The 71,273-nt window shown below is 35.7% G+C and overlaps 6 protein-coding genes across 11 annotated transcripts in view; 4 read left to right on the forward strand and 2 right to left on the reverse strand.

Annotated features, from left to right (window-relative positions):
- The first annotated feature begins 11,137 nt into the window (after positions 1 to 11,137).
- Positions 11,138 to 20,923, forward strand: LOC121782305 (probable UDP-N-acetylglucosamine--peptide N-acetylglucosaminyltransferase SPINDLY). 3 transcript variants are annotated; one of them, XM_042180095.1, is made up of 18 exons: positions 11,138 to 11,536; positions 11,663 to 12,096; positions 12,866 to 13,027; positions 13,124 to 13,299; positions 13,374 to 13,449; positions 13,749 to 13,877; positions 14,136 to 14,255; positions 14,345 to 14,413; positions 14,495 to 14,576; positions 14,857 to 14,951; positions 15,561 to 15,625; positions 16,153 to 16,351; positions 16,504 to 16,698; positions 18,543 to 18,637; positions 18,743 to 18,878; positions 18,951 to 19,168; positions 19,409 to 19,536; positions 20,172 to 20,923. In XM_042180095.1, exons 2-18 carry the CDS (start codon positions 11,689 to 11,691, stop codon positions 20,615 to 20,617), a joined length of 2,799 nt encoding a protein of 932 aa, XP_042036029.1. In that variant the 5' UTR covers positions 11,138 to 11,536; positions 11,663 to 11,688; the 3' UTR covers positions 20,618 to 20,923. The 3 variants fall into 3 exon arrangements, with proteins under 3 accessions (XP_042036029.1, XP_042036030.1, XP_042036032.1); XM_042180096.1 differs by having other exon boundaries at positions 11,138 to 11,489; XM_042180098.1 differs by having other exon boundaries at positions 11,138 to 11,465.
- Positions 20,924 to 22,863: 1,940 nt separating this feature from the next.
- On the reverse strand, positions 22,864 to 23,624 carry LOC121781779 (E3 ubiquitin-protein ligase BIG BROTHER-like). The gene is made up of 4 exons (XM_042179467.1): positions 23,529 to 23,624; positions 23,268 to 23,435; positions 23,133 to 23,198; positions 22,864 to 22,998 (listed from the first exon to the last, which is right to left on the reverse strand). Exons 1-4 carry the CDS (start codon positions 23,622 to 23,624, stop codon positions 22,864 to 22,866), a joined length of 465 nt encoding a protein of 154 aa, XP_042035401.1.
- Positions 23,625 to 41,122: 17,498 nt separating this feature from the next.
- LOC121780890 (mitogen-activated protein kinase kinase 6-like) lies at positions 41,123 to 44,067 on the forward strand. 3 transcript variants are annotated; one of them, XM_042178540.1, is made up of 8 exons: positions 41,123 to 41,303; positions 41,380 to 41,464; positions 41,998 to 42,132; positions 42,607 to 42,831; positions 42,906 to 43,088; positions 43,197 to 43,420; positions 43,722 to 43,767; positions 43,840 to 44,067. In XM_042178540.1, exons 1-8 carry the CDS (start codon positions 41,230 to 41,232, stop codon positions 43,930 to 43,932), a joined length of 1,065 nt encoding a protein of 354 aa, XP_042034474.1. In that variant the 5' UTR covers positions 41,123 to 41,229; the 3' UTR covers positions 43,933 to 44,067. The 3 variants fall into 3 exon arrangements, with proteins under 3 accessions (XP_042034474.1, XP_042034476.1, XP_042034475.1); XM_042178542.1 differs by lacking the exon at positions 42,906 to 43,088; XM_042178541.1 differs by lacking the exon at positions 41,998 to 42,132.
- Positions 44,068 to 45,305: 1,238 nt separating this feature from the next.
- LOC121781140 (homeobox-leucine zipper protein ANTHOCYANINLESS 2-like) lies at positions 45,306 to 49,702 on the forward strand. Of its 2 annotated transcripts, none has more exons than XM_042178840.1 (9): positions 45,306 to 45,436; positions 46,591 to 46,784; positions 46,892 to 47,009; positions 47,114 to 47,773; positions 47,895 to 47,996; positions 48,075 to 48,287; positions 48,463 to 48,637; positions 48,705 to 49,060; positions 49,149 to 49,702. In XM_042178840.1, exons 2-9 carry the CDS (start codon positions 46,597 to 46,599, stop codon positions 49,491 to 49,493), a joined length of 2,157 nt encoding a protein of 718 aa, XP_042034774.1. In that variant the 5' UTR covers positions 45,306 to 45,436; positions 46,591 to 46,596; the 3' UTR covers positions 49,494 to 49,702. The 2 variants fall into 2 exon arrangements, with proteins under 2 accessions (XP_042034774.1, XP_042034773.1); XM_042178839.1 differs by lacking the exon at positions 45,306 to 45,436 and adding an exon at positions 45,603 to 46,349.
- Positions 49,703 to 51,052: 1,350 nt separating this feature from the next.
- On the reverse strand, positions 51,053 to 52,047 carry LOC121781259 (CEN-like protein 1). Its single transcript, XM_042179002.1, has 4 exons — positions 51,809 to 52,047; positions 51,621 to 51,682; positions 51,513 to 51,553; positions 51,053 to 51,435 (listed from the first exon to the last, which is right to left on the reverse strand). Exons 1-4 carry the CDS (start codon positions 52,007 to 52,009, stop codon positions 51,218 to 51,220), a joined length of 522 nt encoding a protein of 173 aa, XP_042034936.1. The 5' UTR covers positions 52,010 to 52,047; the 3' UTR covers positions 51,053 to 51,217.
- Positions 52,048 to 68,904: 16,857 nt separating this feature from the next.
- The window catches only part of LOC121782622 (leucine-rich repeat receptor protein kinase EMS1-like), a 4,277-nt gene continuing 1,908 nt past the window's right edge, over positions 68,905 to 71,273 (forward strand). Inside the window, exon 1 of the mRNA XM_042180545.1 lies at positions 68,905 to 71,273. This exon is cut by the window's right edge and continues 1,908 nt beyond it. Within this exon, the coding sequence (XP_042036479.1) occupies positions 69,108 to 71,273 (2,166 nt within the window). The 5' untranslated portion in view covers positions 68,905 to 69,107.

Raw genomic sequence — 71,273 nt, forward strand, 5'->3', positions numbered from 1 at the left:
TGGGTTTGAGGAGGGGCTGAAAATTCCATTTCCGGATTAGGAAATGGTTGCGAGCGGAACCATTCGTGGTTCCAACCGCGGGAGTCGGAGGGGTGATCGACCGGAGCCAAACATTTTTTTGTTATAAGAGTGAAAGAAAGATTGAGAATTGTAAGAACGGAAATGAGAGAATTTAGATGAGAATTGTGTAGTGTGGTGTGAAATTTTTTGTGTGGAAGTGAGGGTATTTATAGATGAAAATGTGAATTTTTGGGGAAAAAATTGAATAATAAATTAAAAGTGAGGAGAAAACGGATATAATTTTTTGGGGAATGGGAAAATATTTTTTAATCGAATTTTTTAATTAAAATCTGATTTTTTTTAAAAAGGAAATTCCAACGGCATTGCCATTGGCCAATCAGGCGTTGACACATGTGTTGCTCGCTGGCACATACGTGCTCGATGCATCGAGCAGTGCCGTGCCAGCGGGAAGAGCGCAGCGGTGCGCCGCGCCGCTGGCACGGACGGACGGCGTGGTGTCACCGCTGCGGATGCTCTCAGAAGTTAGAGGTGGGAGATGACTTCGAAGGTCTCGTCATCAAGTCAAGTTACGACCAACTAAAATGTCAAATGCTTTTTAGGATGTTTTCAACATGAAGTTTAACAAGCTATCAATTATATAGAATTAAATTGAATTCTTATTTAGCAAATTACTATTTCATGTGTCCTAACTGAGCTCTTCTATCTTATAAATATATGTATAAATTGACATGGTATTGATAAAGTGCATAAAACAGATATTCTTATGTTCGTCCATAATCTTGTTATCAATCATTTATGTGATTAATTAGGTTTATATGATTATATTAACTTTCATTTTCACAACGAGTAGAATGTGTATTGAGCTAAGAAGATTCATTTTATGACTAAATACACGCCTTGAAAGAAGACATACCAAAATAATGATTTTGGAAGAATGAAATTTGGCAAAAAAAAGTAACTCAATTAACTTTATCTTTCTTCAAGTTAGAAAGGGAAACACACGCAAGTATATATATAGAGAAGTGATTTGGACGGCAGAAACAAATTTAAAAAGGAAATTTTCATTCGACAATTACATTATAAATTTAGACGTAATTAGTGTAGTTAAGAACAAGGTAAAAAATAACTAATAAAAGTCTTAATTAAGATAGACAATTGGATTGAAAAATATTATAAATCTTAAAATACTTCCAATAGCAACTTAGCATGTAATGAATGACATTGATAAACATAAAAAAAAAAAAGAATGACATTGATAAACGTTGATTTATCAACTAAAATAACATGCATTAGTTTAAGCTAAACTAATTGATGTGTAATTTTCGAGCTTTTATATTAATGGATTATTAACACACAAGTTTAATAAAATAGCTCTAATATTACAATCTATCTGCAAGAGTACAGAGTCGACTGTAGTACTTCGAGTGTCGAACCACAGGGAGGCGTATGTTATTTAACAAGAATTGACAAGACTAAAAAAACTAAATTTACAAACTAAGGAAGACTTTTCAAATAGGAAAAAGATGTCACTCCAAGTTGCTCAGTAAGCTTGTATTGTTCTACACCTATATTAAGAGCACATATTTGAGATTAATTAATCAACCTAATCGCGTGCACTGAACATGTCTACGACGTATAGTTCACAGTCAGCTGAACACTTGTTCCATGAACCAACTTTCAACGACATTTAATTCCTGCAGATGCGCGGGAACGAACGTCGTCTACTATAATCACTTACCTAATCCACTATCAATTTATCCCCTGAACAGTTCTAAATCGATAGCATACCAACAAACGATCAATCCTAAGCTATGTTAAAGAGACGATAGCAAAGGAATTAACATCACTACATCATTAGCCAAAAACATAGTGAATAAAATTAAGCACATTGTAGGACACAAACATATGAAATTGATGGTGTAAAAACATCCGTACAAGCCTAGATTACAACTTGGAGCAACAAAGAGAGCTTAGCCTAGAAACATGGTGAAATTTGCAATAAAAACCGTAGGATTCGAGCTCTCGTTGAGTGGAGTGGAGATTTGGAGTCGGATCGTCGGAAAGTTGATCGAAACTTGTGTGAATTCGCCACCACCCAAGTCCACTCTCTTTCCTCAATTTTTGTTCAACCAAATCAAACCCCCTCACGTCACCTCTTTCTTTTTCTAATCAATCCTCTCTCCTCCTGACAGCCTTCTTTTCTTTCACGCCTTTCTGCCTTTTTTCTTCTTGGGAAAGGAAACTGCCGTATGAAACTGCCAATTTGCAGTTCAAATCACCTACCCGGCCGGGTAGATTTTTGCAGCTGAAATTTGACCCGGCCGGGTGGCCATTTTTTAGACGTTGCTGGAATTTTCGTGCCTAGCGAAAATCACCCGGCCGGGTGTATTATTGGGCATGAAATTAACCCGGCCGGGTGGCCAATTTTGAGAGCTTTCTGGACAGCTTTTTCACAATCCGAGCTTCATTCTTTGTTTCACCATTTATTCCTCTTCCTACACCACAAAACATACTTTTGAAAGCATCAAACTATATAAATCATGTAAAGTTAGGGGAATAAAAATGTACAATTTGATTCACATCAAATACCCCCAAACTTATTTGCTTGCTCGTCCTCGAGCAAGATCACATAAAACACAACACTTTGAAGCTCAACTCACAAAAGTTGTTCCAAAAGTTTTCATAAGCGTGAATCACATAGAGACATGAATGACAAGATCTAGACCCCCAACATTTCCAATCAAGATTTCCCACTATCATGAACCATCACTTATCAACCTAGAATTTCAAGTCAAGGTGCATTTCAAAGTAAGTTCAAGCATGTGATCATATAACTCAAACCGTCATCATTGACTCGTCAAGCATTACTAATCACGTAGACTCGCGGATTTCAAATCAAACTTCATTAACTCTACCAAGCTATTTACAAAACATCCACAAGCATCAACAATAAGGTCCAAGGTCTTAATTCAAGGTTGTAATGGGGCTAGGGATGAGGTAGGATCAATATGGATAGTGAGCTCAAAGGCTACACATTTGAGTGCCAAATTCTTCTCCTACAACTTCCTTCCAAAGATCAACCAACGAAAAATTACAACCAAACTCAAACTCCCCCAAACTTGAGATCTATTCTAGACAAGATTACATCAAACAAATATAGAAGTTCTATCTTTATTCCATCAAGCTTATTCTTTTCTTTTTTCTTTTTTTTGTAAAGACCTCGACTTTTGCGAATTTGGAGGTCGTCTTTTTTTTTTCTAAGAACTTCATTCTTTTCACATTCTATCAAGTCTAGAAAAGTCTACTCTTTACAGTTCACCACCCCCACACTCACCACTCAAAACACCAAACTCAACTTGTATTTAGCACCCAAATAGTAGCAAGGTCAATTGATGAGGCTAAAATTAGGCATATTTAAGTAGCTAAGTGTTTGGCTAAGTGTTTACACAAAAAATAGGGAATTAAGCTCAAAGTGGCTTCTAGGGGATCATTTGATGGACTAGGCATGTGATCATTTGGCCATAGAGTTCATCCTAGTGCCTTATCCTCCCAAATCGTTGACACAAACGAACGCAAGCACTTCACTCGATAAAGCAAATCAACCCAAAATAATTTCCACAAGACATGCGATTTTCATACTCTCCTCAACTCAAGAAATCGATTGTAATCACAACATGCTCTTTCAAGTAAATTCATGCACAGATTCTATCCATCCTAAGCTTCAAGGATCAAGTAAGATCAAGCAAGATTTCCCAACCAGAAAGCCGAAGATCTAGCATGCACCCGTCAATTACATGATTCACAACACTTTAGCATATAATACACCCAATAAACATGCATCATAAATCATTCACAACCCCCCCCCCAAAACTTAAATGCATCATTGTCCTCAATGCATGCAAAGAAGAACAAAAATAAAGTAAAGGGAAAGAGAGCTCCCCCAAACTTGGCATGATGTCCATAGTGCATTCGGGTGGGAGGGTGGGTGTATTTTCCTTTGTAGGTGTGCTTCCTCCTAAGCTCCAATATGAGTCTCATCTCGATGTTGCTCCTACAAAAAGAAAAAAAAAACAATAAAAAGAAAACAAAATACTCAATTCATAAAAATACATCGAAGGAAAGAATTGAGCGAACAAAACCCTCGATTTATTAAGAGAAAATAAAAAACTAAAAACTCATTGGGTTGCCTCCCAACTAGCGCCTTTGTTTAAAGTCGTTGGCTCGATTTAGTCTTCTAGCTACAACTCTGAAACAAAAAATAAAATGTTAGAAGATTATACAAAAATTAAAACAAAAAGAATCCTAAATTAAATAACCAGTTGCCTCCCCGGCAACGGCGCCAAAACTTGATGTGTAATTTTCGAGCTTTTATATTAATGGATTATTAACACACAAGTTTAATAAAATAGCTCTAATATTACAATCTATCTGCAAGAGTACAGAGTCGACTGTAGTACTTCGAGTGTCGAACCACAGGGAGGCGTATGTTATTTAACAAGAATTGACAAGACTAAAAAAACTAAATTTACAAACTAAGGAAGACTTTTCAAATAGGAAAAAGATGTCACTCCAAGTTGCTCAGTAAGCTTGTATTGTTCTACACCTATATTAAGAGCACATATTTGAGATTAATTAATCAACCTAATCGCGTGCACTGAACATGTCTACGACGTATAGTTCACAGTCAGCTGAACACTTGTTCCATGAACCAACTTTCAACGACATTTAATTCCTGCAGATGCGCGGGAACGAACGTCGTCTACTATAATCACTTACCTAATCCACTATCAATTTATCCCCTGAACAGTTCTAAATCGATAGCATACCAACAAACGATCAATCCTAAGCTATGTTAAAGAGACGATAGCAAAGGAATTAACATCACTACATCATTAGCCAAAAACATAGTGAATAAAATTAAGCACATTGTAGGACACAAACATATGAAATTGATGGTGTAAAAACATCCGTACAAGCCTAGATTACAACTTGGAGCAACAAAGAGAGCTTAGCCTAGAAACATGGTGAAATTTGCAATAAAAACCGTAGGATTCGAGCTCTCGTTGAGTGGAGTGGAGATTTGGAGTCGGATCGTCGGAAAGTTGATCGAAACTTGTGTGAATTCGCCACCACCCAAGTCCACTCTCTTTCCTCAATTTTTGTTCAACCAAATCAAACCCCCTCACGTCACCTCTTTCTTTTTCTAATCAATCCTCTCTCCTCCTGTCAGCCTTCTTTTCTTTCACGCCTTTCTGCCTTTTTTCTTCTTGGGAAAGGAAACTGCCGTATGAAACTGCCAATTTGCAGTTCAAATCACCTACCCGGCCGGGTAGATTTTTGCAGCTGAAATTTGACCCGGCCGGGTGGCCATTTTTTAGACGTTGCTGGAATTTTCGTGCCTAGCGAAAATCACCCGGCCGGGTGTATTATTGGGCATGAAATTAACCCGGCCGGGTGGCCAATTTTGAGAGCTTTCTGGACAGCTTTTTCACAATCCGAGCTTCATTCTTTGTTTCACCATTTATTCCTCTTCCTACACCACAAAACATACTTTTGAAAGCATCAAACTATATAAATCATGTAAAGTTAGGGGAATAAAAATGTACAATTTGATTCACATCACTAATACAATACGACACTGAAATTGGAGTTTGGATTATATTTTTTTTAATAATAATAATAATAACCTTTTGTATTTTGTATATATATATATATATGTTAAAACAATGTTTCAGTATCTCAGGTCGATCCTGAAGAGGCTCGTAGTACCTTTCAATTTTTACTCCTTTTTAATGTTTCAATATAATACAGAGAAAGTGCATAAAATAACAAAACTATTTTGATTAAATATAGTAGTGAGAAAGTGAAGGAAATATTTTTAGAAATAACTTTTTTTTAATATAAAGTGAAATCCACTTGTCAATTATTTAATGATGTATTAGGAAATGTAGTATGCAATGTATGAGGCAATCCATTTCTGCTATATGTTTAGTCTTTTTTTAATGTTTTTAGTTATGTTTGAACTCTTTTTTAGTTATGTAATTTAGTTATTTAGTAATAATTTGCACTCTTATTTTTATTTCTGCACTCATATTTTCTTTTATGTTATGTAATTAGTTTTTTTAGTTATGTAATTATTTGCACTCTATTTTATTTTCTAGATATTAGGTTGTTTATTATGCTCTAATTATTTTGATTTCTCACATTATGCATATTATTTTTTTCATTGCTTTGATATAATTTACTCTATCACTCTTTTGATCATGTAATATTTGTAGTAAAACTCATACTTCAAATAAAAAAATTCTTACATTTATTAAATGCTTTGATTTTTTTATATTATATTCCATTATTTGTATCATTTTATATAATATTATTTTACAAATTGTACCTCAACTAAAAAAATTCGTGCTATTTTAAATTATTTTTATGTCTAATATTATTTTATTTTATTTATATCGTAATTATTTATTGTACAACACCGTACTCCAAACTAAAAATCATGGATCCGCCACTGATTGTTTACATTTATGTAATCTACGTATATTAGTGATGGTCACGCATATCACACATACACCTATAATGTGACAGTAAATGTAATAACTTGATTTTTATGTGTGTTATGAAAATTTTTATTAGTTGAACAATGACTTGATTTTTCGTGTGTAATGACTAATATATATGCTACTACCTCCATCTGACCATCTCGCATTAACTGTCACATTTACCTTTTTGCAATCGTTTTGTAAAATTGATAATAAATAGTTAAAGTAGAGAAATAGTAAAGTAAGAGAGAGAATAATGTAATACAGAAAAGTAAATGTTACAGTTAATGCGGGACGGAGGTAGTATTTAATCATTGTATACCAGTACTATGCTTTGCAAAAGTAACATTGTTTCTATCTAATTGAATTATAATTATTGGATTAGTATTCAAATATAAATACAAAATCATTATATTCGACACGATTCGTTTTGATTTTGCATTAAAAACTGCCAAAAAATCATTGGTTTTGATATACTATAAAAAAAAACTACTATCAGTTTCACCGGATGTTGCAGAATTTTTAGTTTTTTTTACTTCAGTTTTTTAATTCAAAATTGAAAATCCTCATTTTATCGATAAATAAATATCTCCCTATATCATCACTTACATTCACCTCATTCTTGTGTTAACCAGAAATTTTCTCTTTGTCTTCAATTTCTTATTTGTGCTAAGTTTCAAAATTTCAAGTGTGACTTTTACACATTATTATTTAATTGTTACTATCAAGTTGTCTCCATCTCGTGAAGGCAGATGTTTATGCATTTGTTTCTTTCTATAGATTCGAGGGTATGTGTAGGCGGCTTTATAAGTTGATTGATTCGCTTAGTATAGTCAAAAGAATGATACAATGTCCATAGGTTTTGGTGGGTTACTACGATTGCATGGATGAAAACAAATTCAATGGAAGAATATGTCTTAGTTCATCTAAAACTTCAACATGCAACTCGAGTCCTCAAATTTAAGGGTAGTAGGACTGTGGCATTACATCTGCCGACATTGAGGACCTATTAAGCCCAGTTCAAAAGTTCTAAGCGGTTGTCCAATTGTCCTTCCAATGCTGTATTTCCACAGGCTTATGTGGCTAGGTTTAGCTACACCTTATAGCTTAGCTTTAGTTCAACATTGGACCTCCTCCAATACATTTAATTCAAGGTTAAACGATGAGTTGATGGGTGGTAGTGGCTTTGGGGGTAGGGAAATGGATATATTTATTATCATTTACCCAAAACACCGGCCGAAATAAATCAATCATATACGGTGGGATGGAGGGAGTATAAATCACATGTTTGATTTGATTGATTGCTTTCGAATAATTTGGACATGTATTGTATGTTTGGATTTGGGTTTCCATATTCTACAATTGAATTATTCTGACATGCATTGTATATTTTGAAATCCATATTGCTTATTCAATAGGAATTGTGCAGTGCGAATATAGTTGATGTTATGTTGTCCCTTTTTTAATTACAGGTTCACGAATTCCAGTGAAAGAAAATGGAAGATCACAACAACCGCATGGTTAGGTAATATTTTTTAACTTATAATTTGTAATTTTTTTTAATATTTTTATTAATATTTTTTTAAATAACTTTAGTAGGTATATCATCTTCTTTCATTGACAGTGAATGGAAGCATAGAGCAACTACTAATACGACAGAAAACAAGAAGCAAAAGTCTACAGAAGAAACAATAAGGTAAGAGTTTTATGTTGTATTGAATGCAATAGACAAAATGAGGTCTTCTTTACTTGACTCTATAAATTAAAATGAGAACTACCAAAACTAATTTAAAAACATGAGATGATATCTACCAGAATAATAGTGAACTCCATCAACTATAGACCACTCTATGCTCACTAACTCTCTATGTATCTGATATACAATGAAAATGAATTTCATGTTGTGAATCTTCCAACTTCAACTTATATTTGTGTGATCAACTTCGCACTTAGCATTGATACCAAACCTAGAATCGGGCCTCAATGGTTGGTTATAACTGCTATCACAATTTGTTATTTGACAGCTCATCCCAACCTCGGTTATGCTCTTGCTCTTAGCTGATTTGTTCAGCCAAATCCCAACCAAATCTCCACAGTGTAATCAAATCAGATTCAAACAACCTCCTTTCATCAAATACCATCGTAAATGCATGTACAAACTCACCAACTCCAAACATTATTTAAAGTGAAGATAAAGTAAAGTATAAATGAGAACAAAACTGATATAGAAACCACAAACTAACCATGTTGATGAACTATCCACTTGGTGACAATGCCAAAACATTAGTGTTTGTCAACATATCCTGACATAGTCTAATCTGGACAAGACCTCCAACTCTTTATCGTAAGCTAGCTTCCCCTTACGTAACTAGGACTAAATTATCAAGTAAAGAAAGTAATCTGCAAACCATACTTATTTTATCTTTTTTGTAAACTACCTTCATTGCTTATGCCACGAAACGTAACGTAGTTTTGTTATATTTCAGGTACGCTCTTAGAGTTCATTCAATTAAGAATAAACCTAGTAAAAACGTGCAGTCGGAGGAAGTGGTTGGACTGAAGAAGCTGGTGGCTCGTTACAAAGAGCTGACAGCTCAAAGGGGCGAATACAACATTCCTAAAGATTGCTAGAAGAGATCTAAGAGGAACATCCCTCAAACTAGTAAGATAATCAGCATTCCTAAAGTTTCCCGCCTCGTGGACTAAAGGCATACATATACTTGGAAAATAGAGAAATGGACATGTATATTGTAGCATAACTTGTCAAATCGTTGTTTGCATTGCTCACTTGCTTGAATCTACATCCGCATATATTTTATTGGTTAGAATGCTTTGTGATTTGTAGAAGTTTAATGTATCTACTCAAAGGCTTAGTTTATTTTTTCGTTTGTAACTTAGTTAGTATAATGCAATGTCTGAAGGTTTTGATTTTAGGTGGATTGCAAAGCTGGATTAATACTTTCGGGAAAGTTGAATGAGGATGTGCTAGATGTGCAAGAGTGAAGAGTCCACCGTACTACTTTCTATAGTCATTAGGCGAAAGAGAGATTTCAGAAGCACGTTAGATTCCTTGAAATTTCAATTTCCCCCTATATTCCTTTTAAATCTTTATTTATCTACCAAACATAAAATTAATTATTACAAATATTTTTCGGTAAAAAAGGCTAACAAAGCCCAATTACAGAAGCAAACAAACATAAAAAATACTATCAAGTTTATTGTGCAATAATTAAATACTAGTACTACTAATCTACAATGGAAAAACCTTTAAAACAAGAATTATATTGCGGATCTATAAACCGATAAGTATTTAGACTGGACATCTAAATAACATTAAAATGTGAATAACTACCATATATTGGATAAGACAACTAGCCTATAGCTTGGCTAGTCATTGTTTATGTGTGGAATGTAATGACATGACTATATGCGTTTAATGAAAATCCTTATTAGTTGATTATTGTTTGGTCAATATTAACTTGCTGTGATGACTGTCACTAATACATGTAAATTACATAAATGTAAACAACATACAAATTCAAAGCGGTACGAAACAAATCTTTGTAAGTATCTTTTGCATCCAAGTGCAAGAAACATACTCTCTAACACCGCTAAATCTGATCTTCTAGCCTATGTTGCATTGAATCCAACTAGCCGCTAAATGTGATTTTCAAGCTTATGTTGCATTGAATCCAACTTTATATTTCATAGATTGTTCCTCTCAATCGATTAGAACACAACCTTCTCTTCCAAGTATATATTGGACTTGACATAGTTTTTTTTCACTTTCACGCGGCAAAAACTTTTAAATACTACTCCCTCCGTCCCCAAAGAGTATGAACTTTGAGTTCGGCACGAGTTTTAATGCATTATTGGTAAAGTAAGAGAGATAGATATAGAAAGTTTTTTAAGTATTGTTAGTGGAGAATTGGTCTCGCCTCATTAGAGAGGAGAGATTTTCCAAAATTGGAATGTTCATACTCTTTAGGGACAGACGAAAAAAGAAATAGTGCAAACTATCCAGGAACGGAGAGGGAGTACATGTGAGATAAAGAAAATGTTGCTTGCTAAGTTGCTTTCTACTTACTCTAACACCTACTCCTATTTTTTTTTGAATGTGAGGTGAGGTTAAAGATTGTTCCAAATTTTCAATAGGTGAGAAAACTTTTACAATGAAGAATGAAGCTAAGGTCCGATTTGATCAATATAAACTTCTGATATTTACAAAATATGGTTAGATTTGATGAGATGTATATGACTATATGTGAACTCAAGTAAGAGATACATGAACACTTTAATATGATGATAGAGAGCCAAGAGTTTGAGTTATCTGGACAATGCTATCGACAATAATTTTACGACCCTTTATCTTTAGGGCTTAATATCGAATTTCATCTAGTTTGAATTTCCCATATTGTTGTGAACTTGTCATTTTCGTTAACCATAACCTTGAATGAGATTTACTACTATCATTTATGCAAATATGTTCAAAAAGACCTAGTCAATTTTTTTTTCAACTTTGTGTTCCTTTTCCTTTTCCCCATATTTGAAGCAAAAAGCCTAATTAGTTTCAAAATCCCTAATTTTCAAATTGACTTCAATATTTTTCCCCTCAAAACCCGTCAACAACATCACGCCGCCTCTCTCGTCCCGATTTTCCGACGGTTTTCCCTCAACCTCCATGCCCATTTACCTCTCTTTCACCTTCCCACCGCCCTAGTCTCCGCAGAACCCTAAAGGGGAACGAACTCGCGAACCGAAGCCGTCGCTGCAGCTGAAGTGGCATCGTTGCTGTCGTTTTCGCTGGTGAGAATCACTAGCCGGAATCGCCCGCCTTCGATCATGGAGTGATAAGTTTCTGCTGGATGGCCGCTGCCCGTCACCTCCAGATTGTGCAGCGTGAGTTTGCCCCGGGTTGTTTATGTGAGTTTTTGGCGGTGGTGGTATTTACGTGATTGAGTGCAGGCTTGGTAATTTGGTTTTAAATTTGTGATGGCTTTGTTTTTTTAATAGAAAGAATAGTTCTTTAACATTGAATTGTAACCCAACATAAACCGCCAAGCATCCGTGTTTCTTACATAATTTTTTTGTTTCAGGATTCTGAGCCTGTTTGTTAAGTTAGATGGAGCTAACGAAAAAAGATGCAGATACTGAAAAAGTAAGAGATTCGCAAGATGGTCCCGTGTTCATAAATGAAGGGCAACCTTCCTTGGGCAGCGGAGAGCCTCTGGGCATTACCCCAGCGAAGAAGAGTTTTGAAGGGAAAGATGCTTTATCATACGCTAACATTCTCCGCTCCAGGAACAAGTTCGTGGATGCATTTTCTGTCTACGAGACCATTCTGGAGAAGGATACTGAAAATGTTGAAGCTTTTATTGGTAAAGGGTTTTGCCTACAAATGCAGAACTTGGGGAGGCCCGCGTATGAGAGTTTCGCTGAAGCTGTGAGGCTGGATCCTCAAAATGCCTGTGCTCTTACACACTGTGGTATCTTGTATAAAGACGAGGGTCGACTGGTGGAGGCAGCTGAGGTATGCTTGCACATTCTCTCCTTGCCGATGTTTCTTAAACTTGGTTGAGTAATTTTCTATGTGCTTCAAAGAAATGCTATTTTACTTCTCGAATGAGCTCTCACACTAGATACAAACTCCAATTTTTCTGCTAGCGAGTTACAAACATTGTATAGATGACAGTTTATGATGAATCCTTAAGAATTTTAACTTCTACAAGTAGGGAAGTCTAACTTGGTCACAGCCCCGAAGACTTTCTATATCTTATGGATGAAACTTTCCCTTCTCCTACTCCCTTTTAATAGCTACAAGGTTTCGTTCACCCAGTTCCCCAGTAGGCTTCCAAAAAGTAAGGTAAGTACTATTTTTATCTGGTTAATTTTTTTGTGGGTTTTTCCCTACTTATTCTATGTATGCTCATAGTCACATTGATAAACAACACTTTGCACACTCCAATGTTTCAAATTAACTTTACGAACTGCAATACTATGAATATCTAAGGCCCAACTTTCCGCTCTCATTATTTTTACCTAGAAGTACATCCTATGCTTGTTTGTGGAAAATATTATTTTCTCCTCTCTGGTTCATGTATTTCAATTGGCTGGATTATAATTAGGAAGATGCTGAAATACTGGTCTGGAGTTGATAATTTATCTGGTCTCTCTTTGCTTTGGAACTGGGTCATGACATCTGTGTTAGAAGTTTCTTGCATTGCTAAACATAGCTGGGCTTTTGTTTTCTCTTGTTTGAGATTGCACCTTCCATCTTCAGCGTGTTTAATTTGGTGCAGATGTATCAGAAAGCTCTTAAGGCTGACCCTGCATACAAGCTTGCAGCGGAATGCTTGGCCATTGTTTTGACGGACCTTGGAACCAGCTTAAAGCTTGCTGGTAATACTCAAGAGGGAATTCAGAAGTATTACGAAGCTATCAAAATTGACCCACACTATGCTGTAATTCAACATTTTCCTGATTTCCATAATTATTTCTCGTTACTTGATTTTTTGTTCTGGTATTTGAGGTTTGATGTATCAGTTCATTGCCTGCAGCCTGCTTATTATAACCTCGGTGTCGTCTATTCCGAAATGATGCAATATGACACAGCCCTTAATTGCTACGAAAAAGCTGCAATAGAGCGACCTATGTATGCTGAAGCATATTGCAACATGGGCGTTATATACAAAAATCGTGGGGATCTGGAGTCAGCAATTGCCTGTTATGAAAGGTACTCAGTTAACAATTTACTTGTTTGATAAGCTTTCATCTTTCTTACACATTTGTGCATGCTTGTATGTGCAGGTGTCTGACTGTCTCTCCAAACTTCGAGATAGCAAAAAATAACATGGCCATTGCATTAACTGATTTAGGCACGAAGGTGTGGCTTCTTTCTATTTAAAGTTATGTCTATACTGAAATATAGAAGATATTCCATTAATCTTTAAATATTTCCATGATTTTATCCTATGGATCGGGAAAAAGGGTGCGCTATGGGTTACCATCGTTAAACTTATACTCTGGAACTTATAATTATATACTTTATGGTTGTTCCATTAAAAAAATATTTTAACACTTTATAGTTCTTGTATATGCAGTCACATTTTTTATTTTTGATACTATGGTTTGTGGATTCACCTATCATTTATCTTGATTATTACTCAACTTACTTCTATCCAGGTAAAATTGGAGGGTGATATCAACCAGGGCATTGCATATTATAAGAAAGCTCTGTACTATAACTGGCACTATGCTGATGCTATGTATAACCTTGGCGTTGCTTATGGAGAAATGTTGAAGTTTGATATGGTAATTGATAATAAAGTTCATGGTCCATAAGATACATTTTATTTCAAACATACATTTCGCACAGGGATGATATTTAAGTGATGGAGCTGTTTCTTTCCTGTCCCTATCTGTCGTTTCTTGTATCGTTGACACAATAATTTTGTAACATCCTTTTGCTTTATGCTGGAAAGTGGTAATTGCAGTAGATAATAAACTTGTATTAAGGCAGCACTGTCATGCCCTATTGTCATTTTCCTAAGTGAAATTCATCTCATGCAGGCCATTGTATTTTATGAACTGGCCTTCCACTTCAATCCTCATTGTGCAGAGGCTTGCAACAATTTAGGTGTTATATATAAGGACCGTGACAACCTAGATAAAGCAGTAGAGTGTTACCAGGCAAGTTTGAAGCCACCAAAGGAAAATATTTCTGGTGAATGTATAGCATGTTTTACTTGTTTTTTCTTATGTTATCCATTTATTTGCAGTTGGCATTGTCAATCAAGGCAAATTTTTCCCAATCATTGAACAATCTTGGAGTTGTATATACTGTCCAGGTTTGTACTTAGAATTCTTTTTTATAATTTAAATAGTTTCATGGTTGGAAAAGTTGTCACATTCTGTCATTCTGTGCACAGGGTAAAATGGATGCTGCAGCAAGTATGATTGAGAAAGCTATTGTTGCAAATCCGACTTATGCAGAAGCTTATAATAATCTAGGTCCTCCTTTTCACCCTTGCTAAAAATAACACTCTGGTTTGCCCAGCAAAAATCTTACTTTTATCCTCATGTTAGATGTGTGGCATATTTCAAGGAATTGAATGATACCAATATTTAATATTTCATATGAGGGCACTTTAATTAGGAAAAAAATGGTTGATTCATTTCACAGAGTAAACGCTTTGTTGTGTTCATTGATGAAACAATAGTGACATCTGTTGTGTGTTCTGTTATTTTCTCACCAACCATTATAGTTGCTTTTTATTCTTTGGATGTGCAGGGGTCCTTTATAGAGATGCTGGCAACATATCTCTTGCAGTTGAAGCTTATGAGCAGTGCCTCAAAATAGATCCTGACTCTCGCAATGCAGGCCAGGTATAGAAAATTCTACACAGTCTGTCGTCGATTTTCTTTTTAGTTCTTGAAACTTTTCTTGCATTGGGCGGCAAGCCTGTAATTAATTATTATCTGATTTCTACATTTTATGGTTGATTTTTCCTTTTATCACAAGTCCTTGTGTTGAATATAAGACGTGACAAATAAAAGGGTATCCAGGAGACCAGGACTATAATTGGTGAAAGATTTCAATTTTCATCATTTCAGAAGAGTTACCCTTCTAAGAGTCTTTGCTCTGTTGATTTTTTTCTTCTGCCATGTGTCCTTGTGTTGTATATACACGACATGACGTAGGATAGGTCTCAGAGTATGTAATTGTTGAAATATTTCAGAGTTGTTACACTTCATCTTGTTGATAAGGCCCTGCTCCAATTGCAACAAAATATGTCTTGTGTTTTGGTAACTCTTTTGAGTTCTTTCATCTCTTATGATTCATTGGATATCCCTCTGACGCAGCTCTTTGGCTGCAACTTGTTTGTATCAGGATGATCTTAAGAAGTTGCATAGTAGTGACTTCCTGGATCTGAAATTTGCCTTTTGTCATCTATTGTGATTGTTTATTATCTAATTTCTTATCCTACCCTGCAGAATCGGTTGCTTGCTATGAACTATATACATGATGGGACTGATGATAAATTATATGAGGCTCACAGGTTGATAAATCAGACATTACATGCTTAATCACTAGCTGGATATTGAACTGCTGTGCCTTTTCAAACTCTGTTAATTTATCAAAGTTTTGATGTATTGTTCACTAACATATGCAGTCATGCCATGCTTTGCACTTTTACCATCTGTATGTTTGGGTCTGTTCTGGCAAGCATATCAGTTGCGTATATGATTTATTGCACTTGGTACACTTGTAATGGAAAATAGATACAGTACATTTTTTTCTTGAACTTAGAGGATTCCCTTTTGAAATTAGAGCAATGCGGTTGATATTAGTTACTTGTCACACTGTCAGTTATGATGATTAAAAATTTGATCCATTTATTCACTACCAGGACACCAATAATGGTTGTAACTTTATGCTTTGGTATTATTTCTATGTGTTCTTGTACTAATATTCTAGGTCTAGCATTTTCTTGTGTTCTAATATGTACTCTAATATTTTCTTCAATCGAATAGTCATTGCCTGATATTTGTTTTCTGGTTCCTTATTCAAAATTTAAACTTGCAGGGATTGGGGCAGGCGCTTTATGAGGTTATTCCCACAATATACTTCCTGGGACAACGAAAATGACCCAGAAAGGCCACTTGTCATTGGATATGTGTCTCCTGATTATTTTACTCATTCAGTCTCATACTTTATTGAAGCCCCACTTATCTATCATGACTATACAGCCTATAAGGTGGTTGTTTATTCAGCAGTTGTCAAAGTAAGAATTCTGTTGTAATCCTTTCTCATAGTTTGGTCAATCACTATGTTTCCGCACAATGAGTGTATTTGTGGAATCTAGGATAAGTGACTGTCTTCAAAACATTTCTAAAATATTATTGATCAAATGATCTTTCTTTTGTTGTGTGACAGGCAGATGCAAAAACAAACAGGTTTAGAGATAGGGTCCTAAAAAATGGTGGAGAATGGAGGGATATTTATGGGATTGATGAGAAAAAAGTTGCAAGCATGGTCAGAGAAGATAAAATTGATATCCTTGTTGAACTTACTGGTCATACTGCAAATAACAAGTTGGGAATGATGGCTTGCCGGCCTGCACCTGTTCAGGTAAATTTTCTGCACAAGCTTGGAAACTTTGCACATCAGTGGGTCATATTACTGTTGTTTGTGATAGAGATCAAGCTAATGATCTCCATTATCTCTTTAGATTATTTTCATTATTATGGAGATTGTTGAAAGATTACTTTAAATTTTGAGGATTTGTTTCCTTGTTTATCTATAGGTTGATCCCTATAAATAGCTCCTCTTTAGAAGAGCTAGATATCTCGGAAAGTAAAGTGTATTAGGACGGTATCAACCGTAGGCCTCTTCGGAGGATTATCTTGGCCTCTTTGGAGGATTGTTCTTCTTTTATATTGAATTCCAGTTCTTGTTTTACTTCCGCCTTTCACTCCATATCAATTTGGTGCGGTGAACGTGGATCGCATCATGGTGAACGCTCATAGCACTGAAGAACGTCTTGACAGATTGGAGAAGGCGGTCGCGAACATCAAAGTGCAAATGAGCACATTCGATGCCCGGATCTCTAAGTGTATTAATGATGCCTTGGCACCATTCTGGAAGGATCTGCAGTCTCGTGGCCTCATTCGGGAGCTCAGGAAACACAACGCTTTCACTTTAGATGATCAACCTTTATCTCACACCAACAATACCAAGTCCCACAACTTCAACACCGAGCCAACGCCGTCCCTACTTCCTCTTGCTCCTAACCCGCCCCCAACCAGCCCCCTCGTGCAGGAGATACAACCAGTCCAGCAACCCGTGACTCTCCCACGTTTGGATGAACCATCCATCCCTGCAAATCTGCATCTCCATAAGTCGCCCATCACCCAACCTAATGTTGCACTTCCACCATCCATTTCGCAATCAAAACTGCTTGCACTCTCTCCGTCCCTCACTGTACGTCCAGTTGGGGCTGGCCACCTCTCTTCGCTCATGTTTTCCTCTCCCAATTCCACATGTGAATTCATTGAAGCTAGTTGTTGATGTACCTTTGTGATGCATATGACTACCAAACATCTTGAGTATGAATGGCTACTTGCAAGCCCAACAACAAGGATACCCAAGCAATGCATTAATGTTGTTGGTCATTTTCTCTTGTTCGGCAATGTGGATTCTTTTCGAAAGCACGAGTACGAGCCTCCACCGATCAAAGCAATGTGTTTATGTTTCAACTCCAGCCTTGTGGGCAAGGCTGTTTTGACAGCGAGGCAATTGATAGAGATCAAGCTAATGATCTCCATTATCTCTTTAGATTATTTTCATTATTATGGAGATTGTTGAAAGATTACTTTAAATGTTGAGGATTTGTTTCCTTGTTTATCTATAGGTTGATCCCTATAAATAGCTCCACTTTAGAAGAGCTAGATATCTCGGAAAGTAAAGTGTATTAGGACGGTATCAACCGTAGGCCTCTTCGGAGGATTATCTTGGCCTCTTTGAAGGATTGTTCTTCTTTTATATTGAATTCCAGTTCTTGTTTTACTTCCGCCTTTCACTCCATATCAGTTTGTCAATCTCATTATCTCTTCTTTGGGAAGTATTACATCTTTGGGCATTTAAGTTGGAATTTGCTCAACTGGCAGGAATCGTATTCACTTTAATGATTGTATGAGCTGACTATATTATGTTTTGTTTTCATTTTCTTTACCAAATTCCTACATACCCTGAAATGTAGGTGCTGATCCATGGCCTTTCAAAAAATATTAATTTAGACTCCGAACTAACCATTTTGGGTTGATTCACCTTTTAGTTCTTCAACCCCAAGTTCCTTATTTATATGGCTTGTGGAACTTTAAACTAAACAGAAAACGGTGTTTCATATTATGATGAGAGGGTCCTCTATATTTGTTTTTTTTTGGTGCCATCTGATGAGTATTTTGGCTTTGTAGGTGACATGGATTGGCTACCCTAATACAGCTGGTTTACCTACCATTGATTACAGGATAACTGATGCGCTGGCTGATCCATCTGATACAAAACAAAAGTAAATTTCAAAATTTGTATCTATTGTATTATTGTTCGTCACCATGAGAGAGTTTAGTTATTTATTCAGCCCAAGTTTACATTGTACATTTTTTATCAATGACAGACATGTTGAAGAGTTAGTCCGATTACCTGACTCGTTTCTGTGCTACACTCCTTCGCCAGAAGCAGGTCCAGTGTGTCCAACACCTGCACTATCTAATGGCTTTGTTACTTTTGGTAGCTTTAACAATCTGGCAAAGGTAATGGGGACAAGCAATATTATTTGACACTTATTATTAAGATCGAGTCCTAAAATATTTCAATTGCAACAGATAACACCTAAAGTGCTGCAAGTATGGGCAAGAATTCTTTGTGCTGTTCCAAATTCTCGGCTCATTGTGAAGTGTAAGCCTTTTTGCTGTGAAAGTGTGAGACAACAATTTCTTTCAGCACTGGAGAAGTTGGGACTGGAATCCCTGCGCGTTGATCTTCTGCCTCTAATTCTTCTCAATCATGATCATATGCAATCATATTCTTTGATGGACATAAGGTGATACCACTAATTCATACTAAAACGAACTAGTTCTTCTTTAGCCTTAATTCAGTTTAAAACAGATAGATGACACCATTTTCATTCAGGCACTTCTAAGCTTTAATATTTGACTCTGGATCAATTTCTAGTTTCCTAAGTTTGATTAAACTGTGATTATTTATACTCTATCTACCCGACTCTGTTGTTTGCACATCAAACGTTTCTCAAGGTTAATGTGTTACTTTTTGTATATTTCAGCTTGGATACATTTCCATATGCTGGGACAACTACCACATGTGAGTCTTTGTACATGGGAGTCCCATGTGTCGCTATGAGAGGCTTAGTGCATGCTCATAATGTTGGTGTGAGTCTTCTGCAGACTGTCGGTATGTATTGTTTTCATCCACACATTATTTAATTGTGGTCAGACTTCACTTAGGTTGAGGTTCTAGAATCGTCAACGTGGATACTTCTCTATTCTTGTAACAAAGATACCAGAAATACTAAATCCTTTGCACACCCAGGCCTAGTATCACAATTATTTTGAATCCAAGGAGTGTAAAATGTTTATATACATAACATTACTGAGAAACTATGAAAATTCCAAGAATCTGTCCTAATTCATAAAAAGTGAACTACAGACCTAATTTAGTATTACTAGTATTATTCTGAGCTGTAACGGAATAGGCTTCATATCTATTCAGAGCATATCTGAAGATTTAAACCTTTGAAATTTTCCTTTTCTTTTTCCTTTTCCTTTTATAAGATTACAGTTATTCATTTGAGATGTACCCTATTTTGTTTTCTAGTTAGATGTACCGGAATGAGCTGTTTCAACTGCTATTGGATACTTCCTTTCCAGTTAAAGTAAAACTATAATTTACACATTGATGATGTTAGTGAAATCATACATATACTGATGTTTTGTTTTTTTGACAGTAGTTCATCAGAATGAAAAATAATATGAACTGGGATGCATTATATTTGCAACTATACGATGAACTAATATATCTCTCTGCAGGTTTAAAAAACCTGGTTGCCGAGAATGAAGATGAATATGTTGAGCGGGCTGTGCAGTTGGCCTCTGATATTACAGCCCTCTCAAATTTAAGAATGAGGCTGCGAGATCTCATGGTTAAATCCCCTCTTTGTCATGGATCTAAATTCACCAGGGGACTAGAGTCAGCATACAGAAATATGTGGCATCGATACTGCAAGGGTGACGTGCCATCTCTGAGGCGAATGGAACTGCAACCCCAGCAGCAGCAGGAGCAGCCTCATTTGCAACAGGTTGGTCCAGAAGAGCTGGCCATAAAATTTTCTGAACCTGCCAAGTCAGATGCCCTCCAAGCAACCGTCAAGGTAAATGGTTTTACAGCGGGACAGTGTTCCTCGATCAATAGTTCACGTGTAGAGGAAAACGGGTCACTCCCAAATCAGAACTGTAGTTCGGGAAAATTGAGTTGAGTGGTATTAGCCAGTGGCAAGTTTCAAAAGGTGATTGGAGTCCCCTTGTACCATAATATTTATGGGGCTTTATACACGGTAGGATTCGTGGTGGCAGCATCTGCAGAACGCGAGCTGATTGTTTTTGAACTTAGTCTAGGATGCAAATCTCAACTATTTGTTTGGTTAAAGGGGTGTAATTTAGCTCAGAAACTTAAAATGGTATGTGATTGTATCAAAGAATGTTGTGAATTTTCCCCCATAGCTCCCGATTATAAATGGGGGTTTGCAATATATATATATATGATTATTGTTGCAGCAGGTAAATTTCATTGTCACCGTACAAACATATAAATCAATCCCATATCTTGTACGTTAATCATTAAACCAATGTAATCTACATCAATTTGAAAGTATATGTATATGGGTAAAAGTTCCCATTTCACTATTGAGCAGAAACATTGGTTGTATTTATTTTAGTATTAACATATTTTGTCCCACATCGAAAGTAAAACATTAAATATTATGAAATTCTTGTTACTATTTATTTGTGAAAATTTATTTTTAAATATAAAAATTAATTTTTATAAATAAAAAATATATTTTTTAAAATTTTATTTGAACCGCTGGTTTGACGCCGGTTTCTGAGTGAACCTGAACCGAACCGTCTAACCCGCTGACCCGTCCCACGGTTTGAACCGCCACACCGATTTCGGTTCTGGGTTATGAACGGACGGTTAACTGTCGGTTCGGTTCGGTTTGTGCCCCTCAAGTATAAGGTAGTTCAGCTCAAGTTGAACACACACACACAAATGGCAATCCGTGTCTCTCTCACTTTTTTAATGATTGGAATATATTGCTATTTCATTTGATCGGGTATTCTGGTTTTTCTCTCTCACCAAATAAATTTGTTAGAATTAGTTTTCCAAAACCCTTTTTTCATGTATAAAAGCTCATGTATTTTAATAAAATGCAAATCGCCTTTTATTGTCACATCATAAATCTTGTTTTTATTTTTAAGATATGATATTATTATATTCACTGACTCTATAAAACTATATTAAATATGGGGTTTTGTTTTGTACATCCATATAGTTCAAGAGTAATACGACCGCTCCGTGGGATCTAAAATTTTTGCGATGCGTTTGCAGTATGATTTTGGAGAGATTTTCTGCCTCAAGTTGGCCATTAATTTCTCTTCTATGGAGGTTAAGATCGCTATTTTTGGGGAGATTTTCTTCCTCAAAATGTTTGGACTAACTTTTAAAAAGACATTTCTATCTAAGAGAGTAGTCAGTTGTCTTGCCGGATTCATTTTTTTTCCACACATTTACAAACTGATTTGATTTTTCTTGACTGAATGATAATATAATGAATTTTAATGTTCAGAGCTATTCCCATTCCTATTCACTATTGGTTTAGTCATGTCAGTGCAATTTCTTAGAAATTAATTCTATTAACTATCGGATTTAAAAATATCACTGCGATTTGAAAAATGCAATTTAAGAATTTTAAAAAGCTGCTAAAATTGGCAGGAATTATCAGTTACTTTACGTTAGTCACAGTTTAACAATTTTTTATGCGTATTGTCCAATGGACATTTTATTGTATTCAATTGTTTTAATATTTTATAATAATTTAGTACTAGTTTATAAGTTGTATTAGAATTCTATTTTGCATCATCTCATTAAAGTGGGCGGTAAATTTTCCAGGCATGTACTATGCTTTTATAGATAAGATTTTGCATCATTTCATTAAAGTAGGTGGGAAATTTTCCATCCATGTACTCTGCTTTTATATGTTTATAGAGAGATATATATTTATAGATTAAACCTTTGGCACCTCCCTCTGACACACTGGGCAATTCTGCAGTAAAAGTTAAAAATAGATCAATTAATTCATTATTCAAATCATATGGAGTATAGTAGTATGTTTTTTTACACACGCACATGTATATAACACTGACCTTGTTGATTTTTAGCCACTTGGTGATGCACTCAGAATGATAAAAATGTTTACAGGGCAAAGTGATGACCTTATCTCCTTTCTTAAATTCAACACAACATATTGTACACCTTCAAAAAAAACAAATACTACATGAAACAAGAATCTATTTTAACTCATAAAAAATAATCTAAATATATGAATAAACTGTAGTAATAACAAAAACATCCTATTTGAAACTCATCTTTTAACTTTTTAAACCACATTAAACATTTTGAGAGGAAAAAAAAACGGAACATGAAATCACAAATAGTGGAGAAATCTTACTCATCTTTGTCTTCTTCTTCTTTTTTCTTTGATGACTTAACTTTGAATGAGGATGTTCGTAACTTGGAGATGTCTTTCTCAGACAACCCTTTGCTCTCATGTCCAACAGCATCTCCCAGTGATTGCAATTGCTAATTAAGAGAAATAGATTAAATTCATTTAGGGATATTTATTTGTACTATAACCTTACATTGTGTAATTACTCAATATCAATTCACTCTTGAGTAGAGTAGAGTAGAATCAAATATGAACACGAAAAACGAACCTCATAACTCATTGTATCCGGATCAATGTCATGATCATGTTCCAGGGGGGTCTCCACTACATGGACCTGCAATATATGCTTACTGAATCAACTATTGATTAAATTAATCTTGTAATTAAGGAGTATTGATTATACTTCTGTCACATTTGATCTTGTGTTAGGAGGTGAAAATTGATCTTCAACATCCAGCATCATCAATGATCTTGCTAAGGCTTCATCAATATCATACTCATCAATGAAATTGCTCGATTCCCCGTGTTCAAACCCGCGTTGTCCAAAATTGTAGTACTCGTACGCACTCTCCTATTGTCATACATACAAATTCATAAATATTATTATCAACAGCAGGAACAGGAAAACAAAAGCAAATCACACTGTTAACTTAAATTATTGAACCTGTTGTTTAAGAACCTCTTGAGCATCAAGACCCTCAAGATCAGGCAAAATCCACTTGAGATATTCAGCTGCTGATAATCGATTCTCTCTCTCCATTTTCAGATCAAATTCTCCTCAATTGTAGTATAATACAAATGATGCTCTATTTATATAATTAAATATGTATTATTGGTTCAGTGTTAATGCAATATCCCATGCATAAATGCAATTAAATATATAAATTACCACAATATATTCTTATTTTATTTATAGAAGCACATGCTATTATATGCATATTATTACCTAATTTCTACATTTTATGCTTGCCTTTTCCTTTAACCATGAGCCCTTGTGTTGAACATAAGACATGACATCTATAATTGGTGAAAGATTCACCATTTTAATTGATAAGCTTTAGTTTTAATGATGGGATTAATGCTTAGAACTAAAGAGAAACGTTGCTCCTAACACTCTTTGAACCAACTAAACTTCATCTTACTGATTCAATTTCATGCTAAATTAAAGTGGATACATTAATTTTTAGTAAACAGACATTAAACATGCTTAACGAAATTTAGCCATGGGATTGGTTAATCATTTTATTAACTTTTTCATCAATCTTAAACGGTAAAGATCAAGTTCTAAAGTTCGTTACACCCTGAAACTATAGAACAAGAAGAATGTGAATATGCATTTAGTGTCATAATAATATTAATATCTACCCAGTTTACTAAAAAGGTTCTAAAGGTCGTTATGCAAATCAACTATCAAACCCTTTTCTAAATGAATCAATTTCAATATTTGTACTCTTATGTTTTCCAACAATTTTTCTAAGGTAAAGAGACATCACGAAAAGAACAAATATATACTCTCTGCGTCCCACATTTCTTTTTTAGTTTGTCTTACAAAAGATGTATCAGTTTGACACACTAAACAAAATCTCCTAAAATATCTTGCCATCCCACATCTGTGTTGGACGAAAAGAGTGAAGTACTATGTAAGATACATCAAAAACTAGTAAAAGAATAATCAAACCATAAATGAAGAAAGGTATATCTATAGATTAAACATGAATTATCAGATTAGTTCATAGGAAACTACTCAATTACACCAAAAGTAAAGAAAATCGTAGTGATCATGGTGTTTTCGAGTTGTAAATGAAGGCTTGTCTCGAGGTGATGAAGATTCCTTAGGCAAGTTTTTGTGCTTGGAGAATGAGAAAAATTCTTTCAAAGTGGTACAAAACTGCATTCCGCGCTACCCAGAAACTATCATCCGGTCGGGTAAAAGTTTCTGACTCAATTTTTCGATCACTTGTCGGGTAACATTTGGTGACACAAATCACAAGTTATCATGTACTACATTAGATTAACGTTGCAGGTATTAATTGAATCAATCCCATTTCATGTATTAATCATTGAACAAATGTAAATTCTACATAAATTTATAACTATATGTAGCTCAATGATAATGGATTCCATTAATTCACTATTGGCAGCCTTCAGTTGTATATTACTTACGCTTCACTTCCCTTTGACACAACGGACAATTCTGCAATATAAATAAAACTAGATTTATACCATTTTATTATTATTTTACACAGACACACACAGATATGGAGTATATATAACACTAACCTTCTTCATTTTCAGCCACTTGGTGATACATTCGGAATGAAAAAAAATGTTTATAAGCCAAAGTGATGACTTTATCTCCCTTCTTAAATTCAACACAACATATTACACACCTTCAAAAATCAAAGGGTAAATGTAAGAAGACTCTCAATCCCTATTTTAAGCCAATAAAAATAAATTAAATACTAGTACTATAATAGGACTAGGGAAAATGAAAACATTTTGAGGAAAAAATAGGACTAGGCCGGAAAATGAGTTCACATGTAAGCTTAAAACAAGCAAAGCCAATATTGGTAACTATATTTTGAAAAAGAAGCTAATAATCAAGTTAATATGAACTGAGAAATAGTTTTTGATGACTTAATTTTGTACTACTTGGAACTTGGTAACTTGGAGAGGACTTTCTTAGACAGTCCTTTGTTTAGATGTCCAACGTCATAGATTTCTAATTAAGATAAATAAAATTAGTTAAGAAAAACTTACTAATATTATCCGTCCACAAAAAATATATAGTCATGTTTTTCTTTTAAGATATCCACCAAAATTAGTGTTTATAGATTTATAGTACTCCATTTCTATCCAATTTATACTAAAAACACTTCAATTACCTTTTCTTTCTATCTAGCTCTATTTTACTTTACTAATTTGCTTTAAAACTCGTATCATCCTCACCTAAGAGGCTAAGATAATTTTTTGTGGATGGAGGTATTACTACAATTTATCAAACTGAAGTTTGCGTACGATTATCAAACTAACTTTTGATTATATTAAATTTGCAAGTTTTTTTAATGGTTAAATGAACATAAATTTAAAGGTCGCGCCACGGAGGACTCGAACCCGACACCTATATTAAATTTGTAAGTAATTATTGATATACCAGAGTACTTGTGCTATAAACATCAACACCTTGCATAGGAACCAAAGTCATGGTATTCCACATAATTCCTTTCACCAACATGCAACAACAAAAGGTAGAACCTTGTGACTCGTTGTATCCGGATCAATGTCATGATCATGTCCCGGGCTCTCGGCTACATGGTCCTGCGAAATTTTGACCATAGAGTATATGCTTACTAAATCAACTATTGATTAAATTAATCTTGTAATTAAGGAGTATTGATTGTATCCCAATATATGGTTCTGTCACATTTGATCTTGTGTTATGAGGTGAAAATTGATCATCATTAACATCCATCATCATCAATGATCTTGCTAAGGCTTCATCATCATCATAGTCCACAAAGACACTCTCGTTGAAGCAATTGCTCGATTCCCCGTGTTCAAACCCGTGTTGTCCAAAATTGTAGTACTCATATGCACTCTCCTGTTCTCATACATTCAAATTCATAAATATTATTATCAACAAAGCAAGCAATCTATCTAAATATAGTACAGAACAAGAAAACAAAAGCAAATGAACGAGCATCACACTGTTAACTTAAGAAGTTCCAATTTAATTACACGTATTGGGTGCCGCCTACTCGATGATGATGTAAACTATGTGTGTATATGAGTTTTATTGAACCTGTTGTTTAAGAACCTCTTGAGCATCAAGACCCTCAAGATCAGGCAAAATCCACTTGAGATATTCAGCTGCTGAAGACTCATTCCAATAATTATTTCTCTCCATTTTCAGATCAAATTTTCCTCATGAATTGTATAATACAAATGTTGTTCAATGATGTATTATTGATGTAGTGTTAATGCAATATCGTGATTGTGCATCCCATGCATAAATGTAAATTCTCTTTAATGCAATTAAATAGAACCACTAATAATTAACTACAATTAACTAAAATATATTCTTGTTATAGAATCACATGCTATTATATGCATATAAACGACTTATGTTGATTTTCTTTCTACTTCTTGAAACTTGTCTTGCATTATACATTATGTGGTTGCTTGTTCCTTTAATAATGAGCCCTTGTGTTGAATATAAGGCGTGACATATAAAAGGACTATAATAATCGGTGAAAGATTTGACCATTTTGATAAACTTTAGTTTTAATTATTGATGAGTTAATGCTAAGAAGTAAAGATAAACTGAAACAGAATTCACACACGAATGATTTGAAGAAAAACATTGCTCCTATAACACTCTTTGAATGAACTAAACTTCATCTTATTGATTCAATTTCATGCTAAAGTGAAATAGTTTTCACTTTTCATTAACAAACATTAAACATTCTTAACGAAATTTTAGCTATGATAATATAGCTCAATGTATATACTATATAAAAGAATTCCCATTAGTATTATTATTATTTTTTAATAGGCATATGAATATATATTTGAAGGTCGTGCTACGATGGACTCAAACTCGACCTTTTGGCCTCATGCATAACTACTCTACCGCTAGGCCAACTCAAACACGTAAAAGAGTTTCCATTATTTCACTATTGTCAGCCTTTAATTTACTACTGCTTCACCTCCCTTTGGCACAACGGGCAATGCTGCAATATATAATAAAAATAAATTAATTCATTCATTATTCATAGTATTAGTATTATTTTTACATAAGGCCATCCGCAATGGGCGGACGATGGCACGCCCGATGGCGCGCATCGTCCGCGCCATCGATCGTCCGCGCCCATTGCGGATACGGACGATAGGTCGCGGACGATCGTCGCGGCCGATACTAAGGGCGCGGAGGATGGCGCGCCCGATGCCTATCGTCCGCGCCATCGTCCGCCCCATTGTGGCGTACACGGACGATGGCTGCGGACGATAGGCATCGGGCGCGCCATCGTCCTCCCCATTGTGGCGTACACGGACGATAGGTCGCGGACGATGGCACGCGGTTTGGTTGTTTTATAAATAGAGTTCATTCGTTTTACATTTCATTTCACAATTTCACTTTCGAAACTTACATTTACATAATTACTACGAAATGGCTTCAAGTCCATGACAAACTCATAATTTAGGATGGTGTTGTGGGTAATGAGATGGTGATTTTGATGATTTAAGGTGTTTAATTTAGGTTTTTATCCACACATACACTAATTAGTGTTTTGACGAGTTTGTCGAGTGTTTGGAGCTAAAACAGGTGAAAATGACTTGAAAACGAGCTTGAAGGAAGAATCGCCCACTATATTATTCAAGTCATCCGCGCTTCAATGCGCGACTTTCGTATAATAGCCATAACTCTCTCATCCGGACTCCGATGGGGGCGTGCAAGATACTCACGCGAAGCCCTTTCGAAGACGAAGACAATGCTTTTGGAGGATTTCAGAGGAAACGCCCGACCGGGCGATTTTTATGGGGAAAACGCCCGACCGGGCGTTTTAGTCACGAACTCCAGAAAATTTGCCCGACCGGGCATTTTGGCGACTTAAAATCGCCCGACCGGGCGATGTGTTCTGCGAGGCTTTACGTCTGTATTTCCGCCCCGGGTATAAAAGAGACCGAGGGTTTTCGTCTCCCACATCTCAGAGCCCCAATCCTCCTCCCTCTACACATTCTTCCACTCCATCTCTCACACATAACTCATCCATCTTCCATTGGAGCGGAGCTCTGCAGATCCAGGCAAGAAACGATTGAAGATTGAAGATTCAACCTTGGGTTCTATCGATTTCTTTCATATCTAGTGCTATTATTCTTGTTTTTACTACTTGTCTATGAGTAGTTAAACATCATTTGTAGATTTGTTTGGTGAAAATTATTATGAATATGTTTTGATTGATTGAATTGAACCTTTTCCTAGCTCTTGTGATTATTTTGCTTGTTCTTGTGCTTTTATTGTTCTTTTGTCTGGCCAACTTTAGAACTATGTTCGTTAACTAGATTAATCGAGAGATAGCTAGTTTTACGTGGTAAAAGGAACGAGTACAACACATAGGTTTATCTGCACTCGAGAGAGGGGACCCTTTGTGAGGGCTTGAGTCTTAGGAACCATAAGGAGTTAGAATCTAATCTATTGGAAGGAGACTTTGATAGTTAGAGTCTAATCTACTGGATAAGTGCACTCGAGAGAGGGCTTATCTTAGAATCACGACTTTCCTAATAATCCTGGAGACACTTATAGGTAAAGGTTTTGTGAGATCAATCATCACTAGGTCGTAGTAGTCGTATCCTAAAACTCTACATTCTTTAGCCTGCTTTGTCTATTTTATTTTATTTTTATATTTGTTCATATTTATGTCAAGTTTATAAAATCAAAAACAAAATTCTCCGTGTCTCTAAATAGTATATGACGCTTAGTATATGATAGCCAGTTGCAATCTTATTCCCTGTGTTCGATATCCGGTACTGACCTTTAGCTATACTAGATCTACCCTGTATGCTTGCAGGTATTTTTAGTGCTAATAAATAGTGCATCAAGTTTTTGGCGCCGTTGCCGGGGAATATTATTGCTTTAAGCTGATATTGTAGAACGGTTGATAATACTAATTTAGAGTTTAATATCTTGTATAGTTTATTGTGATTTTTTTTTCTCTTTATCTGTTTTTACAAGGGTTGCTATTTGAGGAGAGCACGGAGCACAATAATGGATTACCCTCCGCTCCTGTACAAAAGGCATCCTAAAGGAAATCCCGAGAATGGGGGTTAACTTTTGAGCTTCAAAGAACGTCAAGCTAAAGACGTTAACCAAGCGCTTGTTGGGAGGCAACCCAACATCGGTATCATTTTTATCTTTTTTGTTTTAGTTTAATGTGTTTTCTTAGTTTACTCATGTCCATACCGACTTTACAAACTTATTCTTAATTTAATTTTGAATAAGTTTGGGGGGATGAAGTGGTGGACCGTGAGTTTAGTTGTTTTTGCTTGTTTTTGTTAATTTTTTTTAATAATCCCGGGGTGAATCTTGTCATGAGCATAACAAAGAAAATTTAGAAATACTCATGTTTAGGAACATCAGACCGAGTTGCCTACGATTAAATGTTTGTGTTGATTGAGTTGACTTGATGCATTGATTTGAAGGTTTAGTGAAAATGTGCATAAATAATGAATTGCTTGTTTGCCTTGAATCTTGCATAAACCTTGTGAGACTTGAGCCATAGATTTCTTTCTTGTGTGATTTATCTGTATTCATGTATTTGTTTCTAGAATTTGCTCATAGTCTGCTTAAGTCTGCAAAGTGTTTAAATGATAAAAGAGGACGTTAGGCCATCCTTCTTAGCTACTTTATATATCCAAATTATTGACCTTACTCAAAATATTTTTCCTAGCTAACCATTTTGAGCCTTTAAAGCCTTTTTCTTTGAAAGCTAAATAAAGGGGAATATTCATACACTCTTGAAGAAAGTTAGTTCATATCTAGTGAAAAGAGTCGGAGAGATAAGGTAGAAAGAAAAGTAGTGTGCTTACTTGTGAAAAGTGCATAGACATCTGTGGTTTGAATAAGATAATTGGCCGTGCACAAGAAAAAAAAAAGAAGAGAGGATGTGCAAAAGAAAAAAAAAGGGAAAATAAAAAAAAAATCAAAGGAATTTGGGAAGTGAGAAGAAATTTAGACTAAGTCTAGAATTTACTGAGATATGAATTGTTGGTGGGGTGCTAAGTTTGATGTAGTAGAAATTGATCACTTTTGCTATGTTTGGGTTTAGTCACTTTTTAGCCATATTTCCTCACCTTACCAAAAAGCCTACATTATAACCTTAAATAAAGACCTTTCGGATTTTTGATTTTAATCACATAAAGTAGAGGAGAGATTAGACTTCGAGCAAGCCTATGGTAAACTTTGCATGTTGCATGATCTGAGAGCATATACTTTTTCCAATATACACTTTGTGAGTGAGTGATAAACACACTTCTAAACACTTGTGAGCGCATGTACTTCAAGGTGATCAACGAGCTAGTAATGAAAATGCACTAATAAGCTTTGCTTGATTTGATTTGTATTCTTGTCAAACTCTTTATTTCTTGTTACAATTTTTGAGGCAACTATGAAGTCTAGTTCTTAGCATCCGTGTTTCTTTATTAGTTTTTCTCTTATTTTGTTTGAGGACAAACAAATATGCAAGTTTGGGGGAGTTGACAAACTCATAATTTAGGATGGTGTTGTGGGTAATGAGATGGTGATTTTGATGATTTAAGGTGTTTAATTTAGGTTTTTATCCACACATACACTAATTAGTGTTTTGACGAGTTTGTCGAGTGTTTGGAGCTAAAACAGGTGAAAATGACTTGAAAACGAGCTTGAAGGAAGAATCGCCCACTATATTATTCAAGTCATCCGCGCTTCAATGCGCGACTTTCGTATAATAGCCATAACTCTCTCATCCGGACTCCGATGGGGGCGTGCAAGATACTCACGCGAAGCCCTTTCGAAGACGAAGACAATGCTTTTGGAGGATTTCAGAGGAAACGCCCGACCGGGCGATTTTTATGGGGAAAACGCCCGACCGGGCGTTTTAGTCGCGAACTCCAGAAAATTTGCCCGACCGGGCATTTTGGCGACTTAAAATCGCCCGACCGGGCGATGTGTTCTGCGAGGCTTTACGTCTGTATTTCCGCCCCGGGTATAAAAGAGACCGAGGGTTTTCGTCTCCCACATCTCAGAGCCCCAATCCTCCTCCCTCTACACATTCTTCCACTCCATCTCTCACACATAACTCATCCATCTTCCATTGGAGCGGAGCTCTGCAGATCCAGGCAAGAAACGATTGAAGATTGAAGATTCAACCTTGGGTTCTATCGATTTCTTTCATATCTAGTGCTATTATTCTTGTTTTTACTACTTGTCTATGAGTAGTTAAACATCATTTGTAGATTTGTTTGGTGAAAATTATTATGAATATGTTTTGATTGATTGAATTGAACCTTTTCCTAGCTCTTGTGATTATTTTGCTTGTTCTTGTGCTTTTATTGTTCTTTTGTCTGGCCAACTTTAGAACTATGTTCGTTAACTAGATTAATCGAGAGATAGCTAGTTTTACGTGGTAAAAGGAACGAGTACAACACATAGGTTTATCTGCACTCGAGAGAGGGGACCCTTTGTGAGGGCTTGAGTCTTAGGAACCATAAGGAGTTAGAATCTAATCTATTGGAAGGAGACTTTGATAGTTAGAGTCTAATCTACTGGATAAGTGCACTCGAGAGAGGGCTTATCTTAGAATCACGACTTTCCTAATAATCCTGGAGACACTTATAGGTAAAGGTTTTGTGAGATCAATCATCACTAGGTCGTAGTAGTCGTATCCTAAAACTCTACATTCTTTAGCCTGCTTTGTCTATTTTATTTTATTTTTATATTTGTTCATATTTATGTCAAGTTTATAAAATCAAAAACAAAATTCTCCGTGTCTCTAAATAGTATATGACGCTTAGTATATGATAGCCAGTTGCAATCTTATTCCCTGTGTTCGATATCCGGTACTGACCTTTAGCTATACTAGATCTACCCTGTATGCTTGCAGGTATTTTTAGTGCTAATAAATAGTGCATCAGTCCAAATAGTCCTATGTTTAGTGGAGATGCGCGTTGGCCGGGTACAGAACCCGGCCAATATCGTTCGTTCGACACCAACGCCCAATACGATCCCGATTTCAGTACGGACTCGTATGGGTTGTCGGACATGGAGCCGTCTCCAACCCGACCAGTCGCCCCCTCCCGACGTGACGCCGCAGCGGCCGATCCCGACCCCGCCGCGACCGCTTCCGCCCCAGCCAAAAAGAAGCGGAACCGGCAGCGGGCGCAGAAGTTGCCGCCTCCCGGTGATTGCGATGAGTACGCCCCCGGTCGTACAAACTACACCGACGAGGAAACTCTCATTTTGGCCCGGTGTTGGGTAGATATATCGGAAGATCCGATATTCGCGAACAACCAGAGGCAGTTCGCGTACTGGGAGCGCATCGCCGACCTCTACAATGCGGCCAAGCCGCCGAACGCGTACAAGCGCAAGCGTGAGCAACTCCGCAAGCACTGGGATCAAGTGAAGAAGCAAGTGAACTTGTACGCGGCGGAGTTCGAGAAGTGCGCGCGGGCACAGGGGAGCGGCGAGAGCTGGGAAGACGTGCGTGCTAAAGCGATATTGTCGTACCGGTCGATGTTCGGCGAGTTCAAGCACGAGGCCATCTGGACGCTTTTGAGGGACAAGCAGAAATTCCAAGGTGGAATTCTGCACACTAGTGCGCCAAAGAGGATGAAGACCACCGAAGTTGGTGGTTACACGAGCAGCGGCAGCGGCAATCAACCGGTTGACCTCAACCGGTTGTACGTGGACGACAGCGGTTCCGGCACACCGATGTCCTCCCAACGTCCTCCCGGCGTCAAGGCTGCGAAGGCCAAAGGGAAGGCGGCCGCGACCTCATCCTCGACCGCTGCAACCCCACCTCCGCTCCCGGAAATGCTCCCGCCCCAGGCAGCCGAAGTGTATTCGTCGTTGGCGACAGCGTCGATGGCGAGGACGTTGTTGGAGACGCACAAGGCCCTCAAGAAGTGTACCGACCCCGACGAAGCCGAATACCTCCGGGCATTGATAGATGAACTGCGTCGGAAGTTGGGAATTGCACCGACTTAGTTTTTTTTTTTGTAAGTTGAACGGTGTAACTTCTTTTTTTATTAATGTGTCCCCGTTTGTTATTTCGACCTTTTTATTTACTCGTTATTAATTGTTAGTTGAAAACATTTAAATCAATTAAACAAATAAATAAAATGATGATGTGGCGCGCCATAGGGCGCGCCTTAGGGCGCGCCTTAGGGCGCCCCACTGCAGGTGGGGAGGTAGGAGGATAAAACTGCTGACGTGGCGCGCCATAGGGCGCGCCTTAGGGCGCCCCATTGCTAATGCCCTAAGAATATAGTATAACACTAACTTCTTGATTTCCAGCCACTTGATGATACAACTCGGAATGAAAAAAATGTTTACAAGGCAAAGTGATGACTTTATCTCCCTTCTTATATTCAGCATAACATATTACACACCTTCAAAACAACAAAGGGTACATGTATGAAGATTCCCAATCCCTATTTTGAGCCAATAAAAATAAGTTAAATGGAGTGTATAAATATACTATACTAGGATATATATAGTAGGTAGTTGTATTCAAATATACAATTTGAAACTCATCTTTTCCAAGTTCTTGAAGAAAAGAAAACACAGTGACAAAGCTAATATACGTAAATAATATTTTTAAAAGGAAGCTAATAATCAAATTTATATGAACTTAGAAATAGTTTTTTAGTTGAGGAAATCATACTGGTTTTTTTCTTTTGACTTAATTTTGTACTTGGAACTTGGTAACTTGGAGAGGGCTTTCTGTGACAATCCTTCGTTTACTTGTCCAACGTCATAAAATTGCTAATTAAGACAAATAAATTTAATTAGGAAAAAATTATTAATACTATCTTCGTCCATAAAAAATAGTCATGCTTTTTCTATTTTGGATGTCTATCAAAATTAGTCTCTATCTATTTATAAAGCTTTTTATGTTCAATTTTCTATTAGCAATATCATTTTTTTTATCTGTCTTATTTTACTATTTTGCATCTACAACCAAGGCTATTTTTTGTGGACATAGGTAGTATATGTATCAAGATCCCCCATTCCCCAATTTGCAGAATTTTTTGAAATTACGATTTTACCCACTATAAAACTAACTATTTATTATACCGGATGATTTTTCACCTCCCCCAGCTCCTGGATCCAGGCCAGTGAATCCCCACTAGCCCTAGGGGAAATTAATCCCCAAGCTGCGCCTCCCAAGGGTCGAACACATGACCTCTAGGATGGCGCGGTATCCTTGCCTCCCTCCTCAATCACTTGAGCTAAGGGGCTTGGATATCGCATGCATTGAGCGTTGACTACTTGATGATGACGTAAACGATACTTATATATATATATATACATCCCTATATATATACACACGTATACTGAGTTCCATCGAACCTGTTGTGTTAGACCATGTGGAACCGGATAAGAAAAAATCCACTCGACAAATTGAGCTGCTGATGAACCAATATTCCATATCTCATTTCCGGCCATTCCAAGATCAAATCCTCATGAATTATATAACAAAATGTTTTTCAATGATGCTATATATATACAAGCATGCATGAGTGTATGTATTATTGTGTTGAATGGTTTCAATGCAACATCTAATACATAATTACAAATATCATAGATGCAAATTCTCTGTTAATGCAATTAACTAAATATATAGTTGACTACAAATTAACTCAATAATGTCGTTAAATCTAGTTTCCATGCTGTTATTACATATATAGAATTAAGCTCACGCATGAATTATTAAAATATATATTCTCTAAATTCGCCCATTATAATTTATAATAGAACCACATGCTATTATATGGAGTATATGCATATGAACAATCTTGGAGTTGTATATATTGTCCGGGTTTATACCTAGAATTAATTTCTTGTTTATTATTTTAATCCTTTCGTAGTTAGACAAGTTTTCTGTGATTATTAATTGTCTGATGTCTACATTTTATGGTTGCTTTTTTCTTTCTAATTCTTGAAGCTCGTCTTGCATTGGGCTATAATATGATTTGCTTTCTTCCTTTTATCACGAGTCCTTGTGTTGACGTGGTATTTTGTGGCCCATAAGTGAACAGGCCCATTAATTTATTTGTGTTGCCTTGTTCCATGGAGCCAACAAGTGTCCCCAATCCCCATATTTTTTGGCCCAAAATATATGGACCCATTTTCTTTTTCATATTTTATGTGTATTTAGTTTTTATATTATAAATGGGGGTTTTGCAATATAGTAAGGTCATGTTTGGTTGATGTGAAAGTAAAATTGACAAGGAAAATGATTCCTAAGAAAATGAATCACAGGAATATGATTCCTAATAACTTTACTTTCATGTGTTTGGAAATATCAAAATTTTAAACTTTATATTTGATTTAAATATCAAACTAAAAATATACTAATTATTCTTTTATTTATAAAAATGAATAATAATATAAAATTTTTAATAAATTATTAAATACAAATAATAATTATTATATTATTATATTTATTATTACGATGTATAGTTTAAATATGGATTATTCATCATAATATAAAATAATTATAATAAATATGATTATTATTATATTTAAAAATATTATAATTGAATAAATTTTATAATTCAAAATTTTCGTACAACTTTATTGATTAATTATTAATTTATAAAATAATAATAATTTATTATTATTATTATTATATGATTTATATTATATAATCATATTTTAATTGTTTAATAAATTAATAATAATAATAATAATAACAATTATATATAAAAATTATAATAATATAGTTATAAATATTATAATTTTAATTATAGTTATTTATTATACTGAAATGATATGATTTATAATTTTAAATTATTTTGAAAACATTGTAATTAATAATAATAATAATAATAATAAATAATAATAATAATAATAATAATAATAATAATAATAATAAAAACTATACTATATTGCATTAAATATTTAAGAATCCTAAAACTGGGAAAAAGAATACTTAAGAAAAGTTAGGATTCAGAATCCTGGAAAGTTGTACTAACTTTCCTTGTTCTCGGATTTTGATTACTTTCCCACTTTGATTAAAAACCAAAACAAACACGTGAATTTAAAATTTAAGGAATCAGATTACTTTCTCAGACAGAATCCTGACAATCAAACATGGCCTAAGGACCAGGAGGTATGGCCCAAAAAAACATTATTGAGTTTTTATATTTAGAAATGTTTTTTCATACGTCCTGATTAGATTTTTTTTTTGCAATATATAAGGTTATTGTTGGAGCAGGTAAAATACAAACATATAAATCAAGCCATGTAAATTTTACATAAATTTGATAAATGTATATATAGTTGGATGTATGTAAGTAGTATATAAAAGAGTTTGAGCCACCAAAAGTATATATAGTAGAAACATTGGTCTTCAGTTGTATGCTAGAGACTAAATTTTTTTTACACTGCAGTGTACTATTTTTTAAGGCCACAAAAATCGAGACATAATTATTTGCGTTTGAAAATTTTAAAAAATAACAATAATTTTTTAAAACATAAAAGAAAGCATTCCTAAATTAATTTAATATTTTGCTTTTTAAGGACGCTTCTATCTGTGTCCTCTAATTTTAATTGTGACACCAACAATAAAGACATTTTTTTAGCGTTGGTTGTATGTTTATGAACACAAACTAGCATCCTTAATTGCATTTAAAAACATCCTTAACGGTTTTTCTTTTAGTAGTGAGAAATGTTTCACCTCCCTTTGACACAGCGGGCATTGCTGCAATATAAAAAAAATAGATTAATTAATTCATTATTGAAATACTACTATACTATTTTATTATTTTATTGCACACATATATATAACACTGACCTTGTTGATTTTCAGCCACTTAGTGATACACTTGGAATGATAAAAATGTTTGCAAGGCAAAGTGGTGACTTTAGTTCCTTTCTTAAATTCAACATAACATATTACACACCTTCAAAAAAACAAAATTTTACGAGTAAGAAAAGTCTCAATCTCTACTTTAAGTCAATAATAATAAATTGAACATAAATAAATAAATATAGCATATAATCCTCAAATCTCCAATTTGAAACTCATATTCTAACTCCAACTTCTTTATAAAAAAAAAAGAAAACATTCTGAGAAAAAAATATTACAAGGGAAAAGGCGTTCACATGTAATCTAAAACAAGTAATCCAATATTTGTAAACAATGTTTTTTTAAAAGAAGCTAATAATCAAATTAATATGTATAAACTATAGAGTAAGACTCCAAGTTTTTGAGTTGAAGAAATCATACTGTTCTGTTTCATTTGACGACGTAATTTTGTACTTGGAACTTGGTAACTTGGAAAGGATTTTCTTACTGAGTCCTTTGCTTTCATATCCAACAGTATCTCCCATTGATTGAAGTTGCTGATTACACAAATAAATTTAATTACGGAAAAATATTACAATTTACCAATCATAACCCCTCCCCGTATTTTGCATAATTTTTTGAAATTACAATTATATACATTATCAAAGAAAAATAGTTATTTTTTTAATCCCCGTTTATTTAAGGCTCCAGACTCTGAGTATAATCAAATATAAATAAGAAAACGAACCTCATAACTCATTCTATCCGGATCGATTTCATGATCATGTTCCAGACCTTCCCCTACATGGACCTGTAAAAGTTTACCATATAGTAGTATATGGTTACTAAATCAACTATTGATTATATTAATCTTGTAATAAAATACTCCCTCCATTCCATTATAAACAAGACGCCTATTTTTTGCACTCATTTTGAAAAAAAAATGATAATATAAATAGTTAAAGTGGAAAGAGAGTATTGATCATACCCCAATAGTTGGTTCTATCACATTTGATCTTGTATTCTCATTAACATCCATCATCATTGCTGATCTTGCCAAGGCTTCATCATTATGGTGTTCCACATAATCATTTTCACTAACGTGATTGCTTGAGTCCCAATATTCATATATGTGTCGTTCCAAATTTTGGCGCCGACACTTATTTGCATGTTCCTACACACACAAAAGTGACGACGATCTAGCAATACAGAATGTAAATAACAACTAAAATGTAACGAAATTAATATATGCATCAACAGAGATCTATCTAGAAACAAACATGAAAATAAAAGCAAACGAGTATCAATCCTCATGATCTCATCCATAAAAGAGTAGTGATCATATTCATACCACAACATAACTAAATAGTACTAACAAATTTCAATATAATCATATACCTGACGATGATGTAAACTATATGCACATATGTAAATATATGTTTATGTATTTGAGTTTCATTGAACCTGTTGTGTTAGAACCTCTTGAGGAAAAACCCACTCGAATAATTGAGCTGAGCCATTCCAGATCTCGGCTCTCTCCATTCCAAGATCACACCTAATAAAATCGTTTTGCAATGATGCTATATATGTATACACTATATAAACATGCAAGAATCCTATTATTCTGCAGTAGAAAACTGTGATGAATAATGTTAATGCAATATCACTGATAATGCAATTACTACAAATTAACTCAATAATTCCGATGTAGTGTGATTTGGCAGGAATTCGAAAAATCTACTTTCACCATACTATTACAAATATAAAATGAAGATCGGGTATGAATGAATAACTAAAAGGGTAACAAAAATATAGTATTCTCTAAATTCATTAATTATGGAAGCACGCTCCATTATATGCATATGACGATATAAATATTATTCGAGCAATTTATACTATACATAACAAACTAGTTAATTAGCATTTTTTTTATACAAATCAAAATTGTCTTTCTGTCTTTTATTTTTTTTTCAGCCCCTTGACATTTTTTTTCTGTCTTTGATTTCCTATTTATGTACTATGTTTTTAATATTTAAAATAAATACTCCCTCCGTTCTATAGTAATGGAGACGTTTCTTTTCGATACAGAGATTAAGAAAAATTGTGTTAGGTTGAATTAAGTAAATGGAGAATAAAGTGGAAAATGAAAAATGTAGAGAGATGAAGAGAGAAAAAAGTAAGAAAGGGTAAAGTAGATGTGGAAAAATGTGTTTATTTTTACTAAAAAGAGAAATGACTCTATTACTATGAAACGGAGGAAGTATTTTTTGTCTAAAAAATAATGAGAAAAAATATAAATAAATAATGAAGAACTTCTATCCTAATCTAAAGTGCACGTTGGGTGAAAAGACCTTAATATCCTTTTTGGAGGGAAAATAGAAAGATGTAATGTCTTCTATCTAAAAACAATTTTTGAAGGCAAAAACAATTGGACAAATAATGGTCCAATAAAATGCTAGCTTCTTGAATAAGTTTTAAAACACATTTAAATAGAGCAATACCATTAATTATTTTTTATAATTAAGTTATTAAATTTATATATTAATTAGCCTTATATTTGGGTTTAAAATGTAATAGAAAATTTAATTTATTTTCCATTCATTTAAGTTAAAATTTAGATTTAATCCTTTATTGCAATACTTTTTCTCCGAATTAATTCACGAGCTAAACGAAAACACAAATATGTAACGATTACAATTTTCATCCTATATTTACTCAATTAAAGTTTTTAATTCTTATATTTTAATTCACCTCTAATTAATTAAATAATACTACTAAGTTTATAGATTAAATTACGGAATAAAATGAAATTATATATTTAAAAATTAAATATAACTTTTAAAGTTTGTATATCTTCTTAATATAAAGAGTAGTGTAAATTGTCATACTATTCAAAACAAACAAGATGCATAAAATATTATCGTTATTTTAACCGATAATTTACTTTTTATACATGTATGTGGCGGGAAGTAAGAAATTTATTCTTTCCAATACAAAAAAATCATTTAGTCTTTGACCATGTATATCAAGTTATGCTATGATCTGAAATTAAATGGAATAAATAAATAGTCAACTAAAGTGTGATTATTGGATAATAAAATTTTCTACCTTGACTTCTCAAAGAAGTTTTAAATTTATATGATATAAATCATTTCATATATTTAATGTGGATATATTTAATATTCTATATATATTTTTCAAATTAATTTTTTTTTAAATTAAGCTATTATATTTATATATTAATTTACCTTTTATTTGGATTAATGACTTGCATAGCACTAATAATAAACATCTTTACTCACACATATTTTCTTTATTTGTATATCTTATTCTAATTAACTCATACTATTTGATCATTAGTCACACTTCTTCTTTTTGTCATTAATTTTATTGTTTATACTCCATTCATTTAGAGTGAGATAAGATCATTACAATTATATTTTTTTAAATCTCCATATTGCCTTCGAATTCTTATTATTTTTTAATATTTATTATATTTTGTATGTATTATTTGATGTTTTTATGTCCCGTGCATAGTACGAGTGTTAATAGTAGTTTTATCAAGAAATAGTGGAGCTCGCCGGTCTCAAGGGCCCACCTTTGCATGGAAAGAAATAGTTATGTTTGAATAAATGCTGAAATAATTGTTGATAAAACATTTTATATTTGAATTTTTAACTTAAAATCAAGAAAAAGGAAGCTTACCGTTGGAATTGGACGGTCACTCGTATTTGAATCTCTCTTCTTCTACTCTTCTCAGTTCTCACTCTAGCTCAATCCGTAGCCCTAAATTTCTGCTGTTCAATCGCAATAATGAAGCTGAAGAAGCCTCTCAAGGATCTCAAGCTATCTGTCCCAGCTCAGAATTCCCCAATCTCTTCATTTTTGTACGTTTTCATACATTCTACATCATTTTCCCCTCTTTAACTGCTGTTTGATGTTAATGTTCGTTTCTCGATGCAGGACGGCGAGTGGGACCTTTCACGATGGAGATCTATTATTGAATCAAAAGGGGCTTCGCTTGATTTCTGATGAGAATGAATCACGGGTAATTATTTTCTTGTATTTAATTTCCTCCCAATTTCGAATCTAAAGGGTTGATTTTTGTGATGTGGAGTAAAGAAAACAAAATTACAAAATGTAATCTAGTTCGAAACCTATTCGAAAAATTGTTTAGTTCTTGACGGAAAAAATCGGCTTCTTTTCAGCTAAAAAGGATATTCTAGTTTATTGCTGATAATTAGTGGAAAGTTGAAATCAAAGCCACTTTTGTATTCCAAGAATAATAGCAAATCACTTCATGTAATGAGGGGATTGGATCGTCTTCATACCGATTTCTTTTGCTGTATTTTCTTCAAAAATAAATTGAAAATATAAACAGGATTGAATCGCGTGAGTTCTTGGAATGTGTATAACTTGTATAAGATTGCAGATGGCAGAAAAGTATAGCTAATTTGTTGCTGTACTTTCATAAATTGGTACTCCTATTATAAAGTTCCAAGTGTCAAACTTTATATCTTGTGAAAGTCGAGCTAACCTGACTTTGATTTTTCTTTGCCTGTGTTTGGGATAATAATTTAGCCATCAGAGATTAAGGAGCTTGATCTTCAATTCTCACTGGAAGACCTTGAGACCATCAAAGTCATAGGCAAGGGAAGTGGCGGTGTTGTTCAACTTGTTCGTCATAAATGGGTTGGGACGTTCTTTGCATTGAAGGTATGTATGGAATCATATACAGACACAAATCTGGATAACTAAGGACTGATGGCTCTAGCCTTCCCCTTTAACTTCTCCCCTTGTGATAAACGTAAATCTCTTGAATGCTGTCATGCTTAATCTTTCAATGCTGATAGATACTACTAGCTTAGCCATATTACTCCATTGTGAATATCCAATTGATTTTGCAGTTACAATGGAAAATCACTCAATTATGATCAGGTTACTTGTTATGATAAGAAAAATATATCTTATTTGATTAAATTATATTGGATCATAGTTGTGAAACTAATCGAAAAGGAATATCTCATCATTGTTGGACGAAAGAGAGCTAGTAAATTTCTACTCTGTTTCTCTTTTATCTAACTTTGGGCCCTTTCCTCAGTTTGCTTTAACTTTTATATAGCAAAATTGCGTAGTTGCTCCTTTTGTTGTCTTTGGTCTTTAGCATTTAACTGAGTAAGGTTTCCACAGGTTATCCAGATGACTATACAGGAGGAAATTCGGAAACAGATAGTTCAGGAGCTTAAAATAAACCAAGCATCTCAATGTCCATATGTTGTAGTTTGCTATCATTCATTCTATCACAATGGAGCTATATCTATTGTGTTTGAATACATGGATCGTGGATCATTAGTTGATGTAGTCAGGCAAGTTAAGACAATCCTTGAGCCGTACCTTGCTGTTCTCTGCAAACAGGTTGGTGTTTTCTTCTCGTCACTGTACGCCTTTGCGCTTGTTTCAGTTTTGATTGAAGTACATTTCTATTTCAGGTGTTACATGGCTTAGTGTACTTACATCATGAGAGACATGTTATTCATAGAGATATAAAGCCTTCAAATCTGCTTGTAAACCACAAAGGGGAAGTAAAACTTGCAGATTTTGGTGTTAGTGCGATGCTGGCAAGCTCTATGGGCCAACGAGACACATTTGTTGGAACATACAATTACATGGCTGTGAGTATAGATTGATCTCATTAAGCATCAAATGATAAAAATGTATCTACCTTTTTAGGTAAAGAACTTGGTTCCAGAGTTTTTTTTCTTATCAGAATCTTTTTTTAGCCTGAAAGGATTAGTGGGAGCACCTACGACTATAAAAGTGATATTTGGAGTCTGGGCATGGTTATTCTCGAGTGTGCTATCGGGCGTTTTCCTTATGCCAAATCTGAAGATCATCAAAGTGGCCCTAGCTTTTATGAGCTTCTACAGGCAATTGTAGGAACTCCACCACCTTCAGCTCCAGCAGATCAATTCTCTCCGGAATTCTGCTCTTTTATTTCTGCATGGTATTTTCCCGAAATCAAGTGTTGATACGTATATAATCCAAAAGTGTATTTAGTTTGAGTTCAGCATAAAGCATGTTTTTTTTACTTAGATTGATTTATTTTTAGCTCGTTTGACCATCTTCTTGCTCATTAGAAAACGTCTACCCAATCTTTTCATCCCCTAATCTTCTTGCTCATTAGAAAACGACTACCATCAAGATTGATCACTTGCTTCCATATTTATAATCTTGGTAGAACAGCTTCCATTTCCCAGTTAATTTTTTCGCTTTCTTACTCGTTGCATTGGCTTGCAATTGTGCAGCATACAGAAGGATCCTAGAGACAGATCTTCGGCTTTGGAGCTACTTGTAAGTTTGTGTTCAATAACTGCACCATATCTGTATGCATGGCTCATCTAACTTGGAACCTTGCACGTGCAGAGCCATCCTTTCATCAAGAAGTTTGAAGACAAGGATATTGATCTCGGCATTTTGGTTGGTAGCTTGGATCCACCCGTAAATTTTTCTAGATAATCAGCGTCTCTTGGTGTACTAACTTCATCAGCTCTGCAATGTTTCTTTGTAATGTGCCTTTATACTTGCTTTATACATACTTTGTTCCACATTCATGAAATTTTTTGAAGTGATGTTATATAGTTAAGGAATGGAGCTGTTATTGTGAAGCCAAGCCATAATAGCTTTACTGTATCCTAAAATAAACTTATTTTCGACATCCATAACAAAACGTAGTGTCTCAATAATTTATAAGTTGTTGGATAGAGGGATAAAAGAACACAATAAATTAAAAATTCATAAACATTTGTTTTGTACAAAAAACTATATTGTTTACTTGCTCTCTCGTCCATCAATTCAACCGATAGTATTCAACATTGTTTTAAGATTTCCTAAAAATATAGTATAAGTGATTTTATAAAAATATATTTATAAATTGGGATATTGGTGCCTAATATCATACAACTTTCAAAATGTTTGGGTTTTTTAATGAACTTTCAACTTGACATATAATATCACGAACTTTACATGAGTTTAACGGTCATTTTTCACAAGTAAATAATATCATGATATGAACTTTTTTTTCCGTAATTTCTCAACAACAATATCGAAAGCTTCAAGTTTTTCAATCTGTGAGGATAGTTTTTCTTGAAGCACACCCTACAAAATTATTCTGAATTTTGTAAAATACCTTAGTTGTTTTTATAAAAATTCTTATTCGTTTTATAGTAAATATCTTAACTTTTTATTTTAATAATTCAGAATACTTTATTAGAAAATATTTGTAGTGCCAAAAAGAAAAGCAAAGGCCCATACTCCCTTAGCCCATGTTGGGTATAATGAGTTTGATGGCCCAATTCAACAGAGGCTATGAAGTCTATTAAACAAGTAAGTGGAAAATCAAATAAGTGGAGTAATTGATAAATAAAAATATTTAAAAATTAATAATATTATTATATTTTGTTACATACTCAATATTTGTAGTAGGAGTAGTAGGAGTATCATCTAGTATCATCATCATTTCTATCGTCTTGAAAAAATTAAAAGTTTTAGACCATCGTGATTTTAATGCTCTTGATAAAACATGAAATTGGCAAATTATTGAGCCAAATTAAACTTAGACAACAATTAATGATTGGAATATATATGATGTATATTCGCGTTAAATGCGTTTCGATATTAAGTTCAAAATCTTTGCAAAAATATTTTGTAACAAGCATGATGAAATTTGAATATTCCACAATATATTTATAAAATCTGCGAAAGGCACGCGCTAAATGACGAGCGTGAGGGTAGACACTCCACACGACATTAGTAAAAGTGGACCCCATCTGGAAATCTATCAAACTCCTTTTTATATGTGGAATTCATTTCTTTTTTCCCAATTTATTTCCCCAGAATTTAGCAATCAAATTTCAATCTCAAGTCAAGGCCCCTTTCTCTCTCAAAAGTGCTGCGCTACAGCATATGTATTTGAATGTAAGAATAGAGTAGAGAGAGAAATAAGTGATTGACTGCGGTGAATGTAAGTCAGCTCTTAACCTGGCAAGAATCCATTTTTGTAGTCGACATAAATTAATCAATTCGAGGAAAAGAGATTCTGAGAATTTGTAGTTTTCTGATTTTTATATAGCTGTGTTTTGCTTCTACTGTGAAAGTCGCACTCAAAATCGTCACATAATTACATTGGACTTTGTTGTTTGTTTGGACTTTGGAGTTTTCACACAACCGAAAAGGTTGTCTTTTTATGAGTACTATTTTCAACATATTCCGCAGCCAATATTACAGAATAGGGAAAAGGGCCTTTTAAAAGAGGTGTTTGATTAGAAAAGGGGGCTATATAGATTTGATTGAGAGAGAGATTTTATTTTCATGCCACTTTACTACTGTATATATTTTGCTGAGATAGTGAAAAACCTAGAATGTTCAACTTCATTAGAAAGATTTTGGTTTTTGAAGGAGTTTTGATCTTTATGAGAGAGAGTTTGTTGTGTGTAAGGAAGCTCCGTTGTCATCTACCAACCTCGTTTAGGTGTTCTTAAATTTTCTGGGGTTTTGGTTGGTGAATAAGTCCATGTATTGAGTAGCCAAATTCAATAGAATTTTGGTGTATTGTAATAACTATTTACAGCTCATAAACTCATTTATGGAGGATGGCTTCTGCACGCTCAACTAGAAAGATGAGAGAAGGGGCATTTTGCTAGTTTATTTGAAAGACTAGTGGAGTAGTAGTTTGGAGTAGTGAATTCTATCTTCCACCTTCTTAGATGAACAGCTTTGGGGGATTTCCTAGTAAAAGTAGAAGCCTTGTTAGTGAGGCTAGCGGTGGAGAGAAAATGGTTGCTGATGGCTTTTCTTCATACAATAATATTGCTATGTCTCTCCAATCATCTTATTCTCAACCTTTGTTTACCACTCCTCCCCTCTCTATTGCCATTGTATGCATTCTTCTCTCTAACTGTTTCTCTCTCTGTGTGTGTGAATCAATTTTTGGTCTATGATTCATGTTGTTCTATGTATTATTCTCTACCTTTGTTTACCACTCTTCTCTCTCATTGTGTTTGTGCTTGTGTGAATCAGTTTTTGGCTCTAGGATTTATGTTTTTCTATAGTTTGAGATGCTTATCAACTCTATTGTTGTTATTGATGTGATATGGTTATGTTTTTTTGTTGAGGCAGCCCAAGATGGAGAATCTTGGGGAGATGGGCTTGTTAAGAGGAAGTCATAATAGTAGTTTAATCGGTAGATTGAGGGAGGATGAGCTCGAGAGCGAAGGTGGATCGGGAGATGACGACAATGCCACTCGTAATAAATCATCCAAAAAGAAAAAATACCATAGGCACACTCCATTCCAAATTCAAGAGCTCGAAGCGTAAGCTTAGATCCCTTTTCTCCCTATAAATCGGTTGTCTAGTTTGACATGTATATCAACTTGATGATGTGAAGTGCTATTAATTTCTGAATTTTTGTGCATTATAGTTCTTTCAAGGATAATCCGCATCCGGATGAGAAGTCAAGATTAGAACTTGGGAAGAGACTAGGCTTGGATGCTAAGCAAGTCAAATTTTGGTTTCAGAATAGAAGAACCCAAATGAAGGTAAGTTGCCAATGTAGTACTTATGTCACACTTAACGCATTTGTTTTTTTTATCGAATTGCTTAGCTAGTGACGTGCATTACTGATTTAACTGTGATGATCAAGACTCAATTAGAGCGCCATGAGAATTCGATTCTGAAGCACGAGAATGACAAGCTCCGAATCGAGAACATTACCATGAGAGAAGCCATGAGGAACCCAATGTGTGAGAATTGTGGCAGTCCGGCCATTCTCGGAGACGTACCTGTTGAGCAGCATCATCTTATGATTGAGAATGCGAGGCTGAAGGACGAACTCGCTCGACTACACCACCTAGGAGGCAAGTTCTTGGGCAGGAGTAATGGTTCCATGCCACCATTCACGAGCAACTCAAGTTTGGATCTCTCGGTCGGAAGAAATGGATTTACTGGGCTGAACTCTTTGGATCATGGGATTCCTTTGGGACTTGATTTTGGCAATAGGATGTCAAATTCCTTTCCTGCTATGCCACCAAATGGGAACATGATCAACTTCAGCGATAAATCCTTGTTTCTAGAGCTTGCGATGGCGGGAGTTGATGAGCTGATAAAGTTAGCCCAGCTCGATAGCCCTCTTTGGTTTCGGAGTTTGGAGGGAGATGGAGAATCTTTGAATCTTGAGGAGTATACAAAGATGTTTTCTCCTTGTATTGGTGTAAAGCCTAGTGATTTTGCAACTGAAGCGACACGAGCTACTTGTAACGTTATGATCAACAGCACGCAACTCGTGGAGGCGTTGATGGACACGGTAATTTCTTTTATATTAAAAGGATTTATTACTTAATATCAATACCCGACGTTAAAATTATCATTAAATATTATTTCTACCTATATTGAAAGTCATATTTGTGTGTGCTTACTATGTGCAGAAGCAATTGACAGAATTGTTCCCATGGAACATCGGAAGTGCCTCGATTCTTGACATAATTTCTCCCGGGATAGCCGGAAGTAAAAATGGAATGCTGCAACTGGTTTGTTGTTCTTACTTCTCCACCACTTTCCAGCAAAACAAATCAGAAAATTATAGATAAAAATTCGTTTGTTTTCAGATGCAAGCCGAGTTCCAAATTCCTTCGCCTCTGGTTCCTATCCGTCCAGTGAAGTTCATCCGTTTCTGCAAGCAGCATGGAGAGGACGCGTGGGCTGTGGCTGACGTCTCTGTCGATACATTACTACATGGTATAACTGGAAATGTCCACGTCAGTTGCCGCAGGCTCCCTTCAGGTTGCATCGTACGAGATATGGCGAATGGCTATTCGAAGGTAGTTGATTTTATGGACTTCTGTTCATAATGGTTTTAGTAATTGGACTACAACCTTCTCCTATCAGTGTATAAGTCTCTGAGCCTCTTCTCCTATCACCAATTGGTTTTAGGATGAAAGCCTATGGATTTCTATCGTGTTATACCATATTATGTTGCTTATACTGCTGATTTAGGTTACGTGGATTGAGCACACTGAGTATGACGAGAACGTTGCGCATCCTCTGTACCGACCATTACTCAGGTCCGGAATCGCCTTTGGCGCGCAGAAGTGGTCATCCAATCTGCGTAGGCAATGTGAACTATTTGCTTCCCTCGCGTCGTCTGCTGCCTTTGGTGTCGATCATTCAGGTATGGATTCGATATGTTTTACGAGTGAATGAGAAGCGGATGATCGTATCTCACACTGTCATTGCAGCACTTTCTCCTAGTGGCAAAAGGAGTATCGTGAAGCTGGCTCAACGAATGACTCGTGGATTCTGTTCTGGGATTTGTTCGACTGTAGACGAGTGGGAGGTGGTCCAGGATGCCGACAACACCAAGCTCATGACAAGGAAGAGCTCTGGCAACAGCGGTGCGCCACCTGGCGTGATCTTGAGTGCTTCAACGACCGTGTGGATGCCCGTATCGCCTCAGCATTTGCTCGACTTCTTACAGGATGAGAAAACCAGGAGCCACTGGGACGTCCTGTCGCAAGATGGCCCGATGCAATCCATGCTTCGTTTCTCCAAGGGCCGGGATCTCAACAACAACATCAGCCTTCTGCGAGCTAGCGTGAGTTTTCCCTGAACGAACCGTACATGCATCGTGCGTTGCCATCCGTTTCGTTTCTGATTCATGTAGTCTCGTATAATACGTGCAGGCTGACGCGAACCAGAGCGACGTGCTGATCTTGCAAGAAACGTGCGGGGATGCGTTGGGAGCCGTGGTGGTTCATGCTGCTGTTCCAGCTGCGGAAATGGATGTGGTAATGAACGGCGGGGACTCTCGTGCAGTGCCCGTCCTGCCGTCCGGATTTGCGATATTTCCGGATTGTTTCCCGGAGGGCGGTGGCAACGAGAGGGGAGGATCGTTGTTGAGCATCGGGTTCCAGATACTGGTGAGCAACCTGCCAGAGGCGCGGCTGACAATGGAGTCAGTGAACACGGTGAAGTCGCTCATTGGTCGGACGCACCGGGGTATAAAAGGCGGGCTCGGGTGCAACTGATTCGGTGGGCAGTAATGTGATCAGTTTGAGTCAAGAACGAACCTTTTGGTGAAGATTTTGGGTCTTTGAAGACGGGTTGTGGTTCGGGTATTGACTCAACAGCTTGTGTTTGTGTGTGTTTTGTTTGGCTACAATTTTATTTCAGTTTTTATTTTCTCACAATGTAGCTAACTCTCTGTCTATCATAAATTTGTGCATATTACTTTGAATTATCTGTGTTTGATTCAACTTGAAAGAACTTGTTTGATTGAGTTGAATGTGATATTATCATGAGATATCAGTGTGCTAATATTTGTAATTGAAGAACAGATTTTTATGTGAATCACAAAATTCAAAAGATTCAATTTTGTTACAACCCAAGTAGAGGAGAAACCGAATAAAATGACCCCAATAAAGACAACCACTAATGTCAAAATTTCAGTAATAAACTAACGAGAGGGAGAGAGGTGGATAAAAAAAGTATGCATAATTACATATCATCACCACTCATGCTTTCTAAAAGCAACACAAATTTGTGCTCCCAATAACAATAATGGACCAATGGACCAACCAACATAATCCCATCATTTGTTTTTAAACATTCAAGAATGCACTTTTACATCTACAGTTACCAATCTTGTGACATTTTCTGTGTTTTGCCTGAAGATAATATCTTCACTTCTGAAACTACAGTACTTTAGTTTTTCTTTCACAAAAGTTGGTCTCAGGGCATCAGCAATGGCGCCCGTCCCGGCGGACGTCCGCCATTGTGCAAGGTCTCGACGGATACGGACACCGGAGTTCCGCGGCGTTCCGCGGACGTCCGTCATTGCGGAGACACGACGGACGTCCGTGCGGACGTACCGATTTTTTAATTTTTTTTTGTTTAAAAGTCTATATATACGGCTCGTTGAACTTCATTTCATTCGCACCACTTGTTTTAACAAGTTTCTCTCTCTTTAAATTTCTTTTATATATCCGTAATAGCTGGTAGTGGTAGTGGTCTTGGTGGGCATTATGAACACATGATGCGGTTGATTCATGCACGTGTGTGGGAGGCAGCGGATAGGGAGGAACAAGCGGCCTTGGAGCCGACGGTACCTCGACCCATCCATCGTCGATCTATAGTACCTCGGGACCACCTCGCTGCACACTGTCGGTTGTACGAGGATTACTTCACTCCAGAGCCACGATATGGGGAGAACATGTTCCGACGGCGTTTTAGAATGCATCGTCCGCTCTTTCTGCGTATCGTGGGCGCTTTAGAGCGTCGATACGGGTATTTCAGGGTGCGGGAGGATGCGGCTGGTAAACCCGGCCACACGCCGATTCAGAAGTGCACTGCCGCAATCAGGCAGTTGTCATACGGAGGCGCGGCCGACATGTTCGACGAGTACCTCTACATCGGCGAGACGACTGCCCGCGAGGGAAAAGATGACACGTATAAACCGAGAAACAATAAGAGTTTTGAATGGGTAGAAGCAACAAAGACAAGCCAAACAGTGATAGCATTGAAATGAGGGGACCACACTAGACAACAGTCAACAACACATACAAATCTTGTACAAATTGCATCTACTTACAAGATCACCAGAAACCTTAAAACACATCAAAGAAGTTGGCGGGGACCAATTAATAGTTCCCAAAACCTTGTCAAAAGGGTTTTATTTTTTTTGTATGCATAGAAAATAACAAACCTTTACAATTATTGATCCATGTTGTTTTATTGGTTGGTTGATTTAGGTTCATCTTCTTCTGCAGGCAGTCTCTCTTTGTGCATTGAAATAGACAGCAGCAACTGGCAGCCCCAAGCCATTCTCTTCTGCAAATCCCCTTGTGTTGAAGTAATCTCTCGAAGCCGGTGGCCTCACGGTCTGTCTGCATCTCTGCTTGAACAACAGGAACACGTAACGATGGATGCCAATCACCGGCTTCGGAACCTCATAGCCCAAAATCTCCCTTCCTGCCACAAAATCATTAATCTTTAAAAATGCAATCTTTTTTGATAAATTTATGCTATGCAACAAATGAGACTCATACCAAAAGACGCATCAGTGGTGCCTGGGATGTCTGTAACTATCCTGAAAATAAAAATGAAATCATAAGATTTAAGTTTGATCAAAGTTGATGAATAAATGTGACACAAACCAGTGGAGATGCTCCCTCATGTATGGATCACTAGGGCCAGGAACATCAGGATCAGTCATGACCTACAAAAAGCCATTTATAAAAATGTGTGACAAAACCACACAACACAACACAACACAACACAACACAACACAACACAACACAACACAACACACAGAGAGAGCAAGAGAGATAGCTAGAATACATACAAGAGTGTAAGCAGCCCTCATGTCTTCTCCACCAATATCAACCCGTGGTTTCGACACAATGACAGAGGGCATGAGCTCATGGCCATTGCAGACTTGCTTGTTGCTGTTGTATGTCACAACCAGCTTCACACACGGTACGAAGCTGTCCACAACTTCCCCCACAACCCGGCCTACGGACAGCGAATCTAGCATCCTCGACATTGTGCAAGAACTCACTCAGAATGCTGCTATATAAGCTTGTTCTTGTTTTTTCTTTGTATTGTGAGAGATGTTGAAGTTGTGAGGGTGCATTTTATAGTGGGGTGGAGGGTTAGGATTTGAAGCTGAAGAGATTCTTAGGAATCTCTTGCATGCAAACAATAGTTGTTTGATAGAACTTTGCTACTAAGATGCCAATTCATCAACTTTTGGGAGATGGAATAGAGCATTGTTTCTTCCAGAACTCTAAGATATTTAATTCAATTGATTGAAAAAAAACTATCTTTATGAAACCCTTTAGTCCATCAACAATTTGTGACACTAGAGATTGCTAAGGTATTACTCAAACTCAATGTGACAAAATCTTGATTTTTAGTTGTCCAACCATTGATTTGTTGCAAGTGCTTTTTGACCTTGTATGATAGTAATTGGGAGTTTGCCATTTCCCAAGCAATCTAGTAGCAATAAAATACAAAATGTCATGGTGTGATTGGCTGGAGGGGAATTTGGAATATAACTTTTGTCACTATAATATGATATCTTGAGCAAATGGGAATACAACTTTTGAGGTGCTTCTCTAACTACAATACACATGAGAAGGGAAAAATTAAATTAAAGGGATCATAAGTGTCTTATCCTTGGAAGGATGCTTTGCCATAAATGGAATGACTAAACATTTTGTGGAAATTCTTTGATCAATTAAATAGCATGTGGTTGTCAATCATGTGTGGTTTCCTCTTGTGGAGCTATGCATTGTTATTTTATTCTTGTAAAAAGTATGTCTTGATGTGTTCTGGAACCGACCCTTTGGATTATTTTGTTATATGCTTCTTTAGGTAGTACTATATTATACTCCTATTTTTTGCATAGATTAAACATAAATGTGCAATTCATTGATCAGGCAAAATTTTTTGAGACGTTATTGATAATACCTAAACTCAAATATTGGGAAAATTATAGGGGGCTCTTGTGTCTTATATTTGGACGTGTTTTTTGTTTACAAACAAACGAATTTTCAGCGTTTTCTAGTGCTTCATCTGAACTTTTTCTTTTGATTCAATTACACGAACCTAGTGCTTTTCTAATTCGTTTCCCTTACAAGCCATTTAGATCAAATTAAAATCAATCAAGGATATACACAACAACATGTCATTTTGATATGAATTAATTGACCGACACGGAATTTTTTTCTTTTTTTAAATACTGAATTTGCATTTAAAAAGATGCTGGAAAAACAAAAAATGCTGAAAGTTAGTACATTTAAGTACACATAAATATGTTTTTTTTAAAAAAGTACACATAAATATGCATATAAATATTTACCGACTTCATATTATAGTCTTAATATTTTATTCCCTCCGTTCCACAAGAATATGTTTTAGTACGTCCAACAAAAATATGCATTTTCTAATTTTATAAACTTTTTTCTAGACTCGTTCTCCACTTATAATACTTTAATTATTTTTTCTCTCTATATCTCTCTTACTTTATCAATTTTGCATTAAAATTCATTTCGATTCAAAAGTGCATATTTTTTTGGGATGGATGAAGTATAACTTTATAAATGTATTCTCTATTAGAAAAAGTGTGACATTATTATCAACCTTGTTTTCAAATTAACAACTAGGAGTACTGTTCGATTGTTTTTGTAGGCTACAATCCTACACTCTTAACAATAAATTTAAATTAAATATCTTCCATCTTTTCTCAAATTTATGATATACTCTTTCTTTCTATGTACAGAATAATTATTGATGTTTTAAAAAGAATAGTTAAAAAATATAAGAAAAATTGCATTCATATAGGAGTATGTAACATCTTGGTTTCATTTGGTAGTTGTACATTTGTACAAGAGAAAAGAGACTCTAGAAAATAAAAGAAAATCTAGTATTTTCTTATACTAGTGTTATCACCCCGTATGCACGGGACATAATATTTTTAAATAATGAAGATAAATTATAAAATAAGTAGATTAAAAATTTTAGGATAATAAGAATATAATGACGTAGATGATATTTGTTGGTTACAATAAATATTCACGACATTATAAACACCTAATAACATTATAAACAATATTAACTAAAAGAGACTAACTAAAATATATTAAAATTTTAATTGAGTAAATATATGATAAAAATTGTAAAAATCACATCTCTGTGTTGTTGATTAGATTGTGAATTAATTGTAAGAAAAAGTATTGCAATAAAGGATTAGATTTCAATTTTAACCTAAATAGAAGGCAAACTAAATTCTCTAGCACAATTTCAATTTTAATCCAAATAAAGGTAAATTAATATATAAATTTAATAGCTTAATTAAAAAAATTAATTTTTAAAAAATATGAAATACTAAACATATCTAAATTTAATACTCCATCCGTCCCATAAAAATACGGGCGGATGAGATGGCACGGGAATTAAGACAAAATTGGTAAAGTAAGAGAGATGAGGGGAATTGTATGGTTAATTGTGAATTGTATACGGAGGGAATTGTATACTCCCTCCGTATCAAGTATGGCTTTTTACGGGGATTCATAATTATTTATGTTAATTGTGATTATATGAATTTTTCAATAAAAATTGTGAACTATATCCCCATTTTATATGTTAGTTTCTTACAAAATTACGTAACTGAAGTGTTTTTATTAAATACCAAATTTAGGTATCAAAATTAATAGTACTAGAGATCATTTTTTTAATAAAATTATATATAATGATATTTTTTTATTTGTTTTACCGTTTGTATTTATTAGTTATAATAGAGTTTATTTTGATTTATTTCTACTAGATAAGATAATGTTTTTTATGATGTAATATTTCTTTTTTCTATGCTTTTCAAAATATTATGTTTATGAATATTATCATGTATTGAATTTAATTTTGATGAAAATGAATTTATTCTTTCAAATAATTTTTTTTATTTAGGAATAGATTTTCCTTTATTTATATCTTATTCTATTTAATTTACGTATTTCCTTTTTAGTTATTTTTATTATTTTATGTTACTACACCTATAGTTGATAATTAAGTTGTATAATTCAATAGTATGTTGAATATGAAATGTTTCATTACAGTGGGTTGAGAGAGTTACAAATGTATGTTTGTTGTTGTTTATAATGTTTTTAATTGTTTATAATCTTATTAATACTATTTTTAATTAATTTATATTCTTAAATCCTATGCCGTAAAGAAACGTCTCAAGTAACGTGGGACGGAGGGAGTAATAAATTGATATTATTGTTATCAAAGCAAATAACATTTATTATCAAAGTATTGTATACCATTCTCCATATATTCTGATTTTAAGTTCAATTAAGCATGACACAAATACTGAGTAATTGAAATTTAGTATGTAAAAAAAATTTACATTCTGGAAGAATAATATGTGTTTTTGAGATCCTTTATATTTTCTTCTGGTTCAATGTTGATTCTAGCCGTTTTTGACAGTAAAATAGCTAGATTGAATTTGATAGTGTTGGTGGTGTCGATGTTTTTTGATGTATTTCGTGGATTAAAAAAAGTTTTCTTTGAATTATCAATTGGTATGTGCTAGGTAGATGCAGTGAATATGTTTTAGGGTTTTCAGCTTTGATTTGTTTGACTTTTTTTGTATAATGTAATTTTTTAAATAATTGTGTGAGGTAAATTCACAACTCATACAAAATGTTTCATCTTTATTCTTTCTCCACAACTCACAAAATAAAAATGTTTATAATCTCTTTCCGAAATGCTTTATTTAGACTGAGATGGTACGATATATATTTGTTTTAGTATTACAAAGTGTATATAATGATATTATTTCTTATTTATGTTGAACTACTTTGAATTTGTATTAGTATTTAATAAGTAAAAATCATATTACCCATGAGTCGAGAATGGAGAAGTATGAATCCGTTAGATTACCTTTTATACAATCCAACTATTAGTTTGTTGTAATCGTTCTAAGTTTTGTTTTATTAATGAGAATGTATATTTTTGTTAATCACAACTTATGAAATACTCCCTCCGTCCCAAGGAAGATATATGCAGTTTTATTTTGTATGTCAGATAAAGAGAATAAAGTAATAAAAGGTAATAAAGTAGAGATAAAGGGGATTCTGTTTTTAGTAAGGGGTCATATTGGGTGGGACAAACTAAAAGGAAATTGGGTCGTCTTCGGTGAGACGGATGAAATATTAATTTATTGAAATTGTAATTTGTTTGATGACTATTTTATATTCATAAAATGTGAAAAACATTATACTCCCCCGTCCCAACTAAGTTAAGTCGTACTCCTTTTTGTAATGTCCAACTAAGTTGAGTCATTTTTTTTTACAAAAAACAAAACATCCAATCACTATTACTTTATTCCATCAACTACTCTACTCTGTCTTTATCTTTCCTACTTTATTCCTCTATCTTACTTTTCAACATAATTTCTTAATCTTTGTGCCCAAAAATTTTGTCTCAACTTAGTTGGAACGGAGTGAGTATTAATTAACATTTGTATTTTTTTATTTGTAATTACTTGAAATATAAACATATGTATATTTACTAACGTGTTAATATATACTCCCTTCGTCCCACTCTAAATGACACTTTTTAAATATAGAAACATCACTCTTTCTACTTTTGCCCCCCTCTTATCTTATTCTCAACTTTTTACAAGATCGTGATATACTTGCTCCCACGCTAGATGTTGTTGATGAGGTTAACAAGTTCTTGAGAAGATGTTTGATTTCTATGTTTTGTTGATCGAATTATTATGAACTATTTACTTTTTGAAATAATTTTATTTATTAATTTTAGTATTTAGTATTTCTCAATATTTTGTTGGTATATCATATTCTATTTCTATTTTTTCCCTCATATCCTTTCGTTATAGTGGGTTGATAGATTGATAGATATAGAAGTAGAAGTATGTTTTTTAAATCTTTATAATCTTATGAATACAAACTTTAAATAGTTTCTATTTTTAATTTGCAATAATTTTTACATTTTTTCTATATATTTTTTTATTTGATTTAATTCCTTATAATTATATTTTTCTTATTTTTTGAAAATTAGTGGTGGTAACACTAGTTGAATCAAATACACTAGAAAGTTGGATGCATGAGAATCTAGCCTGAACGTCCCAGCCCTCTCTTCTCTTCTTTAGGCCATCCACAACGTTTTTGCTATACCGTTCCTTAAACTACTATTTGCGGGCCCACTGTACTTTTTAACTCAATTTCTTAACTAAGGAACGGAACCTGCAACCCTCCGTCCCTTAACCGTTCCTTAAATTACTATTCATTCAATTTCATTTTTTATTTTTATTTCCAACCCAATTCAATTAAAACAGACACACTTCATTGAATAAAATAAACTTACAACATAAAATTCGTAAAAAAAACATAATTTAATAATTTCCTAAAAAATAAAAGTACACAATTTAATAATTTCATCCGCCAAAGTTTGCCCAAAGTTTGATGCATTTGTTCAAAATGATCCATTAGTTTGATTATATTTGGGAGAAGAAAAACATAGTTGATTTGAGATGAAAATTGGGGTGGAAATATAGAGGATTTGAGAGAAATAGATGTGTGTTTGAGAGTGAAATGAGTATGAAATAGGAGTATTTTATAGAGTAAAGAAATAAAAAAAATTGAAAAACGGCTATAAACGGTAACATTACCGTTTACAAAATTTTTTATTTTTTTTATTTTTTAAAAAAAATTCAAAATTTAAAAAATATATATATTTATTGCGTCATCGTGACGACGCCCACTCGCGGGCCGGCGAGTGGGCGTCACGCATAGCCTGGGAGCTTGCCACGTCACCTCGGCGCGTGGCGAGACGTCGCGTGCCGCGTCTCGTGGTGGCGGGTCTCGGAACGGGCTAGGGACGGAACGGCCGGCTGCAACGCGTTTCTCCGCGGTTTCGTTCATCCGGCACGGAACGATGGCCGGTTACGCCACGCGTTGTGGATGCCCTTAGGACCAACGTCGTGCTCTGCCTTTTTTTTAGTATCATCAAACTTTATTAGAGCATGCGCAGCGGTGGCGTCTGTCGCCACCGCCGTCCGCACCGCTGGCACGGACGCCATCCGCCGCCGCTGCGCTCGCGCCGCTGGCACGGCGCTGCTCGATGTATCGAGCACGTCCGTGCCAGCGGACGCACACGTGGCGCGCTCTCATTCGTCAACGGCTCGACCGTTGCATTTAAACATTTTTTTATTTTTTAAAAAAAATATCGGTTTTTTATTAAAAAAACCGATAAAAAATAAAAAAAAATTCACTTCCCCAAAAAATATATCCGTTTATAACCGTTTTTTACACCTTTTTAATTTTTTTTCATTTTTTTTACCCCAAAAATACACACTTTCATCTATAAATACCCTCAATTTCACCCCAAAAATTCACATCAAACTACACAACTCTCATCATCATTCTCCAATATCCATTCTCATCTTCATTCTCTCATATCCATTTTCATCTTCATTCTCTCATACCCTACAACATCACTATGTCCGGCCAAGATGATAACCCTTCGGGCTCCCACGGTTGGAACCCCGAATGGTTCGGTTCACAACCGCTTCCTAGTCCGGAAATGGAATATTCGGCCCCTCCTCAAACCCAAGATTCGGCCGTTCCGGGTGGCTACCGTCCATACCCAATCGACGACCAAGGTGCCTCCGAAGGGCGCTACGGGTGGACACCGGAGCCTAGGCCTCGCGCCCCTTCCCAAATGTCGATTCCTCCATCTCGCGCCGGTGTCCGCACACCGTACTCACCGGCGGAGATGGAAAGATTGTTCAAGGGGTACTTGGAAATCTCCGAAGATGCGGTGGTTGGAACGAACCAATCCGGCGATCACTTATGGTTTTTAAATGGATTTTAATACTATGGAAATGTTATTGTTTAATTGAATTTTATATTAATTGTGCTCGTCCTTGCGGAAGAGCACAGTTATGGGTGTTGTGCTCTTGCCGGAGAGCAGGCATGAATAGTACCGCCCGGGCCCACAACCGTGCCGCTGGCAAGAGCACGGTTGTGGATGCTCTTACTTCTCATGTTACGGTTGTGGATGCTCTTACTTCTCATGTTATCGGAGGTAGATCGATATATAATCAGTAAATAAAAACACTTGCTCCCTATACGTGCAGTAATCGTTAATAAAAATCAATAATCTCTCCAAACATATTTTATGGAGTGTGTATTTAATTATGAATCTACTAAGCAGGGGGGAGGAGGTAAAATACTATTGATATCAAGCATATCATTTAGATGTTCTTCAACATTTTTGTACTTTTTCATTCATAATATTTTTGGTGTAAAGAGGTTTTTAATTTTATCATAGTATTCTCATATAGATGTAGATGAAAACCCAGCCCCAGCCCACTCAGATTTTACTTGTAAATTGTAGTCTAGTCTAAATTTGAGAGAGAATTGATATTTTATTTTACCAAAATAGTCTATTTACACAAAAATTTATCACTTATAATAGTTGATTGAGGACAAATAGTTGATTGACACAAAATATAATTAAATTAATAAGTATAATATTACTTTGGAACTAATAATAGATTATTAGGATTCGTGTAGTAATATACTATATACCGTTATTGTTATAAATAAAATTGCTAAATTAATAATGAGGAAATAAGTAAAATATATTAATATTGGGACATTGAATTTGAATTTGAATTTTGAACTCTAATGATGCATAACTTGACTATAATTCCTTAAAAACGTAATATATAATTGTTTTCATTTAAGATGTTGTAATCAATGATCTTTTACGCGACTTAGCTAATATGGAGGTGAGAAAAAAAAGTAGTTGTAAAGTAATTAAGCAATAAATGGCTAATAAATAAGTAGAAGATGAAGAAGCTGGCAGCAATAAGATCTAGGCAATCAAATATTAAGATTTCCAAATCAGCACACAATTAAATTATTCATCACAACTTGCCCATGTTGCATCAAGTTACAAGATATTTTTCTTTTTTACTTGTACAATTTTAACATTGTTAATAATAAGAATAATTAATAATAATAAGTTCCCTCTCGTCACATCAAAATAATTCTTTTATTTTGCACATAAACTAAGAAAATACTAGTACAAGATTGATCTTTAGTTTGCTCTTATTTATAGCTTTATACTTTTAACACTAGTAAATAAGGATATTTTTAAAAGAATTTCAATATTAACAAAAATAATACTACTATATTTTGAAAAACTACTATTATATGTTCATATTCTACATCAAGGATTCGTGAGGTGTAGTGTAGTGTTCGAATTCATCACTTCTGCCAACTGTTTTAGATCAAAATTTTGGTGAAAAGTAATTGAGGTCTAAATTCATGGGAGATGGAAAGAGTAATACTACTATATATAAAAAGCAAATAGAATTCATATTAAAAAGATTTTGATGGGTGGGGTGGGCCGGGCCAAATTTATGGTAATACATCTCTGACTAAATACTTTTGGTCTTTGGCCCAACTAACAAAAATTAAAAGTGATTAAATACATAGTAATTGGGCTTATTCAATGCCATCAATACTTTAGTTACAAGTAGCCATCTCCCCTTAATAAATTAAAACTCTACTCTAAAAATAGTATTATAATCGCACTTAATTAAAATCTTTATGTGCCAATTTTCGATATCTAATTCCTATTTCTTGAAATTGAATTGCCCAATGATATTTGCATACAAAATGAAAGATGAAAAATAAAATTAAACCCTGTTCCCAAGAGAGGTGGTGTGTGAATTGTGATGATGGCTATATTGAATAGTAAAAATATATGGTCAAATAAAAATCTTTTCTACAGTTTCTTCAAATAGTATTGGTTTCAGAGTATCAAACCAAACAAATCTAAGCGTGCACGTTTTCTACAGTTACATCACACCATCAAAAATAACTAATTAATAAATTTATATCATAATATTGAATTTCCATCTAATTACAATTCCATTTAACACAATGTGTCTGTTCTTGTAGGGGACTGCATCTTTTTTCCTTTTCCTTAATATATTACTATAATATTGATTTGATATCTCACTCACGTTCATAATTAATAAAATGTATATATAATTAAATATTTTTTCCAATTTCGTGATAATATTCTCACTTTATAATTTATCTATCTACCCATTTATAAATCCCACATACCTTTGTGGCTTTCTCTAGTTCTTAATATTTATCCTTTACTAATAACAATTTCTCTTGCACTGCGCATTTGAATAAAGTTTGAATATATAATGTACTGTATATATATTTAGTCATACAGTATTCTAAATTATTCTGAAAGGTAGCAGTATAAAGTAATTGATAATATTAATTTATAAAATCCAACAAATAAAACAATTAAGCATTTTGTACCTAAAGTAAGAAGCTAGGTAAAACAATTAAGAAAAGGGTTACCAATCCCTAATCAAGTTTACTAATCGAGTTACTTTTCCATAAACGGAAAAGATGGAGTGGAAAGGGTAAATAATAATTACATAAAATTGCCAAATTTGGAACTGAGAAAACAAATGATGGTATCTTTTCTTCCTTAAGCATTTGGTCAGATGCAGCTGAAATATGGGCCACATTTACCTACTTGATTTTGCTGTCTAGTCCCCATCAAATTCTCACTTTCCTCTTTACAACCCTTGTTCCTATTCCGTCCGCAACCTTTTTCACTGTGTCTGTTTCCGATGAGTGTTTCCGATGAGTTCGACAATCGTCTTCACTTTACTATTTGTCTTCTAATTACGGTGACGACATTCTTCATTGTGTATATGTAGATTAGTCGTTCGATTTCGAATGCTCACCCAATGCAAAATTACCAATAACATCTACTCTCTATGTAAATATGTAGTACAGGATGATATATTATGTTTCTAGCATAAGGCCACCCGCAACGCGTTATGCGGGTGGCCCGTATTTCGTTCCTCAGAGACGGAACGGTGGCGGGACGCGTTGCAGCGTCTCATCCCGTCACCATCCCGCCGGATCGCCCGTCCCTCCGAAACCCGTTGCGAGACGTCTCGCCACGCGCTCCCGCGACGTGGCGAGCTCCCAGGCGATGCGTGACGCCCACTCGCCGGCCCGCGAGTGAGATTCGTCACGCTGACGCAATAAATCATTTTAAAAAAAATTGAATTAAAAAAAAATAAAAATTGGCAAACGGTAATATTACCATTTTATAGTCGTTTTCCTTTTTTTTTAAATCTATAAATACTCCTAATTCATCCTCATTTCACACACAACTACACATCTATTCTTCCCAATTCATCTCCATTTCCTCTCCAATTTTCATCTCAAACCATCTCTCTTTTATTCTTCCCCCAAATTTAATCGATCTCATGGATCCGTATGAGCAAATGCGTCGAATAATAGAAGAATCACTTGAAGAAGATCAACGCCGGGAGGCGGAGGAAGCCGCGCCGCCCCAAAGACGCTCCCGGACTTACATCCATCGTAACCGGGAGGAAGCCGCCGCAAGGTTAGTCCGCGACTACTTCTGTGATAACCCGGTGTGGGGAGATACCTACTTCCGTCACCGTTTCCGCATGCGGCGACCGCTATTTCTCCATATTGCAAATACATTGGCGGCCCGGGAAGAGTTCTTCCAAGAAAGTTTCGACGCCGTCGGCCGTCCCAGCCACACGACGCTGCAGAAATGTACTACAGCAATCCGTCAGCTTGCGACTGGACAAACAGCGGATGTGTTCGACGAATACCTCCACATTGGAGACAACACTGGGAGAATGTGCTTGCTCCAATTCTGCAAAGGCGTCCGGGCAGCCTTCACTGACGAATTTATTCGGAAGCCAAGCATGATAGATTGCCAATTCCTGCTCCGCCTTCACGAAGAAGTGCACGGATTCCCCGGGATGCTTGGCAGCGTCGATTGCATGCACTGGCAATGGAAGAATTGCCCGGTGGCGTGGAGGGGGTCGTACACGAGCGGCCACAAAGGCACCCACCCCACCGTTATACTCGGGGCCGTCGCCGACTACCGGCTATGGATCTGGCATGCGTACTTCGGGGTCCCCGGCTGGAACAACGACATAAACGTGCTCCACCATTCCGACCTCTTCGCTAAAGTTTTGGATGGTAAAGCGTCGGCCATCAACTTCATCGCTAACAACCGGCGCTATAAATGGGGTACTATCTTGCCGACGGAATCTACCCGAAGTGGCCAACCTTCGTGAAGACGTGCACTATGCCTGTGAACGCAAAGTAGGCGCTTTTTGCGCAGAAGCATGAGGCTGCTCGAAAGGATGTGGAGCGGGCGTTCGGGGTTCTCCAAGTGAGCTTCAACATTATCAAAGCCCCGGCTCGTACGTGGTTCATGGAGAGCATGGTCGACATCATGTATACGTGCATAATCTTGCACAACATGATTGTCCAAGACGAAGGACCCGAGGCGGGAAATTGGTTCGACCTTGAAGCCCCTGGAACTCAACCGCAAGTAGTCCGCCTCGAAATGGAGTGCATCCGTCTATACAAGAACAGTTGTCTATTCGGGCAAGGACACGTGACTCTACCGCCCACGCCCAACTCCAAGATGATCTAATGGAGCACATTTGGGCAAACTTTGGCGGAGGAAATTAAATTATGTATTTTTAATTTTTTTTTAGGATTTTTAATTATGCTTTTTAATTTTTTTCGAATTTTATGTTGTTATGTTATTTTATTTTTAATGAAGTGTGCTTTTTATTAATTGAATATTTTGAAAAAAAATAAAAAAAATGAAATTGAATGAATAGTAATTTAAGGGACGGTCAAGGGACGGATAAGTGACGAAGGGTTGCAGGTTCCGTCCCTTAGTTAAGGGATGGAATAAAAAAGTACAGTGAGGCCCGCAAATAGTAATTTAAGGGGCGGTGTAGTGACAATGTTATGGATGACCTAAGAAAGCCACTATTTATATTTTTTTGTGATCTTTTATATATATATATATATATATATATATATATATATATATATATATATATATATATATATGATAGTGATCAATGTATAACTAATCTTAAGTGTATAACTAGAGAACAAATCTCAGCCACACATCTTAATACTCCAAATTAATCTTATGGCTTAAATAATCTTGCAGATTTTTATAAAAAATAATAGCCAAAGGGCATTTTTGGAATTCAATATCTCAAATGTATCAACGTGAATTGTCTTCTGCGCAATTTGTACAATCTGAATCTGAATTGTCTCCAGCCACCGCCACGACCGGCCTCTCCGCCGCAGCCGAACATGCGCCGAGACGAGAGGGTGATTGGGCGGTAGGTGGCGGGCGGTGCGTGCCCCTACTGCGGCGGAATGGTGCAGGCGTTGGACGTGCAGAGCAACTGGAGATTCTGCTTCGTGCCGCTCTTTTTCAAAACTAAGCGCAAACTCTACTGCTCCATGTGTTTAAGGCGTTTAGTCCCCCTATAACTCTTTTCCAGATTATCCATGATTTTTACCTTTTCTTTCTTCTTATTTTCTTCATTTTTTATGTTTTTTTTTTCAGTTATGAAGGTTTTGTTTTGGGGCTGAGTAGTTTTGCGGAAGTTAGTAGTGTGTATATTGTATGGAACTTTGGATAGTGTAATAAATCGGCATATAATTATGAAACTAAATTAACCTGAACTTTTTTTCATATTTTTTGAGATAAACATGTGTTTTCTTTCTATGTGTGTATATTATTCATGATTCGGGGATGTTAGTTGTCATTGTTCAAGTGATTAGCATAAGTGATTATCATGAATTAATACACACATCACTCTTAGCATGATTTTACTTCACTCTTGTTTACAAAACACATCACTCTTATTCTGATTTTACTTCACTCTTGTTCACAAAACACTTCACTCTTGTTCAGAAAACACTTCACTCTTGTTCACAAAACACATCACTCTTATTCTGATTTTACTTCACTCTTGTTCACAAAACACATCACTCTTATTCTGATTTTACTTCACTCTTGTTCACAAAACACTTCACTCTTGTTCAGAAAACACTTCACTCTTGTTCACAAAACACATCACTCTTATTCTGATTTTACTTCACTCTTGTTCACAAAACACATCACTCTTATTCTGATTTTACTTCACTCTTGTTCACAAAACACTTCACTCTTACTCAGATTTTACTTCACTCTTGTTCACAAACCCCATCACTCTTAGCATGATTTTACTTCACTCTTGTTTACAAACACATGACTCTTAGCATGATTTTACTTCACTCTTGTTCACAAAACACATCACTCTTATTCTGATTTTACTTCACTCTTGTTCACAAAACACATCACTCTTATTCTGATTTTACTTCACTCTTGTTCACAAAACACATCACTCTTACTCAGATTTTACTTCACTCTTGTTCACAAAACACATCACTCTTACTCAGATTTTACTTCACTCTTGTTCACAAACTGCATCACTCTTAGCATGATTTTACTTCACTCTTGTTTGCAAAACACATCACTCTTAGCATAATCTTACTTTACTGTTGTTTTTGTAATAATCGAGCCGCGTTGGAGTATATGAGTTTTCTTTCTGTATGTTGCTTAGGTTTCGTATTAGATTCAATGACGCTGAAGCATTTTGTTGTAAAATGAATTTTAATTAATTACAAACATGCGACAACTTTTGAATTAAAACCGAGATGATGCTATTTCCAATCTAATTCATCCATTTTGGCAATATTGTTCATCTTCTGCGCCTAATTTTACACTGACATTTAAATGCAGAATGAAAACCTAATTCATGGCTGCTGTTCATCTTCGTAACCTCTCTTCTCGCACCGCAACTCCTGCAGCACCATGGAGGTCGGAAACACATGCTGCTGACTTGAAATGGAGCCAATCGCTATATTCTCTCACTTCGATTGAAACATATCGAAGAGAGAAACAAACAGCAAATAGAAACCCGATTTCCGACGAATTGAATCGATAAATTTTATTGAAATCAGCGAATTGAAACCGAGACCAGCTTAATTCAATGTTAATCGATTGGGGATTCAGCCGCCATTGGAGTACAGTGAGCTGAGCTTGAATTGATCTGCGAGTCGTAATTAAACTCCAAATGAAAAGAATATGTGATCTCGGTTCGTAATTTTGGATGCAAGGACCATTATACCCCCGTCTTGTTATTATGGAGTAAATTTGTAATTGAGGAAACTAATTTCTCCTTAAATTCAAAAATTACATGCATTAATACCAACCCTTGATTTTCTTGATCTTGTGGCTGTAATTTGTTCTCTAGTTATTTAGTTAAGGGGTGTTTGCCATAGATCACTACCCTATATATATATATATATATATATGGATGTATTCATTTCCTTTTCCTATATTTCCTCATTTTTCCTTCTTAATATCAGCCATTAGATTAGAGAAATGGACGGTCAAGATCAACATTGGGTAATTAATCCCGTGTTGCATTATTTGTCCTATTTTGTGCATTATTAGGGTACAATAGTAATCTAATAATGGCTGGAAACCGCTACGAATAATGCACCACATGGTCACGAGTAATGCATATAATTGCCTATATAATGCACAATATGTAAACTGCAATGCATACGAACAAGATGTGCTGTGTTATGATGTTTGACACACGTTTCTTGTTTCCCCTAAGGGTTTAATAAGCTTAGGGGAAACAAGAAACGTGTGTCAAACATCATAACACAGCACATCTTGTTCGTATGCATTGCAGTTCACAAATTGTGCATTATATAGTCAATTATATCCATTACTCGTTACCATGTGAAGATTACATACGTGTCTACGTACTATACCCTAGCCCCTAAGCTTATTAAACCCTTAGGGGAAACAAGAAACGTGTGTCCAAACATCATAACATGGTACATCTTATTCGTATGCATTGCAGTTCACATATTGTGCATTATATAGTCAATTATATGCATTACTCGTGACCATGTGGTGCATTATTCGCAGATACCAAAATGTGGCAGTTACTTTTCCGTCAAATGTCAATAATAACCCTGTAATGCATACAACCACCTTCTATAATGCAACATGAAACCAGTTTTATAGAATCAATCTGATCCGTTGATGCCTTAGATCTAACACGTAATATTAAGAAGGAAAAATGATCTAAGATGTAAAAAGGATAATAACGCTCCCCTATACGAGCGAGTAGATCATTCCAAGTGCATCCATACAAATATTTGAAATAAAGTTTGCAATTAAAAATCACAGTATTTATTTTCTATTCTTAAAATGTTATGATTCGGCAGAACAGAAATTCATTTTCCAAGATGCATACAACCAATCGAGTCTCCAAATTACTCATTAATGAGCTGATTTTGCTTTTCACCATTCATGTTTAACTCTATTTTTGTTTAAGAAGAATATTAGTAGTAAAAGTAAAAAACAGTGAAAATTTCGAAGGATGAAAGATGGAATTAATAAAATTTTAAGTAATTATGGTTCAAATAAAAGTAGTTATATACATTTTGCATATTTTTTGTTATGAATTTTTTATTATGTACTTCGAATATTTCTTTTGTGTGAAAAATGATTGGCTGAATAATAGCAGTAGATGTTTATTAATATAACATATATCCCTTTTATATACAAATATAGGAGTATATGTCTTTATTACATAGAAATCATTTCAACCTGCAATTTTTTGTCACCTATCTGTTTCATATTAAATCCCACACACATAATTAATGAAAGTTAGATACAGAAATATATTTCTCACCACCAATCAAATTCAATCACTATTTATGTGTGTGACAAAAACCATTAAAACAGGTAAGAATTAAAATAAATAAGTTAAAAGCATGGACCTACTGCGTGGGTAAAAGCCAACAAATTTTTCTAACCATCATGCAAATGCATGCCTAATTTTTTATTCAGTGGCATGCAGTTTAATTTTGGCCTCAAATTACTTTTATACCCAACTAGTATTACTCATAATACTATGTTAATAGTAATAAGTGCTTCTAGGCTATATTATTTAATTGACGGGTTAAAATGATATTTTCAAATTTTAATGAGTTTGAAAATCTGTTAAATAGGCACAAGTACTTCCGAGGATAACTATGGTTCTTCATCTATCCTTGTGATAACTCGAATTCCTGATCTATTAGTTAGAGGGAAAGCGTTTTACCAGCTCATTAAGTTTCATTATATATATAAAAAAAACATTGACCTCCAATTGCCGCACTCAAGCTTTCCATGAAAAACCTCTCTCCAAATCTATTTTGAAGAGCTCGACCAGAGCCGTTCGAGATATTTTTGTTGAGTGGAAGCTACCGGATTTCATTGATGATTTTCTACACAAATAAATAATCAGTTTTGCACTCGTAATACCTTCTATTGAATAATGTACTTACTATGTTTTTTGCCCACTCATAATATCTCATAAGTCATTGACCCTTAACATGACACCGAACTTTCCCTAGGAACTTCCCTCAAGTGTATTTGTCATAGCTTGATCGAAACCGTTTGAGATCTTTCTATTGAGCGGAAACTATCGGACTTCACTGATCGCTTTGGAGAATGATTGTGTTGTTTAGACATTTCCCTCTCATAGTATTAGTACATTCTGCTTACAATAAGAGTCATATATTGTCATTTTGGTATGTATCATAATAAAAGTTAAATTTCACTTTTACTATAAATAGTAAGTGCTTTATATTTCTTAAAATTCGTGCTCACACTAAACGTGACTTCTTTTATCCGACAACGTTGTAGTATAAGAAGAAAGGGCATTATAGTAAAATAGGGGTAGATGCTTCTGAACTAGGAGAATCAATATGGATAATAAGTTGAAGACTGACACACTTCGTCGTCTACAAATGCTCTTTTTCGGTTTTGGGACCACCACCTGTTCAAACGACGTCGTCCTAGCATGGTCAATCCCATCATAAAACATTTCATCTCCTTAAATTAAATTCAAATCGTTCATAAAATTAAAAACATTTCATATGTGTATGTACCATCGTTCCCCACTCCCTTCGTGTTCCCAACAAACTGTACCCTCTCTCTCTCTCTTCCCTTTTCACAATTCTCAAGAAACTCTCACTACTGTCACACACTTCCACTGATTTCCCAAGAAATCACAAATGCATCTTCCCATATACTGACCCACCCTTCACAATTCTCCACCTTCGACGAAAGGAATGGCGTCGGCGTCGCTCACCCTGTTCTACGCCATTTTCGCACTCCTTTCCAGTTTCACGCTTTCAACAGCCTCCGACAGAGACGCCCTCCTCTCCTTCAAGAACTCTCTCCGAAACCCAGAGGCTCTCTCTTCATGGAGCCCTTCTATCTCCCACTGCAGATGGCCCGGAATTCTCTGCGACGGCGACCGAGTCACCTCGCTCGTCCTCTCAACTCGCCAACTCAGTGGCCGTCTCCCCGCTTCCCTCTTCTCCCTCACCGCCCTCACCGTCCTCGATCTCTCCTCCAACGACTTTACCGGAGAAATTTCCCACCAAATCAGCTCCCTCACCGCTTTAAAAACCCTCAGCTTGGGCTACAATCGTCTCTCCGGCGAGCTCCCGCCCGCGCTAGGTGAGCTGACCCGTATCCAAACGTTGCGACTAGGCCCCAATTTCCTCACGGGGAGGATTCCGCCGGAGCTGGGGAAGTTAACGAAGCTCGAAACTTTTGATCTCTCCGGAAATGCACTCGCCGGAAACATCCCCACCCACATTGGGAATTTAACCCGATTGCAGATTCTGGCGATGGGGAGCAACTTCCTCACCGGTGCCCTGCCCTCGAATTTGTTCTCGAAGCTTCGGTTTTTAGCCTCGTTTGACGTTTCCAACAACTCCCTCTCCGGCAGCATACCACCGCAGCTCGGAGAGCTCTCCTCCCTCACCGAGCTTTACATCGGAGAGAATCATTTCTCCGGCGTGTTTCCACCGGAAATCGGCCGTCTCTCTAGTCTCGAAATCCTCTCCGCGCCGTCATGCTCGATCAACGGCCCGCTACCGGAATCATTCTCACAGCTGAAGTCATTAAGCAAACTCGATCTCTCCTTTAATCCGCTGCAGTGTTCAATCCCGAACAACTTTGGAGAATTGCAGAATTTGACAGTGCTAAATCTCGTCGAATCCGAGCTCAACGGAAGCATACCGTCGGAGATTGGGAAGTGCAGAAACTTAAACCTATTGCTCATCTCTTTCAATTCAATCACCGGAGCTTTACCGGAGTCGCTCTCCGAGCTGCCGTCACTGACGACGTTTTCCGCTGAGAAGAATCAGCTCTCCGGCGCATTGCCTTCTTGGCTCGGGAAATGGACGCAGATTGATTCAATTTTGCTCTCCAACAACAGATTTTCCGGTAAAATTCCACCCCAAATTGGGAATTGCTCGGCGCTTAGCCACCTTAGCTTGGGAAGTAACATGCTCAGCGGTGAGATTCCGAAGGAGCTCTGTAATGCTGCTCTGTTGGAGGAGGTGGAGCTTGAAGACAACTTCCTAACTGGAAGTATTGAAGAAACTTTCAAGAATTGTGGGAATTTGACTGAGTTGAAGCTGATTGATAATGAGATCTTTGGCTCCATCCCTGACTATTTATCTAATCTCCAATTAATCAGTCTCGAATTGGATTCTAACAATTTCACAGGTCCAATTCCTGTATCCCTATGGAGCTCATTGTTTTTGATTGAATTTTCCGCAGCTAGTAATCAGTTAGAGGGCTTTCTTCCTTCTCAAATTTGCAATGCGGCGTCGATGCAGAGTATTGTCCTTCCCAACAACCGGATAACTGGCACCATTCCGGCAGAGATTGGGAGGCTGTCTTCTCTCTCTGTTTTCGACATGAACTCGAATTTCCTTCGTGGGCCTCTTCCAGCAGAGCTCGGCAACTGCACTGCTCTCGCTACGTTGGATTTGGGGAACAACATGTTAAACGGCTCCATCCCACAACAACTTGTGGAATTGCCTCAGTTGCAATGCCTCATTTTGTCATATAACAATCTCTCCGGTGAGATTCCTTGGAAAGAATCCAAGTATTTCCAGCAGGTTTCGAGCATTCCTGATTCGAGCTATGTGCAGCATCACGGTGTGTATGATCTCTCCAACAACAGGTTGAGTGGAACGATCCCGGATGAGCTAGGGAGATGTATGGTGGTTGTTGATCTTCTTCTCAGCAACAACTTGCTATCTGGAGTGATACCGAGGTCCTTGGCTCGTTTAGCCAATCTCACGACTCTTGATCTGTCTGGTAACTTGCTATCTGGTAACATCCCGTTTGAATTTGGTGACTGTGTTAAGTTGCAAGGTTTCCATTTAGGTAATAACAAGCTTGAAGGGTTGATTCCAGATAGTCTTGGTAGG

Source organism: Salvia splendens, chromosome 20 (genome assembly GCF_004379255.2).
Source record: "Salvia splendens isolate huo1 chromosome 20, SspV2, whole genome shotgun sequence".
Lineage (NCBI taxonomy): Eukaryota > Viridiplantae > Streptophyta > Magnoliopsida > Lamiales > Lamiaceae > Salvia > Salvia splendens.

What these genes read in the sequence shown, in the direction of transcription:
- LOC121781140 (XM_042178839.1), top strand. Translation starts at nt 46,179, where the DNA reads ATGAACAGCTTTGGGGGATTTCCTAGTAAAAGTAGAAGCCTTGTTAGT. An exon ending in CTCCCCTCTCTATTGCCATT is followed by an intron (nt 46,350 to 46,590) that starts GTATGCATTCTT and finishes TTGTTGAGGCAG; the next exon opens with CCCAAGATGGAGAATCTTGG. An exon ending in ATAGAAGAACCCAAATGAAG is followed by an intron (nt 47,010 to 47,113) that starts GTAAGTTGCCAA and finishes GTGATGATCAAG; the next exon opens with ACTCAATTAGAGCGCCATGA.
- LOC121780890 (XM_042178540.1), top strand. Translation starts at nt 41,230, where the DNA reads ATGAAGCTGAAGAAGCCTCTCAAGGATCTCAAGCTATCTGTCCCAGCT. An exon ending in TCCCCAATCTCTTCATTTTT is followed by an intron (nt 41,304 to 41,379) that starts GTACGTTTTCAT and finishes TTCTCGATGCAG; the next exon opens with GACGGCGAGTGGGACCTTTC. An exon ending in CTGATGAGAATGAATCACGG is followed by an intron (nt 41,465 to 41,997) that starts GTAATTATTTTC and finishes ATAATAATTTAG; the next exon opens with CCATCAGAGATTAAGGAGCT.
- LOC121781779 (XM_042179467.1), bottom strand. Translation starts at nt 23,624, where the DNA reads ATGGAGAGAGAGAATCGATTATCAGCAGCTGAATATCTCAAGTGGATT. An exon ending in AAGAGGTTCTTAAACAACAG is followed by an intron (nt 23,436 to 23,528) that starts GTTCAATAATTT and finishes GTATGACAATAG; the next exon opens with GAGAGTGCGTACGAGTACTA. An exon ending in CAAGATCAAATGTGACAGAA is followed by an intron (nt 23,199 to 23,267) that starts GTATAATCAATA and finishes CATATATTGCAG; the next exon opens with GTCCATGTAGTGGAGACCCC.
- LOC121781259 (XM_042179002.1), bottom strand. Translation starts at nt 52,009, where the DNA reads ATGTCGAGGATGCTAGATTCGCTGTCCGTAGGCCGGGTTGTGGGGGAA. An exon ending in TGAGGGCTGCTTACACTCTT is followed by an intron (nt 51,683 to 51,808) that starts GTATGTATTCTA and finishes GGCTTTTTGTAG; the next exon opens with GTCATGACTGATCCTGATGT. An exon ending in ATGAGGGAGCATCTCCACTG is followed by an intron (nt 51,554 to 51,620) that starts GTTTGTGTCACA and finishes TTTTATTTTCAG; the next exon opens with GATAGTTACAGACATCCCAG.
- LOC121782305 (XM_042180095.1), top strand. Translation starts at nt 11,689, where the DNA reads ATGGAGCTAACGAAAAAAGATGCAGATACTGAAAAAGTAAGAGATTCG. An exon ending in AAATTGACCCACACTATGCT is followed by an intron (nt 13,028 to 13,123) that starts GTAATTCAACAT and finishes CATTGCCTGCAG; the next exon opens with CCTGCTTATTATAACCTCGG. An exon ending in GCTTTAACAATCTGGCAAAG is followed by an intron (nt 18,879 to 18,950) that starts GTAATGGGGACA and finishes CAATTGCAACAG; the next exon opens with ATAACACCTAAAGTGCTGCA.